The sequence below is a fragment of the Pleurodeles waltl genome, chromosome 10 (assembly GCF_031143425.1).
Source record: "Pleurodeles waltl isolate 20211129_DDA chromosome 10, aPleWal1.hap1.20221129, whole genome shotgun sequence".
NCBI lineage: Eukaryota > Metazoa > Chordata > Amphibia > Caudata > Salamandridae > Pleurodeles > Pleurodeles waltl.
The window spans coordinates 994,803,585-994,875,673 of record NC_090449.1 but is presented as its reverse complement, the minus strand read 5'-3'; positions in this window follow the sequence as shown (position 1 = coordinate 994,875,673).

The following is a 72,089-nucleotide window of genomic DNA, read 5'->3' as shown; positions in this document are numbered from 1 at the left end:
CTTTATTATATGATGAGCGTTACCCCAGTGGGAACGTATAGGGTAAAGTGAAACAAGTTTATTAATCTTAAAAGAAATAATTAAAAATAGTTTTATGTTAACATTAATGTGTCCTAGTTTCATATTTCTTTTACATGTAGACCAAAGTAAAAACATGTCACAGCATTAATATTTTAATTTAAAATGTAATTATGTTGAATATATTAAATTAAATTAAATTAAGTTAATCAGAAGTAAGTTAATTTTATTTGAAGTTAATGATACATTAATTTTTAAATTCAAAAACATTTTAAAAATATGTTATAAAAATGCAAAATATGTTTTGTTTTACATATTATTTGCCATTAAATTGCATTTATTTATATTTATATCAATTTGAAGTATCTGTATTTAATTTAACATTATTTCCTATGGGTTTTTCTTAAAGTCAAAATCTATATTGTTTTCCATGGGACATACTCCAGCTCTGAGATGACAATCATTTACCAATGTTTTGGGTTCATTTTGGCTATTGTAACTTAGGAAGTGCAGTTTGTTAATAGGAATGGTTTAGTCTTTTGTGGGTGGGTGCATGTCACTCTCTAAATCCCTCCCTTGTCCTCCCTAAATCCCTCTTTGATTCTCTTTCACCCCACTTTATTTAGTGATAAGTATGCCCCCCTTTCATTACCCAGTCCTCCTGGCCCCTCTCATATTTGCTACAAAGTAGTAAACCTATATCCTTGAGGAGGAGTGGTGGAGGCCAAACATTACATTTCTAGGCTTGTCAATTGCATTTTGTAGTTAGAAAGCAGTATTGCTGTAATAATAATTTATATGCTGAAAGATACAGCTTGTGACTCAGGCTCCTTTAGCATAGACAGAATTTGAAATAATTTAAATTGTGCTGAGATAATTGCAAATCTACTTCATTGCTGATTTATTCTATCTTACAAAACCAAGCCAGATATATATTCTAAGAACAGATTACACTCTATAACATTTGACCATCTGTTAAACCAAATGTAACAGAGGTGAAAATGTTAAACTCCTAGAGACGATAAATGTAAACAGTAAGACAATACAAAAATAGGACATTTCGCACTGAAAACACAACCAATCCCACAATATTTCCATCAAACTCTCCAGCCTAACTGAAATTAGTTAAACTAGTAATCAAACATGTATACTCTTCAAACCAATCTAGAGAACCAACATTTCCTCATCCTAAGTCATGCATGGCATCATGTTCATTCTTCCTACTAGTGCAGAGGAGCAGCTTCTCCTTCTGCCACTACATCAAGATTAGCAACTTCATTCATAAGTTTGTAGTCTTCATAGAAAACTATGCACTCTTCCAGCTAGCTTAGTTAGTGCATATAATTAACAAGAGTGACAAATATTCCATTGGATTCAGCCTAATGAATTACATACCCTTCCACCAACCTCAGTTAAAATACATCACACACTATCATATAATTTACACCTTTCCAAACAACCCAGGGAACTCCACTCTCTTCCAATTCACTCAGGTAATACAAAGTCATATGGAATAGCTTAATTCATTTACTATGATCTAAGCTATATATTAAACCAATTACTGTGGTCAAATGCATGCTTTAAATGCTGAACTTTGTACCTAAGTTATCCTTCTATTAAAGGGCTGATTTCACTTAGGAACTTTTGGTCTGTGTTGTTAAGAAGGAAACTATTGCTTTCCATCAAAGAGGGCTCTTACAATTTCCATGAAGAAAAAGTGGAGATAGAAAGGAATGCTCATGGGACTTTTGGAAGTGAATCCTACAGGTCACAATGTCATCTTTTCAAGTAGAGGTTAAAGGCAGACTTGTGAACTCAACAGTAAATTTGGTATTCCTAAGAGGGTGTTGGCAGAATTGCTGACACTGTGCTAAACCAGTTTAGAACTAGCAGAGTCCAGTTCTAAAGTCACACAGAACTTAAGAAAATAAATAACATTAGGAGAAAGATGGTACGCCTTGGCACACAAACAACATCATTTTGGAGTAAAAGTGGGAGTGGGCATCTGAGGAAAAGATCTGCAGGTTGGGCTCGGGTCAACTACTAATAAGATGTTAGCTACTTTTTGTATGAGTCCCTATGCAGCCCAGTGATACTCAGAAAATACCACAGAACACTTCAGAAGAACAATCCACTGTTATGTTGGAATAATATCTACTTCATGTCTGACAATATTGGAAGACTATAATCTTCACACCACTGGTTGCTTAGAATTGTTCCAGTGTCATGATCTTGTGCAAGTGGTTATCTAGATCTTACTCTGGTGAGGTACAGTACATGATTATTAATTCTTGTAAAATTCTAGTCCACTATTATTGTGTCCAAATTATTGGGATGATAATAATAGTGACAGTCATATTTTGTGACTAAGTACATAGTTTTTTACATCAGTAATTATTATTTAGGGTTAAAATACAGTATACAAACTAATGTGGCACTTAATATTTTGCAAACATATATAATAATATGCATGTTAGCATTATGTCTGCATATTTTTATAAAATGTTATCATAATGTTTGTGTTGTTGTACAAAATGGTAACATTTCTTGGTTTATTTTTTATGCCAATTATGTTAATTTTAATGGGTTGTGGGCTATATTGTGGGATTGGGTGCACACACTGAGAAATGTATCTAAGTACTTTTTGTATGGGGATCTCGTTTTTTTGGGGTAGTGGGTTGTATAATAATAATGAATTAGGTGGGTTTATTTTTCAAGGTGTGCAATGTAAATGTCTATTTTCATATTTTATCTGGTGTTGCAATTTGCATTATTATTGTTTACATTTTATATTGGTTATAGATTAGACAAGGCATTTGGTGAGTAGTATACATTTAGAGAAAATATTTTAAGAGTTATTTTCTCAGGTTAATGTTATTTTTTTAGTTTTTGGGTCATAACATAGGGGAGAGATTTCCCTATGTTAAACCATAGAACAATTAAATGATTACTCACACTTAAAGAAAATCACAAAAATAGTTAAATATTAGTTTAAATGTATTATATGCATTTATTTTAAATGCAGACCACACTATAAAATGCTGCAACATTATGAACTGGACTTGTAACTAAATATTTAATTATTATAATGTAAGAAAATGAATTAACTTTAATTTAATTCAATTCAAAAACTTCACTTAAAGTAAATGAATTATATTTACCTATTATGTAATTATATCTATTAAAGGTGATATGTAGATGTAAGTAAAAATAATGTAGTTTTATTTTGATCAAAATTATTTTTACATTAAGTTTACTCTTCAAAAACATTTTAGAAAAGCAAATTATAAAAACACTTTGGGCCTCATTGTGAGTCATGTCCACCGCTGGTTTGGTGGTCCAACCTTCAAAGTAAGAGTTTGGCGCTCGGAGCCCAAACACCACTGTCTCCGCTGGGAACAATGTTCCTGGTGGGCTGATGGTGGTGCAAGTTGTAATCAGCCAGTGTGGCACTGAAGTCAGTGCTAACCTGCTGACTATGAGCTGGTTCTCATCACTAAAAAGAAGGTTGGCGGAGAACAGATTCAGGAGGCCACAGGGTGGTCCAGGCATATTGCTTTGGCAGCGCAGGGGTCCCCCTGTCCAGCACCCTCATAATGCTGTGCAGACAGTGCGCATTACAAGGGTGTGGGGCTCCCTGCAGGCAGCAGCATTGTCGACGGCTCAATTATGCCACTTTTCCGCTGGGCTGATAGGTGGAAACCTTGAGAAGTCGAAATAGGGCTGGTGGGTAGGTCGCCAGTTAGGCGGCAACTTCCCCGTCTGAAGTTCAGCAGACGGGTCTTCCCATCCCACTAACTCGTAATGAGGCCTTTAATTTTAGATATACATGTTAAATAATTGAAAAATGTAATTCAATTCATCATTTTTGCCTATGTACTTTTAAATCCCTACTTCCATTTTTTTCTATGAGAGGGAGTTGAAGTACAAGAGGTTGCTATTGTGTGGTGCTGGGCTTAGTGCTCCTTTTGAGCTGTAGTAACTTACAGAATAGTTAAAAGTAGTAAAGTTACTCAAAGGTGGTAAAGTAAATGTACACATGTAAATTATTCAGAATTTTAAGTTACCATTGTAAATAGCCCACCAGGTTTTTTGTGTTATTTGCAAAGAAGTTCTTTAATGTAGTCTCTTAGTGATGCACATTCTTCACAATTGATGTTTGCATTTGGGCATAAGTGTTTTACCATGACAAGGTTACACACAGTTGTCCAAAGGCTTACTGTAGATACCGAAGAACAAAATCCAGTCAGATTTTTTTAAGATAGCCACAGTATTGCCGAGGTAACTGTAATGCTTTATTCTCCATGGTAAGGATTCTGGTTGTTGGTTTTCTGTTTCCATTTTTCTTTTCATTATTCTGTTAGAACACACCTTGGCCCATAAGAGGATATCCTCTAAAATCAGATTGGCCAATATTGCAACTTGGGATATAACACTATGTGAAATGGAAGTGATAAGTATCAAAAATAGGTGTTTATTACAAAAATAAAGAGGCCAGCTCGAACACTTTAGGCAAGATTGACAAACAGGTCACCCAACGCAGGGCAGCAGGTAAATTTGCTGAACTGCCTTACATGAACTGGAGAGAGCTGACTGTGTCATATCTATCAAGATGTGGTGCAGAATTATTGTGTCCCAGTGATTGTGCAGTTTCAGCAGCCAACCCCACTGCAGGCACCCTTATGCCATAGTGCAAGACTGTAAGAAATGTGGTTATTATTTGAATGGGACAGAATCCCCACTCAAATAACAAACAAATTCCTTGGCAGAGTGCACCAGAAAAAGTCACTCATTTCAATTGTGATCAACCCAAAACAAAACCTAAACCAATTAAACAATAGAGTAATTGTTAATAAATAACTGGTACAAAACTGAATTAAATCAAATCAGTAGATTCAGAGTTATGTTTTTTTAGTGGAAACTTGAAGAAATTCCGAGGATTTCCTGTAAAAGGTAGCATTCTCAGCAGTGCCAGGACATAGGCTGTAACTGAGAGGAGGTAGTCAATAATGAGGAGCCACTGGACAAGTGGCACTATTGATTATGACAGGGAAGAGCTCTGGGTTTGGAAAGCCTGGATATTCAAGCCAAGGAGCTTGGTGTCATCGGTGGGGTGCTAGTTGTCATGAAACCAGGTAAAAATACATTTATTTGGACTTAGAATGTTTTGTAGAGCTTGGAATCTCCCAGAGGGATGAGTCTGCAGGAAGAGAGCTCCACGAGGCAAGATACCATCATTGGAAAGAGGATTTGCTGCTGTGGAGAACAGCGTGTTGGGAGCTGCAGTGAAATCATCTTTGTGGTATTGGCCTGCATGTAGGTCCCAGTCCCCTGCTGGTTCTCAGAGCATATTTTCTAAGTCCCAGGGGTGGGTTTCTAGCAGAAGGAGGCCACTATAGCACCACAACAAGGGTCCAGGACCTGGGGGGATCCTTGCAGGTTAAGACTCAGTCCAGCAAGCACTGGCTGGCAGATAGGTTGCAGGGTCACTAGAGCCTGCTGTGTTCAAAGGAGCAGGTCCACTATCCTTCCTCAGGCAACATGGCTGCAGGGCAGTCATTCTTAAGAGTATTCCACAGGTCCAGATGTGAACTGATTTCGTGTCTCAGAATTCAACATTTATATCCAGTGTCAGCATTGTGTGTGTGTGGGGGGCAACACCTGGCCCACTCCCCTTCCCTTCCTGGAATTGGCTACCAAATATTTGGGGGGGGGGGGCAAAAGGCCAGTGTCAGGCTCCTTTGTGTGTTCAGTGGGCAAAGCCCTTTGAAGAGTATGTTGAGCTATGAACAGCTCCACTCCTAGCCATCCAGGCAGGATGGCCCATCCTGTCAAACCTACTTTTGTGTCACAGTCTAGGAGGAATATACTACCAAAACAGTAGAGTCATTTGACCTGGGCTTCTGGCAGAAAGGCACTGTAGGTTTCTAAATGCCGCATTTCTAGAATTGTGACTTAAAACTGAAGTTTATCATTAAAAAGTATTTTAAACTACAAACGAGTCCAAGAACAATTTTCCGACCTGTTCCCAATCTGAAGCTACACTTTAATAAATGTAATAAAGTAAACCTATGATATTCAATGGGAGAGATAGCCTGGTAACTGTGAAAATAACTTCATGAGTTTTTCAATGTCAATACATATAAAACTTAAGCTACATGTCCTACTTTTTTAAGTACCATGTACCCAACCTTAGGAGTTGTTAGTGCCTACTGTACGTGTGACTTATACACTTATAAAAAACAGGTTTAGGCCTGGCCAGGTTGAAATAGCAGATTAAAACTGCACTAAAGGCTGCAGTGGCAGGCATGAGGCATGTTTTGAAGGGTTACCTTAATCTTTGGCACAATCAGGGCAGTAAGCCTGGGGGTCTGGGGGTGATCCTGTTGATCTGAAGAATTTACACCCGGATTCCCTCTTGCCTGCTCCAACAAAGATTCTTGAAAAGCATCTCAATACTGAACTGGGAAACCTTCTTCTAGAGGAAGGCTACCTGGATCCCACCAAACACGGGTTCCCGGAAGTTTCACACGGTGGAGTCCGTCTTAATTGCTACCTTTGCCTCCATACACAAACAAGTGTACCAGGGAGAAGTAGTGTCACAGTGCCCTTTCCTCGGGATCTGCACACTGTTGAACAAAAGGCCCACCTCCCAGCGTCACCAACTCAGAAAACTATTATAGCACAGAGTTATGATGAAGCCAGTCGGAGGGAAGGGAATTAGGGTAGGGAACTGCATGGAGAGAGATCTGCAAAGAAAAGGTTAGAACAAATATGCATACACTCATTCATAACAGTATAACTCACCAATAGACTCTTGAATAAAGGCGTCTCCATGATATCAGATTGAGACCCTTTGTGAATTGGGCATAGCCCCTTCTTTGAATCATGGAACAAGAACAACCTGCAACCTCTGAACCTAGAGATGGCAAGAGCCTTGGACTATGGACATTCTCTGAATATCAATCATGTAACAATTATGCATTCATAAACATAAACGTTTGATCAAGCCTAGAAATACTCAAAGACTTAAAAATGTATCTCACATATTATGCTTCCCAAAAATCAATAAAACTATAATTTGTTTATCTCTGAAAAATGTTCACATTTACTACCTAGGCCTGAAAGTTTTACTCATTGAACTTGAAACGCTTTGTTTGTTGGACAGAAGCGCCTTGCTTGTTGTTCATGAAGTGCTTTGATCATCATACATGAAGCGCTTTGTTCAAAATGCCAGAGAGCGCTTTAACTTGCTTTATCTGAAGCGCTACGCTCGTTATGCTAAGGGGCGCTTTACTCATGTGGCCTGAAGTGTTTCGATCTTCGTGTCAAGACCGATTTACTCATGTGACCTGAAACGCGTTGGTTTGTCGTGTCAAGGGTGTTTTACTCATGTGGCATGAAGCGCTTTGATTGACGTGCCAAGGGCGCTTTACTCATGTGGACTGAAGCGCTTTGATTGTCGTGCCAAGGGTGCTGTACTCATGTGGACTGAAGCGATTTGATTGCCGTGCCAAGGGCACTTTACTCATGTGGACTGAAGCGCTTTGATTGCCGTGCCAAGGGCGCTTTACTCATGTGGACTGAAGCGCTTTGATTGCCATGCTAAGGGTGCTTTACTCATGTGGACTGAAGTGCTTTGATTGCCGTGCCAAGGGCGCTTTACTCATGTGGACTGAAGCGATTTGATTGCTGTGCCATGGGCGCTTTGCTCATGTGGACTGAAGCGCTTTGATTGCCGTGCCAAGGGCGCTTTACAAATGGGGACTGAAGCGCTTTGATTGCCGTGCCAAGGGCGCTTTACAAAAGTGGACTGAAGCGCTTTGCTCGTTGTGCTAAGGGGCGCTTTACTCATGTGATCCGAAGCGCTTTGATCGTTGTGCCAAGGCACTTTACTCTTTAAACTGAAAATGCTTTGCTCGTTGTGCTAAGGGGAGCTTTGCGTTTTGGAAGTAAACAACTCCCTTCAAGATTGGGCTCATGAAGACCTTACCGCTACCAGTACAACCTACTCGTATCTGAATTCACCATGGAAACAAGGATACTCTGATTTACTGTCAATCTGCCATGCAGGAAATCTGCTCTTAATCAGAGGAACCCCCATGAGGTCTGACTGCATCGAAGTCTTCAAAATAGTGAGCAATGTGCTCGGGTGTGGCTGGGCTTTATAGGCCTGCCACACCCCAAGATGGCTGCTGCCTCTAGAAACCTTGGAATTGTAGTCCATTCCTAAAATAGCACTGATAACTGCATCTTGTCCACCAATGTCCTGACCTTGCAGCTACATGAGCTTTACCACAGGGCAGGCGACGCTGATGACCACTTTTAGAACAAGAGGGGATGACAAGTGGTGCGCATGAAGCGCCGCAAATATGCTCAGCAGAGTTTCGGGCGGGACCTGGACCACGCAAAGCTTTATTTCTGACATTACACCCCTCTCCCAAGCGCGGTCCAGGGCCCGGCTTATCAGGATGGAGATGATGAAAGCGTTGCACCAAACGTGGTGCATGAACATGTCTTGCAGGTTCTCATGAGTCATTTTCCAGTCCGTATCCCTTCCAGGACACTAAGTACCAAAGGGAAGATCCATGATATATGGAGTCTTAGATCGCACCTCATACTCCCAATTACCTTGGACTAATACAGGAGCAGGTTGTGTGACACTTGAGTGCGAAGCAGGTTTAAGAAGTGAAGTCTGAAACACCAGATGAATTTTTAAGGACGGTGGCAATTTTAGTTTATATGTTACAGGGTTCACTTTTTGTAGAACTTCATAGGGCCCCATGAATTTTGGATGAAACTTATTTTTATTTTTAATACAAAGTTTTTTGTGGATAACCAAACTCTATCTTTGTCCGTATATTGCGGACCAGGCTGGTGTTTCTTGTCAAATTGCATTTTATATTTTGTCTTTGCTTGGTGCAGATTTGTTTGCAATTGTGAATGTTCCTTTTCATTGTGTGTTAACATGTCCATGACTTCTGGGGTGGTTTGAGTAGAAGCAGGTAGCGTAACTGGCAAAATGTGTGGATGACGCCCATATAAACCATAAAAAGGAGTTGAGTTTATTGAAGAGTGGTGAGAGTTGTTCTAAACCAGTTCTGCAAGCCACAAGTGATCCAGCCAGGTTCTAGGAGACTTTGTTGCATAACATTGTAAGTATTGTTTTAGAGTTTGGTTTAGTTTCTCTGTTTGACCATCCGCTTGTGGATGATAACTAGTGGATAAAGTTGAATAAATTCGTAAAGCCTTGCACTATTGCTGCCAAAAACGCTCAGAAAATTGTGTTTCTCTATCAGAGAGGATGACTCTTGGAAGTCCATGAAGGTAAACGATGTTTTCTAAGATGATAGTTGATAAGGTGTTGGGGGTTGGGAGACCTTTACATGCAATGAAATGAGCATATTTGGTAAGACTATCCACCACCACTAAAATAGTTGTAAATTGCTTTACTTGACGAAGGCCAGTAATAAAATCCACAGAGATACGTTTCCATGGATGATTGGGAACGGGTAGAGGTATAAATAGTCCTTTAGGCTTGCTATGTTCGCTTTTGCATTTTGCACATACTTCACATGATTGTAGCATTTGCTTTAATTCATGAACAAATGTAGGCCACCAAAAATACCTTTTCATGCGTTCTAGTGTTTTTTGAGGACCTGGATGACCTGCCAGAGGATGACTATGCAACCAATGAAAAGCTGTCGCTCTTAACTTCTCAGTAGGCAGGAATACTCGAGATTCTTACAGAGGTAGGCCTTGTTGAATGGACCTTTTGGTGTCTTGTTGTAACCACTCTTGCCACTTGGTGATGTGAAAATGATTACGAATAAGATCAAAGAACTTCTCAGATGCTATTAAAAACAACACTTTTGAAGGCGTTATAATAGGCATGGTTTTTGTTCAGTATGTGTGATCAAAGAATCTTGTCTAGACAATGCGTCGGCCTTATGATTATCTACTCCTGATCTAAAAGTCACTATGAAATCAAATTCTGCAAAGAATAGCATCCATCTCAGTTGCCTGGGGGTTAGTAGTCTGGCAGAACTCATAAATTGTAAGTTTCTATGGTCAGAGTACACAGTTATGGTGTGTTTTGCTCCCAATAGATAATGTCTCCATTCTTTGAAAGCATTGTGAATTGCTAATAATTATTTTTCTGTTATGGTGGAATTCTGTTCTACTTCATTCAGTTTTCTTGACATATATGCTATGGGGTGCAACTGTCCAGTTTCTCTGTGACGTTGGGATAGGATGGCCCCAACAGCGACATTGGATGCATCAGCTTCCACAATGAATGGTTCCTCCACATTGGGATGAGCTAGAATGGGAGCTGAAGTAAATGCCTTTTTCACGTCTTGAAATGCTTCCTTTGTCTCGTGGGACCAGTTGAAGACGGCCCTTTTCCTTAGCAATTTGGTAATTGGTGCTATCTTTTGGGAGAAGTGATGGATGAAGCTTCGATAAAAATTACTAAAACCCCAAAAACATTAAGGGGGTCATTCCGACCCCGGCGGTCAAGGACCGCCGGGGCCGGGGATGCGGGAGCACCGCCAACAGGCTGGCGGTGCCCCTCAGGGCATTCTGACTGCGGCGGTTTGGCCGCAGTCAGACCAGGAAAACCGGCGGTCTCCCGCCGGTTTTCCGCTGCCCTGGGAATCCCCCATGGCGGCGCAGCTTGCTGCGCCGCCATGGGGGATTCCGACCCCCTCACCGCCATCCTGTTCCTGGCGGTTCCGACCGCCAGGAACAGGATGGCGGTGAGGGGTGTCGTGGGGCACTGCAGGGGCCCCCGTAAGAGGGCCCCACTTTGAATTCCAGTGTCTGCTCAGCAGACACTGGAATTTGCGACGGGTGCAACTGCACCCGTCGCACCTTCCCACTCCTCTGGCTCCATTCGGAGCCGGCTTCCTCGTGGGAAGGGGTTTCCCGCTGGGCTGGCGGGCGGCCTTCTGGCGGTCGCCCGCCAGCCCAGCGGGAAAGCCAGAATGGCCTCCGCGGTGAGCGCCCATATGGCGGTTCCCTCCAGGCGGGCGGCTCCTGCCGCCCGCCGGGGTCTGAATGACCCCCTAAATGTCATGTACTGATTTTGGTGTGGGCCATTCAGATACAGCTTGAATTTTTCTTTCAGTCATTTGCATGCTGTCAGGTGTTAGAATGACTCCCAAAAATTCAACTTCTTTAGTATGGAATTCGCATTTACTTAATTTGCAAAACAAATTATGGTTTTGTAGAGTTTGTAATACCTTTTTTACATGTTCTTCATATATTTCTTCAGAGTTTGAATAAATCAATATATATTGTCAATATAAACGATGACAAAGATATCTAGGTATTCTCTCAGAACATCATTTAGGACATATTGGAAAGCTGCTGGGGCATTGCAGAGACCAAACGGCATCACTAGATACTCAAAGAGACCATAACGAGTTTTAAAAGCCATTTTCCACTCATCTCCTTCTCGAATTCGAACTAGGTGATAAGTCAAGTTTGGTGTAAATAACGGCGGATTTTACCTGATCTAACAAGACTGGTATGAGAGGCAGTGGATATTTATTTTTAACAGTGATCTTGTTTATCGCTCTAAAGTCAATACAAGGTCTCAATTCGCCATTAGCTTTGGGTACGAAAAACAGTGGAGAAGCGCTGGAGATCGTGATGGCCGAATTAGCTCGTTGGCTAAGCATTGTAGGAAAGTACCATCTTGCCTGGCATGTTACCCCCATATTTCACTGTATATATGTTGTTTTAGTCTATGTGTCACTGGGACCCTGCCAGGCAGGGCCCCAGTGCTCATGAGTATGTGCCCTGTATGTGTTCCCTGTGTGATGACTAACTGTCTCACTGAGGCTCTGCTAACCAGAACCTCAGTGGTTATGCTCTCTCTGCTTTCCAAATTGTCACTAACAGGCTAGTGACCAATTTCACCAATTCACATTGGCATACTGGTACACCCATATAATTCCCTAGTATATGGTACTGAGGTACCCAGGGTATTGGGGTTCCATGAGATCCCTATGGTCTGCAGCATTTCTTTTGCCACCCATAGGGAGATCTGACAATTCTTACACAGGCCTGCCAGTGCAGCCTGAGTGAAATAACGTCCACGTTATTTCACAGCCATTTACCACTGCACTTCAGTAACTTATAAGTAACCTATATGTCTAACCTTCACATGGTGAAGGTTGGGTGCAAAGTTACTTAGTGTGAGGGCTCCCTGGCACTAGCCAAGGTGCCCCCACATCGTCCAGGGCAAATTCCCCAGACTTTGTGAGTGCAGGGACACCATTACATGCGTGCACTATACATAGGTCACTACCTATGTATAACCTCACAATGGTAACTCCGAAAATGGCCATGTAACATGTCTAAGATCATGGAATTGTCACCCGAATGCCATTCTGGCATTGGGGAGACAATTCCATGATCCCCCGGGTCTCTAGCACAGAACCCGGGTACTGCCAAACTGCCTTTCCGGGGTCTCCACTGCAGCTGCTGCTGCTGCCAACCCCTCAGACAGGTTTCTGCCCTCCTGGGGTCCAGGCAGTCCTTGCCCAGGAAGGCAGAACAAAGGATTTCCTCTGAGAGAGGGTGTAACACCCTCTCCCTTTAGAAATAGGTGTGATGGCTGGGGAGGAGTAGCCTTCCCCAACCTCTGGAAATGTTTTGATGGGCACAGATGCTGCCCATCTCTGCATAAGCCAGTCTACACCGGTTTAGGGATCCCCCAGCCCTGCTCTGGCATGAAACTGGACAAAGGGAAGGGGAGTGACCACTCCCCTGACCTGCACCTCCCAGGGGAGGTGCCCAGAGCTCCTCCAGTGTGCCCCAGACCTCTGCCATCTTGGATTCAGAGGTGTTGCTGGCACACTGGACTGCTGTGAGTGGCCAGTACCAGCAGGTGACGTCAGAGACTCCTTCTTATAGGCTCTTACCTCTCTTAATAGCCAATCCTCCTTCCTAGGTAGCCAAACCTCCTTTTCTGACTATTTAGGGTCTCTGCTTTGCGGAATTCTTGAGATAACGAATGAAAGAGCTCACCAGAGCTCCTCTGCATCTCCCTCTTAACCTTCTGTCAAAGGATCGGCCGCTGACTGCTCAGGACGCCTGCAAAACCGCAACAAAGTAGCAAGACGACTACTAGCAACCTTGTATCGCTTCATCCTGCCGGCTTTCTCGACTGTTTCCAGGTGGTGCATGCTCTGGGGGTAGCCTGCCTCCTTTATGCACCAGGAGCTCTGAAGAAATCTCCCGTGGGTCGACGGAACCTTCCTCCTGCAACCGCAGGCAACAAAAGACTGCATCACCGGTCCTCTGGGTCCCCTCTCAGCACGACGAGCGTGGTCCCTGGAACTCAGCAACTCTGTCCAAGTGACTCCCACAGTCCAGTGACTCTTCAGTCCAAGTTTGGTGGAGGTAAGTCCTTGCCTCCCCACGCTAGACTGCATTGCTGGGTACCGCATGATTTGCAGCTGCTCCGGCACCTGTGCACTCTTTCCTTTGTGCACAGCCAAGCCTGGGTCCCCGACACTCTAACTTGCAGTGCACAACCTTCTGAGTTGTCCTCTGGCGTCGTGGGATTCCCTTTAGTGACTTCGGGTGGACTCCAGTTCACTCCTCTTCTAAGTGCCTGTTCCAGTACTTCTGCAGGTGCTGCCTGCTTCTGTGAGGGCTCCATGACTTGCTGGGTGCCCCCTCTGTCTCCTCATCCAAGTGGCGACATCCTGGTCCCCCCTGGGCCACTGCAGCATCCAAAAACCCTAACCATGACCCTTGCAGCTAGCAAGGCTTGTTTGCGGTCTTTCTGCGTGGGAACACCTCTGCAAGCTTTTTCACAACATGGGACATCCACCGTCCAAAGGGGAAGTTCCTAGTCCTCTTCGTTCTTGCAAAACACCAAGCTTCTTCCATCCGGTGGCGGCTTTCTTGCACCCTCAGCTGGCATTTCCTGGGCTCCTGCCCACTCTCGACACTGTCACGACTCCTGGACTTGGTCCCCTTGTCTTACAGGTACTCAGGTCCGGAAATCCACTGTTGTTGCATTGCAGGTGTTGGTTTTCCTTGCAGAATCCCCCTATCACGACTTCTGTGCTCTCTGGGGGTTGTAGGTGCATTTAACACCTACCTTACAGGGTCTTGGGGTGGGCTATTTTTCTAACCCTCACTGTTTTCTTACAGTCCCAGCGACCCTCTACAAGCTCACATAGGTTTGGGGTCCATTCGTGGTTCGCATTCCACTTTTGGAGTATATGGTTTGTGTTGCCCTTATACCTATGTGCTCCTATTGCAATCTATTGTAGCTTTACACTGCTTGCATTACTTCCTTTTGCTATTACTGCATATTTTTGGTATTGTGTACATATATCTTGTGTATATTTGGCATCCTCATACTGAGGGTACTCACTGAGATACTTTTGGCATATTGTCATAAAAATTAAGTACCTTTATTTTTAGTATATCTGTGTATTGTGTTTTCTTATGATATTGTGCATATGACACCAGTGGTATAGTAGGAGCTTTACATGTCTCCTAGTTCAGCCTAAGCTGCTTTGCCATAGCTACCTTCTATCAGCCTTAGCTGCTAGAAACACCTCTTCTACACTAATAAGGGATAACTGGACCTGGCAGAAGGTGTAAGTACCTTTGGTACCCACTACAAGCCAGGCCAGCCTCCTACAAGCATTTATCAAGGTATTCTCGTAGGACTTGATTTTCTTTCTCTGATAATGCATAGATTGTACAATTTGGTATATTGGCACTGGGTACAAGATCGATCTGACAGTCATACGGCCAGTGAGGTGGTAAGGAGCTCGCTTTCTTTTCACATAAAATGTCAGTATATTCTGAATACTGTGGTGGCAAATCAATTTCTTTCTCGACTGCAGTAGCAATAGAGTGCTGAAGATTTCCTTCTTAGTCTCGTCTTGGTTGAAGACATTGTTTTACAGAAGAGGAAGAAGAAAAATGCAAAACCTAGTTGCGCCAGTCTATGCATGGATTGTGTAACATTAACCATGGCATTCCTAAAATAAAACCATATTGGGGTGCTTGGATTATATCAAAGCAAATTATCTCACAGTGGTTTTGATTTTCATCATTTTTTAAAATCATTTGTATTTGTGAGGTTTGTTTAGTAACGGGGCCTTCAGCCAATTCACTATCATCAACTGCATAAACAACTTCAGGAACCTTTTTCTTGACACTGGGTATATGCAAGTCTAGTGCGGTTTGTTGGTCCACAAAATGTCCTGTTGCCCCTGAATCAATTAGAACTTGTACATTATGGGGGTCATTCCGATCCAGGGCCGGGGACCGCGGAAGCACCGCCAACAGGCTGGCGGTGCTTCCTGGGCCATTCTGACCGCGGCGGTAAAGCCGCGGTCAGAAAAGGGGAACCGGCGGTTTCCCGCCGGTTTTCCCCTGGCCCAGGGAATCCTCCATGGCGGCGCTGCTTGCAGCGCCGCCATGGGGATTCCGACCCCCCTCCCGCCATCCCGTTCCTGGCGGTTTTTACCACCAGGAACAGGATGGCGGGAACTGGTGTCGTGGGGCCCCTGGGGGCCCCTGTACTGCCCATGCCACTGGCATGGGCAGTGCAGGGGCCCCCTAACAGGGCCCCATAATGATTTTCAGTGTCTGCTTTGCAGACACTGAAAATCGCGACGGGTGCCACTGCACCCGTCGCACCCCAGCAACTCCGCCGGCTCCATTCGGAGCCGGCTTCATCGTTGCTGGGTCTTTCCCGCTGGGCCGGCGGGTGGCCTTTTGGCGGTCGCCCGCCGGCCCAGCGGGAAAGCCAGAATGACCGCCGCCGTCGGCGGTTCCCGCCATAGCCGCCCGCCGCGGTTGGAATGACCGCCTATGTCTTTTTCCCTGTACAGTCAGTTGTAGTAAAATACGAAAATGTTTGACATACCGATTTGTGCAAGAACACATTGAAGAGTTTGTCAATTTGCCCAAGAGGTCCCCTTCGTTTTTTCTTGGGCACTTCAGTTTTCCTGTGAATTTTCCAAAGCAATTGCAATCTTTTTCTTTGTCACAAATGTTGGATCAATTTTACCTTTGGGTTTCTTTTGACATTCTTTTACAAAATTACCCTTTTTTCCACAATACAGACACTGTCCATTTCTGTCCATTTCTTTGTTGCATGTCTTTCTCCTCTTTAGTCAATGATGGGTGAACAGTTCTACAATAGGATCTGAGGACAACTGAAGGTGTCTGGCCTTTCCATTCGCCAGTTGGTTTTTTCCCATTTTTTCCTTCCTCCTTTTCTCTCTGAGAGTCTATGATCTATCCTCAGGGTTAGAATAATTAAATCAGTACAAGTTTCCAGTTGCGGTTCAACTTGGGCCAATAAGTCTTTCAGTTCATCTTTTAACCCTTGATAAAATACTGCTGACCTTTTTTCCTCTGGCCAAGCGGTTTCCACTACTAACCGGTTGAAGTGTGACAAATACGTCATCAAGTCTTTGTTTCCTTGGCATAATTCTAGTAACTCTTTGTCTGCAGACATAGTTATTGCGCACCTGTCAAATATCTTTACAAATTCTTCTAAAAAACGATGCCAATTATACAATAGGGGACTGTCTAATCAAACTAAAGGCATGGCCCAAGTAGCTGCATCAACATTCAGATATGATATAAGGAATGCAATTCTAGACTGTGCGTCTGGAAAGGCATTGGGACGACACGTAAAATGTAGTTCCACCTGTGTGAGAAAAATTTGAACCTTACTGGGGTCCCCTGAAAACCTTTGTGGTGCAGCTAAAGGAATCTGTGTGGGCACGTTCACAGCTATGTTAGTAGGAGTGGAAAGCATAGGACGAGACTCAGATTCAGAACCATCCACCCTACCATGTAACTGGGCTACTTTATTAACTAAATCAGCCATAACATTTTTTGAGTCTGTCAAATCCCTTTGCATTTGAGTGACTGCTTGCATAAGGGTGTCTAAGGTGTCCATTTTGTGCAGCTCACGTACAGACCAAGAGGAAAGTATAAACTTGTGGGCTCACTATTCTGTCACAGTGCCCGTTCCTCGGGATCTGCACGCTGCTGAACAAAAGGCCCACCTCCCAGCATCACCAACTCAGAAAGCTATTATAGCACAGAGTTATAATGAAGCTAGGCGGGGGGAAGGGAATTAGGGTAGGGAACTGCAGGGAGAGAGATCTGCAAAGAAAAGGTTAGAACAAATATGCATATACTCATTCATAACAGTATAACTCACCAATAGACTCTTGAGTAAAGGCGTCTCCGTGATATCAGATTGAGACCCTTTGTGAATTGGGCATAGCCCCTTCTTTGAATCATGGAACAAGAACAAACTGCAACCTCTGAACCTAGAGATGGCAAGAGCCTTGGACTATGGACATTCTCTGAATATCAATCATGTAACAATTATGCATTCATAAACATAAACGTTTGATCACAGCCTAGAAATTCTCAAAGACTTAAATATGTATCTCACATAGGCCCTCATTCCAATTCTGGCGGGCGGCGGAGGCCACCCGCCAGAATTCCCCCCTCCAAAATACCGCGCCGCGGTCAAAAGACCGCGGCGGGTATTACAAGTTTTCCCCTGGGCTGGCGGGCGGTTGCTGAAAAACCGCCCGCCAGCCCAGGGGAAAACGACCTTCCCACGAGGATGCCGGCTCGTAATCGAGCCGGCGGAGTGGGAAGGTGCGACAGGTGCAGTGGCACCCGTCACGTATTTCAGTGTCTGCAAGGCAGACACTGAAATACTTTGCGGGGCCCTCTTACGGGGGCCCCTGCCGTGCCCATGCCATTGGCATGGGCACGGCAGGGGCCCCCAGGGGCCCCGCGACCCCCCCTACCGCCATCCTGTTCATGGCGGCTTTCCCGCCATGAACAGGATGGCGGTAGGGGGGGTCGGAATCCTCATGGCTGCGGAGCGCGCTCCGCAGCCATGGAGGATTCACACGAGCAGCGGAAAGTCGGCGGGAGACGGCTGACTTTCCGCTTCTGACCGCGGCTGAACCGCCGCGGTCAGAATGCTCGTTGGAGCACCGCCAGCCTGTTGGCGGTGCTCCCGTGGTCGGTGGCCCTGGCGGCCACCGGCCGCCAGGGTCAGAATGACCCTCATAATGTGCTTCCCAAAAAACAATGAAACTATAATTTGTTTATCTCTGAAACATTTTCACATTTACTACCTAGGCCTGAATGTTTTACTCATTGAACTTGAAGCGCTTTGTTTGTTGGACAGAAGCACCTTGCTTGTTGTTCATGAAGCGCTTTGATCATCATACATGAAGCGCTTTGTTCAAAATGCCAGAGAGCGCTTTAACTTGCTATATCTGAAGCGCTACGCTCGTTATGCTAAGGGGCACTTTACTCATGTGACCTGAAGCGTTTCAAACCTCGTGTTAAGACCGCTTTACTCATGTGACCCTAAAATCGTTGGTTTGTCGTGCCAAGGGCGTTTTACTCATGTGGCATAAAGCGCTTTGATTGACGTGCCAAGGGCGCTTTACTTATGTGGACTAAAGTGCTTTGATTGCCGTGCCAAGGGCGCTGTACTCATGTGGACTGAAGCGCTTTGATTGACGTGCCAAGGACGCTTTACTCGTGTGGACTGAAGCGATTTGATTGCCGTGCCAAGGGCACTTTACTTATGTGGACTTGGATCACTTTGATTGCCGTGCCAAGGGCGCTTTACAAATGTGGACTAAAGCGCTTTGCTCGTTGTGCTAAGGGGCTCTTTACTCATGTGATCCAAAGTGCTTTGATCGTCGCGCCAAGGCCGCTTTACTCTTTGAACTAAAAACGCTTTGCTCATTGTGCTAAGAGGCGCTTTACTTTTTGGAAGTAAACAACTCCCTTCAAGATTAGGGCTCATCAAGACCTTACTGCTACGAGTACGACCTACTCGTATCTGAATTCACCATGGAAACAAGGATACTCTGATTTACTGTCAATCTGCCATACAGGAAATCTGCTCTTCTTCAGAGGAACCCCCACGAGGTCTGACTGCATCGAAGTCTTCAAAATAGTGAGCAATGTGCTTGGGTGTGGCTGGGCTTCATAGGCTGCCTCTAGAAACCTGGGAATTGTAGTCCATTCCTAAAATAGCACTGATAAGTGCATCTTGTCCACCAATGTCCTGACCCTGCAGCTACATGAGCTTTACCACAGGGCAGGCACAGCCAATGACCAGTTTTAGAACAAGAGGGGATGACAAGTGGTGCGCATGAAGCGCCGCAAGTACACGCTGCGGAGTTTCGTGCCGGACCTGGACCGCTTACAGCTTTGATCCTGGCAAGTACCTATCTTCGTACTATTAGATCTTTTGGTGGCTTTTGACACCATTTCTCCACAGTTGATGGTGCAATGCTTACAACAGGCAGGGGTTAGAGACGTCACAATAGGTATTTTGAAGTCCTTTTTGAGTGAGAGATCTATTGTTTTGAGTTGTGGGGACTATAGTGATGCCCTTTTTCAGCTCCCCTGTGGTGTTCCTCAGAGGTCATTGCTTAGCCCTAACCTTTTTAATTTAAATGTGGCACCTTTGTCAAAACTGATTCACTCATAAGGTTTCTAGGTTTCTTAATATGCTGATGATACGCAGCTTATTGTGTCTATTAGGAGGGACTGGGAAGAGGTTGCTGAAAGGTTCTATAATTCTGTGAGGGATGTTAACAAATGGATGATCCAGAACCGACTAAAAATGAATGGAGAAAATACAGATATTCTGGTATTAGGAATAGACAGGCCCATTTGGGGCAACCACTGGTGACCAGAATCCTGTGGGGCTTTACCATCCCCATGCCAGAAGTAAAAAATGTAGCCATTTTGTTGATAGTTCCCTGACTTTCGACCTACAGGTTAATCAAACTATCAGTGTCTGTTTTTGGATGATTAAAACTTTAAAGAAAGTTTTATCATTCCTACCCAACGAGTTGAGATCTTTGTTCTTATCATTTATAGACTAGACTACTGCAAAGCATTACTGCTGAATATTAACCAATGCTCCCTACATAAGCTTTAACTCATACAGAATATGGCAGCTTATTTAGTCTTAGGTCTTCCTAGGTCAGCTTCAGCTAGTGTCAGTCTTAAACAGCTTTACTGGCTTACCATTAGAAAGCGTATTTCCTTTAAAGCTCCTTGTCTCACACATAAGGCTCTTCACACCCAGGGATCTAAATATCTCCAATCCACCATAAGGTGGTACACTCCGTGCCACCTTTTACGATCAGTGGGCCTCCGCAAACTCCTTGTCCCCCGCTGAAAGAAAGCCAGATGGGAGACAAGGCCTTTTCAGTTGCTGTGGCTAGGCTTTGGAATTCCATTCTAGTACATATTGGAAGGCTGGAGGTTTATACACCTATTCATAAACATCACAAAACCTGGCTATCCTCCCAGTAATTTTTCTCTTTTGTTTTGTTGTCTCTGCTCTACTCATCTCACTTGCTAGCACTTCAATGTCTATGGCTGGAATGTACTCTATAACTGTAAAAATAAATACAAATACACTACTAGTATTTAATTTACAGTCCTTGGGTATATGTAGTACCATTTAGCCGGGACTGACAAGTAAGTTAAATGTGCCAAAACGAAGTACAATCATCATAACTATGTGCCTGGATTCATAGTCAATGAACCTTTTTATGTATTGCATTTTAATGTTGAAAGAGCAAATTCGTAAAACAATTGCAATCAGTACATTTTAACATTTCCCGTTTTTATTGCAATGGCACCGGCCTTTAAAAGAATTACTCTTTATATTGCATCCTACAAAACACAAATCTAAAATAATCTTCCTTAAGAAGCCTATTGTCCCAACATTCCATACTAGAGAAGGTTATCTTACCCTAAGGAGCAGACAGGAGGTGCTTGCTGAATAGCAAACAGAAACATATAGATAAGAAGTGGGCATTGTGGCTGCAATTATGTATACCGCAGGACACAGAGAAAGTGCAAGTCATGAATTTACAACAATCTTTCTTGTGTTTAAGAAACACTGTGCGAATTCAGTTTACAGTGAATAGTAGGCGTTATGCCCAGGGACTTAATTTTTGTAACACATATTTATCAACAAATACTGTTCTCTCTTTTGAATAGCCCTGCAGAAACCACATGTACTTACATTCTGCAACTCCGTTTTATTGCTTCCAGAGAGAATATGAGCAAAGAATTAATTCAGCCTCACTCTAAATGATTTAAATGTGTCTGAGCGACTGAACACATCCGTTCCTCAAACCTTGCAATTATGTCCTCCCCAGAGAGCAGCTTCACTTCACCAGAACAGTCACAAATCACCAGCATACTTTATTACAGGATGTTCATCAAATTACAGGTGCGGCATTTTAGTTCTACCATGAAGCTGCGGATGGTTTTCTCATTATTTATTTTACTTTTTCACGGCGTTACAAGTGCCAGGCTGCTCTGTGCATATAGATGGTACTGGAGTCAAATATTAGAGCTCAAAGGACTGACACAAACTAGGGCGGTTACTGAAAATCCGATAAAAGTGGCAGTTTGCCATACTTTTTTCAATTTACTACCTATTCCACGGAAAGAAATTTCTCGAACACCATAATCCATTTACGCCAATTTGCAGTTGATCTCAAATTAGCCAACAAATCAGGCACTCAATTTGACTAATGGTCCATTACTGGCTGAAATACCTCCGTGAATGTCCTCCATTTAAGGTATGGTGCATTTATGTTTCTTAAATCTTTAACATTTAACAAAACAGCCCTAAATGCGAGGGCCAGGAGGCATGCGGGTGCTGCCAAGGGACCATGGACACTAGCGGTAGAGCCCCTAACAGCACCCGCAGCTGGGGAATGGGGTCAAAAAGGGGAAACATCAGCAAACGGTTGTTATTCCGATTCAATCCAGCAAACTAATCACTGTATACAGGTTTAAAGAGGCTACTCCCACAATGCACGTGCACTTCACAACCACAGCTACTACTCTTTTCGAAGGAAGTAACAAATTACATCAACAGTTAACGAAACAGATATTAATCATAGGCAAACCCGTGAGAAAAATATCACTGTGGCAAGTGGACAGTTCCATCACCGACCTCAATAACTTGTAAAACTCGTTTCTCCATTTGTCCGGCAGGAAACATACCTACACCCCCTAATACATGTAATCTTAGTTTTGCAGACTACCTCGAAGCTGCTTCCTGCAGCTGAAATATTTGAACCCCATTTCTTTAATTACGTAAAATACTTGGGAAAAGTTCCTTAATATGAATTACTGGTTACGTATTATATACAATTGTAAAGCAAATATTTATAGAATATAAGTTGATTAATCAGTTTTCACATACATATATCATACCCAAAATATTTGCACTCACACTTGCGGGGGCCTACATTTTTACACTAGAGATACATCTTTTTCTAACGAATCACAACACGTTGGAGTCATTAAATTGCCTATTCGAGCCTCATCATACGAAGAGAAAGTTGATGGGACTTGCCATAACAGAATCTTTGAATACTGCGATTATCCCTCAACCCGAACGTATCAATACCCATGGTCTTCTCAGGAATGTGAAACATTCAATAGTGCATTCTCGACTAGCCTTGAATGGCCTATCTTGTTTTAATTTAGACATAACAACAGATGTGGAATCAAAAAATAAATTGAATAAGGTTAAACCTAAAAAAATATATTCTCAAACATCTTTAGTGTCATGACATAATCAGCTAGAGATATCAACTGGCCTTCTTACAGCACAGTGGCCTTTTCAAGCAGCTGGCTTGCAAACAGGTAAATTGTATACCCTGCTATCGTTTTACGAATTAAACGCAGCGCGTAGAGGTTACACTTCATGAGGCACAGGCCACCTTATGAATGATAATGAGGCAAAGGTATGAGTGTGCCTCAGTAGCCCAGTATCATGCGTTGCGGAAAGGCTCGTGAGGAGCAGCTGGCTTCTATGCCTGCTCACGTTTTTTTTTGCAGCCTTTGGCTCTTAAAAGTCTATGAGTCACATTGCCTAAAAGTGTGATTATTTGCAGAGGTAGAATCGAAAGAATTACATCAGCTTCTGGGGACAGCTGAGCAGTCGCAGCTCACTGCCGTATGAAGGGGCGGGGTAGGTGTGGTGCGCTGGCAGGGGGCATTTAATAAAAAACTTCCTCTGCTGCTGTCGTGCCGCTCCTCTTTCCCTCGTCGTTCCAGGCTGCAGGCATAGGCTCTCAGCCTGACCTGCAGCCAATCCTGACGATGCTCAAAGCAGCATTAAGATTTGCTGGGAGCGCGAAGCCAGGGCACTCCCAGGCAGACTGGGAGCCTGTGCAGGCTCTCTCTCTAACCCAGCAACTGTGGTGCTGGGCTGGAGAGAGTCTCCTGCACGTGTGTGTTTGGCCAGCCAGAGACGGCCGTTGAAACATACATGCACAATGAGTGGAGTGCTCTGTCCACTCCCCTCAGTGTTCGTCACTCCTAATGCCCCACCCCTTCACAAGAAAACGATAAACAGAGTTTAGTATCGTTTTCTTGTAAAGGTGTTTCAGCTGCTGCTGATGGCTGGGGTGACGCTCCTCCACCCTAACTGAGGAGCCGCCCTTGCAGCTGAGTTCTTGAGGTATGCGGCCAGTAATTTGATATGGCATGCAGTAGACAGGTTGCACTTTGCATTTACTTACCACTTTCTCAGGGTCTACAGAATGAACATCAAGGCTACAGGCATGGCCCCTGGCTTGGCCTTTGCAACATCTGACACCGCCATTGTGACCCAGAAACTCAGAGGTGGCAACATCAGTGCAAGAACAAAGGAAAAGGTTTCTGTTTTGGACATCAATGCTCCCCTCTCCCCGTCTTATGTCTCTTCTATATTATACTAACAGTGAATAATAGTGTATTATTCACTATTAATATAATATAAAATGCACCCCAGGAATAAGAACGATACCTTCATTGGCTGCTGAGGGAAGTCACCAAAATGCTTTTAAATGTACAATGCATGCATGATTGTGAATGAGAGTGTGTTTGTGTGAGGGAAAGAGTGTGCATATGTGTTACCTTGTATATCTGTCTGTGTTAGCATGTGTGTTCTAATAATAGTAGTACTGACTTCAAGTGAGTGAGAGTGGGTGAGTGAGAATGAATAAGTATGAATATGAGGAAGCATTAGAGAGACTGAACATGAGTGATAGTGAATGAGTGTAACTGAGTGGGAATGAGTGAATTAGAGTGAGTGAGTATGCATTTCAGTACAAGTGAGTGTGATTGAGAAAATATGAATAACTGAGAGTAAGAGTGAATGTGAGTGAGTATGGATGATTGAGTGAGAATGAGTGAGTCAAAGTGTATGATAATAAGCGAGAGAGTGAATAAGGGACTGAGTTAAAGAATGATTTTAAGTGAGTGTAATTGAGAAAGTATGAATGATTCAAAGTAATGAGCAATGGTGAATGTGAATGAGTGAGAATGAGAGTGAGGAAGTAAGAATTAAATGAAGAGAGTTAGGATATGTTAGTGTAGGTGAATGTGAAATAATTAGTGAAAGTAAGTGAGAATGAGTGTTGGTGAATGTAAGTAAGAATAGGTAAGAAAGTGGTGTCATGTGTGCAAGTCTGCATTGTTCCATACATACTGTAGGTAATTCTTGGGTTATAGAAGCACATGTGACAAAATACCAGCAGTGCAATACTGGAGATAATTCTTAGCATTTCAGGCACCTGTGAGAATACACAGGCATTTGCATAATGGAGGAATGCTTTGGCATAACTGGCACACACTGTAAAATACTGGTATTGGCATACTAGAGGCAGTTTTTGCCAAATGAGGCACCTGGGAAATGTGCTATCGCTGGTAGACTTGAGGAAAATATTGGCATTGAGCGAACAGTAACACAATGGTGGCATAAGAGAGGACAACTTTCTCATATTAACAGGAACAACCATGACAAAATGCTGGCCCTGCCATACTAGAGGTAATTTGTGGCATGAGGTTCAATCATGATATATGAATATCATTAATGTTATTTTTCATTTATGGCTTTAGAGGACGCCAGTACAAAAAGAAAAGATGATTGACAGGATGCTAAACAATGCAAACATTCACCCCCAGTCACAAAGATGTGGGTTTAATCCATTGTTTTTTTGCCCACTACTCCATCCCAGTTTGGATCAGCCATATGCACATCAGTTTAGACCCTGAACCCTATGGGAACAGTCCAGCCCAAACTGCCAAGCGGTGGCTAGCTGTGCTAGATGGTACAATAACTAGGGAAGACATTAAAACTGGTACCATGTATCTTCTGAGTGGTAAAGCAGCAGGGCCAGACTCTATCCTAACTGAGTTCTATAAGCAGTTTAAGGACATTATGATCCCTCTTTTTACTGAGCTAGTTACCTCAGTGGCTTTTCTACTATCAGTGTCACCATCGTGGGGAAAACATAAATTTCTTTATTTGTAAAAAAGAACAAAGCCCCTCTAAATTATCGTTCACATCACAACTTCTTTACTCAATTATGAACCTACACTCGGGTCCTATTGAATTGGCTTGCAGCTGTAATCAGCTCATTAATAGACCCAACACAGCACGGATATGTCCCCTCATGGGATTCCACTTTCCATGTCAATCATGCCGTCTGTGCCAAGGAAACTAAGGGGATCTGCCGGGATGATACTTTTGGATGCTGAAAAAGATTTTGACTGTCTCCTGCTGGCACTTACAGACAGTCATGAAATCGATGGGATTAGGGCCGTGTTTTGGGCCTGGAGCAAGTTATTATATTCAACTTTGACAGCAAGAGTCTCATACCTGGGAATACTCTCTGAATTATTCAGATAGGTCAGGGAACTAGGAAAGGGTATCCTCTTTCCCTTGCTCAATTTGCTCCATACTTGGATCTCTATATTTGTGTATTAAAGATGACAAACTCAATGCCATCATTGAGACTGCACAACTCAGAGGTCAAGATTTTAGCCGAGGTTAATTACATTGCTTTGCTTACAACATCTTCAGCAACGGACCTGCCATTGACAGAAGATGCAGCAGAGTCATTTGGGTATGTTTTGGGGTATAAACTGAACATTATTTAAAAAAACTGATGACATCATGAGTATGGAATATAATAAAGAGGACCCGCCCTATCTAAGCTCAGGCAGGTTCTTGGACATTCATATATCGTTTGATATGGACACTGTGGTTCCCTTGAACTATGAAGCATTATATACAGAATCCCTTGCTCTATTTAGAAAATGGAACAGGCTATGTCTTGGTCAGAATGGAAGATTTAACATTATCACGAAGACTGTTTTGTCGTGTTACACATACCTATTCAAGTCTATTTCTTTGTATCTTTATCAACTTTTCTTTAGTAAAGTTGACAGTAGCTGGTAAAAAATGTATTTGGGCTTACAAAAAACCTTGTTTTGCTATTTGCTACCTTCAACTTCCCCGTAGGGAGGGAGAGTTTGCACTTCCGCTCTTTTGGAAGTATTATTTAGCTGTGCTTATGTTCCAGCTCTCCACAGCGGTGGGACTTAAATCATGGGGTTTGGCAGGCCTATTTCCTGAGTACTGGACCTTTTCAGCAATTTTCAAGCAAAACTAAGGGCTGGTCGATACTGCTTCTTTCAAGCACACTTGGTTTAATACATTATTAGTCTTCCATAAGGCTTGGCAGGCTATTCAAGAAACCTGTCAAGTAGCCATGTTATATCATTATACGGTGCTGGGTAACAATCCGAACTTCCAATCTTCCTTCCAAGTTAGTTTTCTTAAATGCTGGTGTTTCACTAAAATTCAGTATTTGTGACAATTTTTTAAGAATTGTTTTAAGAATGGTACTCTCTTATCTTTTCATGCAATGAATAAGCACCACAGGCTCCTTGAGATGGGGGTGTTCTACGATCAACAGCTAAGCTAAGAAAATTTGTACAGCAATTTTCCAATATCACCATTGTTATGAACCGTAATGAATTCCTTGAGAGTTTCATTAAGATAAGGAAACGTGGTTTCATTCATACTTTTTATTTGATTTTGGGGTATCGGGGGAAAGTAAGTGATAAGTTTGATGTACTTGCTGCAAAGTGGCCTTGTAGTCTGCAATGTAATATCTCTGTGTCTGAGATACGCTATACTAATATATTGACTCAAAACACTCTCACTGTCTCTCAGCTTAAGGTATAAAACTTTAAACTCTTAACCAATATATATTCTATACCACATAAGACTTATAAGTGGGGTTTGAGGGAATCATCGGCTTGTTTTTGGTGTGGTGATCCGAATGCTGATACAGTACATATCTTTGCAACATGTGGCTCCACATCATATCATTTTGGCACATAGTATTTGCACCACTAAGTCAACTATGTAAGACTAATGTTATTCCTGATGCAAAAACTGTTTTCTTTGGATATGCCCCAGAGGTCCCTGGCTTTTTCTATTTTGCATTTACTTCTGCAAAATTAATGACTGCCCGAGCCTCACTGCAAAAGGAGGCTCCAAATTCTGTATCTTGGTGGCAGGAGTTTATATTTCTTTGTAGCCCGGAGCTCGCATTAATTGAAAACAATTTGAATCAATATAAGCTAAGGTTAAGGTGGGTGCAATTAAGTGGGGTTTACTGGATCTTCTACCTCGTTGCAAAATGCAATGTGAAACAATTGTATAGTCCTGAAAGGATTCTTTTTTGATAACTGTACCTAGGTATGTGTGATGGTTCTTTTATGATTAATATTTTTTTTCACGGTTGATATAATACCAGTCCAATATGTGTGACTTTGTAATACAGTTCAATGAATTATTACCTCTCAATAAAAAGAAAATAGCCTAATGTCTTATAAAGCAACAAGTGCATGTGGTGCTGTGGTCATGTTTGTGTGGGTAGAACAACAGTCTCAAATACAATCATGAAAGGTCAACCAAATCACAATAATCACAATAATTCCTGCTCTGGTGAGTTGTTTCCCTCTTACCATTTTTCTTGTCCATTTGGAAGTGGATAATCTAGTGACTTTGCTGGAGCAAAGTTTACTTCCAAGTTTGAACTGAGTAAATAAGTATGAGATTTATTTGGGAGGATTGCAGTGAGTTGCCTTCCAGATGATGCAAGGATATTCACCATAATGTTTTGTTGGATTGAGAGTTAGTTTCATTTGGAAAGATAGGCTGAGATGTGATCATTTCTTTGAAACCAAAGCTGATTCTGATGGCTCTATTATCAACTGAAAGTTTGTAAATCTCTTTAATGGGCATTGATGAAAACATTTGAGCAGCTGAGTAGTTTTGATAGGACAGGAGTTTGAATTTAGAGGATTTGTTCCTGAATGCCGAGTAAGGAACAGATTTTGGAGTTATTGTACAAGGAATGACGTGATGTCACTTGGTCAATTGAAAGGGATCACAGCAGGATTTCTGTTCCAAACAGTAGGATTTCAGTTTTTTTCATGTTGAGGCAAAAGAAATTGTGCATCCAAGCTTTTTGTGGTTAGAAGGCAAAGACAGATTGTTACATTCAAAACTGTTTTTAAGGAGGTCAATTTGAATTTGGGTGTTGCCAGCATGCAATGTGAATTTTAGTCCAAATGAGGTGAATATGTCAGCAAACGGCCCAATTTAGATGATTAATAGTATCAGTAAGAGTGAAAAGCATCCTCAAAGGAATATGTAGATGAGATGAATGTTTTGTGATTTTCTGGGATTGCACGGAATAGGACTTTCTGTGATCTGGTGGTAGTTCATTCAGGAGAGTCAGACACCAAAATGAGTTCTGTGATAATCCTGCACTTCACACCACATACCACAGTGATATATAAACTATATCTAATCTGGTCCAGCAGATTCAGATTTACTGGTGCAGTTAAATTATTATTGTTTCACTATTTGTAATAATGTTTTAGAGCTTTATACACAGTTAAGCATTGGTGCCTCAACAGAGTCAGTCCAGGTTCAACAATACCAGATCCCTTACTGCAGAGTTGTGAATGAAAAATAAATTGATTTCCAAGTGTAATGCAAGCTTACTCACCATCGAGGAGGTTAAGGTAAAATGCGGGGCAGATTTATTAGAGAGTTGCATTGCCCTTGCACCACTCAAGGGGGCTCAATAGTGCCGCAACACATAAGTTAGATTTATCAAACCATGCAAGACACTTTGCTTGGCCGTGGGTTGATAAATATAGAGTAATGCAACTCAGTGCAAATTGCTGCATTGCATTACTCAGCCCTGGGAAGGCGTTCCATGGGTAGACCGTGGGGGTTCCAACACATCCACCCATGGATTTTAGCTCACTCCCTCATTTACCATTACTGATAGACCTGGGAATGCGTCAAAATGCTTCACCTCCCCAGGTAAGGCGTACTGAGGAGAAATATTGTATTGCATTCTGCAGCACACATGGAATGAGGAAAAGGCCTCAGAGGATTGTTTTTGTGCAAGAAGGTGTGCCTTCCTGTACAAAAACAGTCCTGCTTACTACGCAGACACCATTGAACCATGGTGCAACGGTAGCTGCATTGGCGCAAGGCAGCACATTGTGCGCCAGCGCATGGAAAAGACAGGCATGTGCCGTATTATGTTAAATATGGTGCATTACTGCCCTTTCCCTATCCTGCAGCGCAGTGCAGCAAGGTGACTTGCTACACTGTGCTGCATGATTTTGTCATAAAAATGCCCATGTGGCTTTTAACACTATATTAAATTCGCAGAATCTCATCTTTTCCTTTGATACTTCTATTTGGCGTCCTGTTCTGCTCCCCACTGCCACCTGCTTCAGTATATGATACCTAACAGGGAGCCACCCTCAAAATGGAGGGTTCAAAGTTTAATACAAAATGAAGATCATACGTGTTTGTTGGAGATACAGAAGTTTACAACACAACATGCAAGCTCAAGAAAAACAACAAAAAATCGTATCATTATTCTGCTGTAGGACTAGTGCTTTTAATGAAACATTTACAATAAAATCTTAGCTGTCTTAGGGATTACTGCAACTCTTTTAATAGAAATACACACAACGTAACAGACAAACACATAGAACATGAAAAGTCATATAATAAACAGGCCTGGCCTTCGACGTTCCTACTTTTGGCTGCAGCAATCCCACATCGGAAATGTCATGATCGGTCAAGTATTACCATAAAAGATAAACTACTTCAAAGTCAACAAGGTTCTGTAATTATGAGAAACCTGAATCAATAAAGAAAAGTAGATGAAGGAAAGAAAACCCATGATGGTCCTACTCGTGGGATACCTAGGGTGCAGAATGCCAACCGGGTAGGCAATTACCAGGCTCCATCCTTCATCCTCTTGAGAAGAGGGCTCCTCTTCAAGCAACGTCTCTTAAATGTGCATTTTTATACAACTGTACCTTTGGTTAATTTTATCACCAATGATTTTATCACAACTCTCCCTATTATCACTTGTCAAAAAACCCTCTTCCCCGCAATCCCTCTCCTCTCTCTTTTTGACCCTTCTTCATTCTTTTCACTGTCACCATCCGTCAATAACGCCTCCCTCCCTTCCATATAATTCGGTAGCTGGGTTCACGTTGTATAAATGCATACATAAAATAGTCATAACTTCTCATGCAATATAACACTACATTTGCCAGTGCCCCGTATAAAAAATCCAGTGAAATGTGTATTTTTCCTATTCAATATTGCTGCAGTTCAAAAGTGTGTTTTATTATCTGTTTAAAAATATGTCAGGAAGTTCTGCAAACAGAACTGCACACTGTTATCTTCATTAGGACCGCAAAGCCTTAACCCCGCCGGAATCCTTTTTTCTGGATTTAAATGAACTGAGCAGGAAAATGACCAGCTGTTGAGATTACCAACCAAATCCTCTCATGAATTTTTAAAGGTGGGGATTTTGCTGGAACCAACATCAAATGAAGGATCAAATGCCACCATATTACAGAATAAGAATGTGTTGTGTAAAATCCCAAGAAATTACAGTCTTTCTGCGCCATCTGGGCCCGCATGGTTTGCAGAAGAGAAATACAAAAGAAGCAGTGATTAATTTTAATGTAGAGTGAAAAGACTTGTAATTAAATGCAGTTTTATTAAGTTGGTATTGTTTCTAGTTGAAACCTTCCAGACTTGTAACAGTTAGGGCTTTGGAAATGTTACTTTCATTTCTCGTTTTAGAATACGCTTGGAATCTTTTGATGGTGACAGCAAAATCATGTAATTAGGCGATGATTTATTACTTAGAGATTCTTTCAGATTAATATACCACATCATTTTAATCATTCTCCTCATTATGATATTTGTTATTCTCGTTTACAGCTTCTTTATAAATAATGAAAATGTAATATTGCAGTTTCCTTTGTTTTATTCATATACCATTTAACTGATATTAGCAGGACGTGGGAGAAACTATCCTTAAGAAAGTTAACTGCACATGTTGCACTTTCTCTCAGCTTTATGTTAATTTGAATATGGGTACAATTGTACTCCATTTTTATTCTAGAGCTGCTTCCTCTAAAGAGGAAGGAAAAAATAAATGTTTAAATCAGTAGAAATTCCAGTTACAGCACTACACTTGCTAGTCCATTGGTTCCCCTGGCTAGGCAGCACCATCTTCAAAAGCATTATTCACAAAACTATCACCAGCAGTGCCACCCCTTACCTGTGATGGCGCAGAAATGAAGGTTTTACATTTATTAGTGCATAAACGTAGTGCTGCAATAATCAAGTGTGACTTTGACCGAACTAATAAAGATTGTACGGGGACAAAATGTGCCCTCAGAGTAGTTTGCCAACATTTATAAGCGTGCTTTATATAACGTGATGTATTAGAATTGCACTAATCCGACATAATCGTAAACGTGTGCTATGATTTGCTTGTTTGAAATGTTTTAGCTTAGCATAACTTTAGTGGAGGCTTTGGCCTAGTTGCCATGTCTCACGGTTTAGATGCTCGTATTTTTCCAATGTGCTAATAAACGTGTATTCTTGCTTGAAGCTGTACTTTTCCAGTGAGATCGGTTCACATGCTTATCTTAAGGTTTCGTGCCAGCCTGGCATCTTCTTCTTTGCTCCAAGGTCAATCTGCAGGTGCGGACAATGGAAGCTCTGAAAGTGAGTTAATTGGTATAAAATGTTGCAACTTACGTAACCGTCTCCAAGAATAATGTATGCTTAAGTAAAAGCTTGAGAACTGTTGTTTTTGATTGGACAATTTGAAGCCAACCTATGAACCCTCCAATGGAAGACCCTAATGGATTTGAACTGTTGTCTATTTAAACCTGGTGCACGAGAAGAAAGGGGGGATATTACCAGCCATTGCCCGCCATTTGCAGGACTTTGCAGCTATTATGGCCCACCTTGCTGCGACGCCATTTTGAAAGAGACTTTGATGCTTTCTCTAATCGAGAGAAAGAGACTTTAAGAAATTCTCGCCCTAGAGACTTTAACTTTGATTTGCCCCTTTACATGAAGTAATAGTTGTCCTTTTACCTTGCCGCCGTGAGGCAACTGCCCCGTCCACCCTGCCCCTTTGCCCCGTCCCATGCTGATTGAATCCGGTACCTGTGAGACGAAGACCTCCTTGAATGCTGATTGAATTTGGTAAATATGAAAGACAAATGTACAATTGCATTGTGTTTTCCTTTTAGGTAACCAACTGCTGATTTTTTTTTATAAGAGCCCTAGCTAGGAGTTTTCCAAATTAATGTTGCTAAATTGTTTTTGCATGAAGACCCACATGCTGATGCTAATTTGAGGTTAGATGAGGATTCATTTGATGCACGATGCAATTTGCGACCTTGTTATGCTGACCAATGTATGCAATTAGCTCGTTACAGATTATAGTTTTAGTGGTTTGTGTTGCTATTATCGAAGGCATTATTATTCAAATGCTGCATAGATTGCATCTTTTCCGCTGTTATGGACAGCTATTAATGTTCATTTACATATATCATTTGGTGTTGAGACACATTTATATCGTGCTAGCTTTGTTAATATAGGGAAATAAATTCATTAACTTCAAATAAACTGGTGTGGTTATTCATGACCGAAAGGTCATGGTTCGTCGAAATGTTTTCTGGATTAATTGTTAAGTGTTATGTTGATCAGGGTATTGCATATGTTCATTATTGATTATTGATTAGATTAATTGACTGATCTCGGGTGAAGAGAGTCCCACTTGGTCAAAAGATTCATCGGCCCAAGAGCGTCCAAAACCCAGGTAAATTATTAGGCCGGAACGCTCTATCAGTAGATGGTAGCAGAGGACGGTTACGACTTTTGGGACCCCACTCGAGACATACATGGTGTTGAATTAAACGGTTTCGACTTTTGAGATCCCACTCGAGAAGTTGAATTAGATTTTTCTTGGGTAAAACAGATTGACAGAATGATGATGCCCTAAGTCCCCCGCGACTTTCCCGGGATCTCGGAGCTTGCGAATGGAGAGAACGGAGGATGTGAGATCAGCGTTGGTGGTACTAGTGACGGTATGAGTGAAGTTAGGATTTTGCGCTTGCTAGGCTTATTGCCGCAGATTGTGTGAAAAGGTTGCGAGGATTTTAGAGAATAGCGGAGGTGCGACTCCGAGTGTAGAAGTAGGGAAGTCGTCGAACTTCATAGAAATAGCGGAGGTGCGACTCCGAGTGTGAGAGTAGGGAAGTCGTCGAACTTCACGTGTATGTGGCGCTTTGTGCAGAAAAAGGTCCACGTGGTTGTTGTTGTTGAGACGGGCCCTGCGAGGTCAAGAGACTCCGGAGTATGTTGAAAAGTGTATGAGACACTTGTTTTATGTTGTGGTCTGGTCGGTTTAATAGGTTGATCGGGCGTGGTCAACGAGTCGGTACGTGTGTTAAGGGAGTGAAAGAAACTTCGACTTCGGGCTTTGACAAATTCTAAGTGCACTAGAATAGATCATTGACGAGTTGAGAGCAGAGTCTGCGGGTCAGATTTGCTTGCGAAAGTGGGGACCGAGAAAGATGGAATAACTGCCGAGGCTAGTGAAAAATCCCTAAGGTCCTGAAGCGATTGTGTTACCCTTCCTGTAGTAAACCGACAGATCTGTTTTATTATTTTTTTGGTTGCTCGCGATACATGCTAGAAGTTGTTACGAGAGGTGAGTGAAGGAGGACAAGCCGCGAGGCTTTGTCAGCCGCAGAGTGTGTGAGTGTGACGTCACTAGGAGCCGCGCTGGGATAGGTTGGTAGCAGAGAAGGGTCGCGCACGAATTGGACGCAGTCCGTGGGGCTCGATTGGAAAGGGGAAAGGCAGGCGAAGAGTATTCCGGGAATTAAAGTCACCTATTGATTACAAATTTTGTGAAATAAAAGATGAGAAAATGAAATTTTTTAAAGCATTAAAGAGTGCGATGAAGGGGGAGTCTTACATTAAAGCGAGCGTAGGAGAGGAGACGCCACCCGAAGGTACACCGGCTTACATTGTAATGGAGGAAAAAGAGGTAGCTCCGTGCCTTTGGCGAAAACAATGGCACAAACTGACAGAGAAACATGGGAGCGTAGCGTTCCCGATCCATGGGACATTCAATATAAGGATCCTAGAGAATTTGAGATTCGCGATGTACGACATGAAGGTACCTCCAAGGCCAGCACAGTTTGAGGCTCTAGCGATTTGGGAGCTAATGGCTAGACAGCAACAGCAAAAGAAGTTCGAGACCAGGATGAGAAAGGTAGAAAAGACACTAGCGGACGCTAGGTGGGATAATGCACAGAAGGTGTGGAGGTCAGATATATTGCAGGGGATAAAATTGTTCCCCGCAATTGCTAAGGAAGAAGAGGAGTCAGGCAAGAAAGCTACCTGTAAGACAAACAGGAGGTGTTCCAAAGATAGAGAAGACGAGTCAGAGGATGAGGAGTTCATCATCCAATTGCTGAACGACCGTCCACCACCCTATGCATCGAGTGGGCAAGGTCCAAGTACCAGTTCTGCCCCTCCGGCACCGGTACAGAATAATGAAACTCCGAATTCAGAAACGCCATCGGGATCTAAGGACCCGAGTTTACTGTTCACCCCGCAGATACCGCAGGTTAGGAGAATATATCCAGATGTGCCTATGTTGAAACCAGCAGAAAATTATCAGCCGCAGGTCCCAAGGTACTACAGCAGTGACAACAGTGCAGGAATGATTCTAGATCCAACCGTAATGGGAGTACAGAATGGTTGCAACCCAACATTGGCACAAGCGGAATCAACCCAGCTTTTGATGCCTCAAAAGTAGATGCAAGGGGGAACCGCACATGCTCAGATGACGGGGAGTCAGTTGGGCATGCCGGCAATGATGACCCATAGTGTGGGAATGAACATGTCTCAGAACATGGGGAATGGACAGAACGCAGACGCGATATCCCTACCCATTACTGTAGGTCCACCGGTACCTTTGTACATTCAGCCTAACTCAGGTATGAGCAGTCAAGGATCAATGGTGCAGAGTGGGATGGAAAGGAGGTGCATTCAAAACACTCCAGAGACAACTCCGATAGCAGCTCTGCCAACTGGATCTGGGTCCTTGATGGAGTTTAGTCCCATATGTGCTCAGTCGACAGTGGTGAGGTCGAGTCCCCCACTGATGATACCGCTAACATCGAACACTGAAAAGTTGCCGCAACCATCAATGGCAGTCGATGCGAATGCTACACTGATGGGGTTGAATGCGCAACAGCTGACACAGTGGTTCAACAGTCTGAACTCCACACAAAGCTCAACCAGTGGGAAGGGAGAAGACTATCTGAATAGGGTCAGGTTGAACATGGAAGCACAAGAATTGGTGGAAGGGACTATGGGTTTGAATAGGTTAGAGTCCTACTCGGAAGAAGAGCTGAGGTATCTATGTCCCAGGATTACGAGAGAAGTGAACAAGGTACACAGAAGGTTGCAAGAAATAGCTGACAAAAACGGGATTGAGATAGATAAGACAAAACACTTGAGCAGGAGCTATAGATTGGATTTCGGGACCACAGACTTTGAACACATGAGGTCAGCAGGCATGAAAACGCACCTTAGAGAATTGCTGCAGAGTGCACAAGTGTGGGGTTGCCTAGACAAATGGGAGAGCAGATGGGCAAAGAAAAAGGAAAAGAAGAAAGACAGTGTCCCAGAGCATAAGGAGAAAAGACCACAGAGTAGTGATGCAATAGCCATGTTACCAATGAGGGAGACAGCAGGGGGAAAATTAGTACATGTACTGTGGCACAGGAGCGACATTCAGTCTTTTACGGATGATTTTCCCAAACTGAGAGAGAAACCGATTGAATGGTATCAGCAGACTGATAGGTTTGTGAAGCTTGCGAAATGTCTTTGGGAAGTCCTGAACACCCTCTTTGAGATTGTGGTTCCAGCAGATTTGTGGGAGGATTGCAAAAGAGCTGTAGATTGGCCGACAAGTGAACCAGAGAGGGACAGGGAGACGGGTGCACCATCACCTATGGTAATGAGCTTGTACTATAAGGTGATTGAGCATTTGAAAACGAAGGTTGCAGCGAAAAATGTGGATTGGCAGAAGATTGATCGAACTGCCCAAGAGGCTAAAGAGTCGATTCATGGTTACTATGAGAGGTTGTTGAAGGCGTTCAAGAACTACAGTGGCACGGAAACAATAGAGACGAAGGACATGCTTCATTTTGTGTTTAGGTTTGTGGAAGGGCTGAGACCAGAGATAAGTCAGATGATAAAGACGCATTTGATTTGTTGGCAGTCGAAACCGATTGATGAGGTGTTGAATTATGCGAAATACTGTAGCGACGAAATTGAAGTGAAACAGAAAAAGTTGAAAGAGAAAGTGATGATGATGCAGCTTAAAGCAGCTCAGACAGGTTTACAAGGGTTGCAAGGGTTCCAACAGCAGGTACCGCAGCCGCAGCCGTAGCCGCAGCCGCAGGGAAACATGGTGTTTCAGCCACAGGCGAGAGGCAGAGGCAGAGGAGGTTTTGTAAATAATGGTCCGGATTTGAACACTGTTGTAACTCCGAATGGTGTGCAGGCAATGAAAAGGGTGACGCCGTGTCACGTGTGCGGAATTGTCGGACATTGGAAACGCGAGTGCCCAATGATGGTGCAGGAAGGTGCAGGTGTTGGTCAGCAAAACAATGATGTCAATGCATTCCAGACAATGAGGGGACCGAAAATGAGAGGTCCAAACCCAAATTTTCAGGCCATAAATCAGCTGCAGGGATTACAGCCTATGCAGCCGCAGCAGATGCAGATGCCCCGTGTGCAGATGACGCAAATGCAGCCAATGCAACAGCAGTTTCCCATGGTACCTAATCAGCAAATGCAAATACCTTTGGCACCAATGAATCAGCAGCAAGTGATGGTTCCTCCACAGGTCTCGAGTCAGGTGATGAATACAAATGGCACAGTACAACAGTTTCCATTACACAGTGAGAGTGGAATAAACAATGTATGGGAGAGTGAAAGTTCAGATGAGGAGGGAAATTGTGTGCTTGCAGCATCCTTGGAAGTTGATCAAAAGGGTCCATATGTAGAGGGAAGAGTCATGGGTCATCGTGTCTCATTCTTAGTTGACACAGGAGCCACACGTTCAACTGTTAGGAGCATTGAAGTACCAAATTTGCCACTCTCAGGGAGGACAGTTCAAGTAGTGGGAGTAGCAAACAGGTACCTGACGAACCCAATCACAGATCCAGTACCAGTCAGCATTGGTAACTATCAAGGGTCACATAAATTTGTGGTATGTGACTCAAGCCCGATAGCACTATTAGGGAGAGACCTATTGTGCAAATTGGGATGCTCGATTAGGTGTTCGGACGATGGAATTAGAATTCAGACGAGCAGTGATGGGGAAGAAGAGGAAAGTGTAGAAGGGGACGAGATGGAAACTGTCGATGAGGAATATCCTCTGATTAAACTTTTTCCGATGATAACTGAAGAAGATATTCCAGTTGAATTGCGAGAAACAGTCGGAAAAGAAGTGTGGGATATGACAGGAAAGGAAGTGGGATTGGTGAAAGGAGTGGAACCAGTGAAAGTGACAGTAAAACCCAATGCAACCTTTCCCCAGACCCCACAATACCACATGGCACAAGACACCCTCATAAAAGTCGCCCAACTCATTGACAAGTTTGTAAAACAGGGAGTACTGAAAGAAGTGTTAAGCAGTCCATGTAATTCCCCAATCATGGGACTAATAAAGCCGAGTGGAAAGGTCCGAATTGCGCAGGACTTGAGGAAAATAAATGACATCATAATTAAATGCTGCCCTGTAGTACCAAATCCAGCTGTGATAATGTTTCAAATCCCTTGCGATGCCGAGTGGTTCTCAGTCATCGACTTGTCACAAGCATTCTTTTCGGTGCCTCTTCATGAGGACAGCCAATTTCTCTTTTGTTTCAAATTCTTAGACAGAGTCTACAGTTGGTGTCGAATTCCTCAAGGGTTTTCTGAGTCACCGTAAATTTTCAATCAGATTCTAAAGAAAGACTTGGAAGCGTTAGAATTGCCATTCGAGTCAACCCTAGTACAGTACATTGATGACTTACTGATTGCATCTAAGACAGAAAGTGACTGCACAGCTGACACTATTGCCCTACTGAACCACTTGGGAAGGAATGGACACAAGGTGTCTCCTTCAAAATTGCAGTTCTGTCAGAAGGAAGTGAAATACTTGGGTCACCAAATAGAGAAAGGGTCACGGAGAATAATGAAGGAAAGAATAACAAGTGTACTTCAAATGAGTCCACCAAAGACAAGGAGGGAGGTGAGGAAGTTTTTGGGGATGGTGAGCTACTGTCGCCAGTGGATTCCCAACTTCTCGACTCTAGCAAAGCCTTTACTGAAACTGACCCAGAAGGATGCATTGGATGAAATTGAGCTGAAAGGAGATGAGATGGATGCTTTTATTGAATTGAAAGAATGCATGTGCAGGGCTCCAGCTTTAGGTATGCCTGATTACACAAAGCCTTTCACATTGTTTTGTCATGAATGTGATGCATGTTCTTTGTCTGTCTTGACCCAAGCCCATGGTGGCGTAAACAGACCAGTAGCATATTTTTCAGCTACTTTGGATCCGGTCGCAGCAGCACTTCCAGGGTGTTTGCGCGCCGTAGCAGCAGTTGGTATCAGCCTCACTCAGAGTGAAGGAATAGTGATGGGACATCCATTAACAGTCATGGTCCCTCACTCAGTTGAGATACTTTTGACCCGCTCCCGAACTCAACACATGACTGGAGCAAGACTCACAAGGTATGAAACAATAATTCTGGGCTCACCGAATGTGCAGCTGAAAAGGTGCAATACGTTGAATCCAGCAACCTTGCTTCCCGGTGAAAATGCTGAAATTGAGAACGCTGAAGACGTCGAGCATGACTGCCTTCAGGTGACTGAATTTTGCACAAAACCCCGACCTGACATCAAGGATACTAAACTTGATGAAAATGACCAAATTATTTTTGTTGACGGGTCATGTTTAAGAGATGCAATGGGAATTTTGAAAGCAGGATATGCTGTATGTACTGTAACAGGTGTCTTGGAAGCGTCTGGGCTTCAAGGAGTCTATTCTGCACAAGTAGCAGAGCTTGTAGCCCTTACCAGAGCATGTCAACTGTCTACATTGATGAAGGTTACCATTTACACTGATAGTCAGTATGGGTTTGGAATTGTGCACGACTTTGGGCAACTATGGTCACAAAGAGGTTTCCTGACCTCTTCAGGGTCCCCAGTGAAAAACGGGGAGAGAATAAGGGAATTGTTACACGCCATTCAAATGCCAGCCGAAATTGCAGTGGTAAAGTGTAGTGCTCATACAAAAGGACAGGACTATGTTTCCTTGGGAAACGCATATGCGGATCAAGTCGCAAGATTTTGTGCCTTGAACTGTATATTGCTCAGGGATGAATGGAATTCGATAAGTGAGCCAGAGCTTGAACCAGCTGAAGCATTTGCCTTGAAGGTCGTGGATACAATGGATGAACTAAAAGCATTGCAGAATAGCGTCAGGGAGGAGGAAAGAGTTTCCTGGATTAAATCACAATGTACAAAGAGACCAGATGAGTTATGGGTTTCAAATGAAGGAAAATTTGTTTTACCAAATTGTCTCTTATCGCAGCTAGCACGGTTCTATCATGGGCAAGCTCACCTAGGGAGAGATGCCATGATAAGGTTGTTCAAAACTGATTGGTTTAACCCCAGATTTCGTCAAGCTGCAGAAGCAGTTTGCCATCGTTGTGTCATTTGCCAGCAGATGAACCCAGGAAAGGGAACAGTTGTGAACGCGAGCCACATTGGTAGGGCGAGTGGCCCGTTCAGCAGAATGCAGATGGACTTCATTGAGATGCCTGTGCATGGAGGTCTGAAGTATGTGTTGGTGATTGTGTGCATTTTTAGTCACTGGATTGAAGCATACCCTACACGTAGAAATGACAGCCTTACAGTTGCAAAACTATTGTTGAGGGAGTTGATACCACGTTTCGGATTCCCGATCTCTTTAGAATCAGATAGGGGAAGTCCCTTCAATAACGAGGTAATAATGTTACTTTGCGCAGCGCTGAACATTGAGCAAAAACTGCATTGTAGCTATCGCCCAGAAGCCTCAGGACTGGTGGAGCAAATGAATGGTACACTGAAATCAAGAATGGCGAAAATATGTGCATCGACAAATTTGAAATGGCCTGACGCATTGCCCTTGGTGTTAATGTCAATGAGAAACACCCCTGACAGAAAGACTGGATTGTCTCCGCACGAAATTCTCATGGGCAGGGCCATGAGACTTCCTGCAGTTCCCGCAAACGCGCTTTTGAATATTACAGATGATATGGTGTTAGACTACTGCAAAGGTCTGGCTGACGTGGTTCGCTCTTTGTAGGAGGCTGGACTGGCTTGTAGTGAGTACCAAGGGGTACTTGCACCTTGCACCAGGCCCAGTTATCCCTTATTAGTGTATAGGGTGTCTAGCAGCTTAGGCTGATAGATAATGGTAGCTTAGCAGAGCAGCTCAGGCTGAACTAGGAGACGTGTGAAGCTACTACAGTACCACTTAGTGTCATATGCACAATATCATAAGAAAACACAATACACAGTTATACTAAAAATAAAGGTACTTTATTTTTATGACAATATGCCAAAGTATCTTAGAGTGTACCCTCAGTGAGAGGATAGGAAATATACACAAGATATATATACACAATAGCAAAAATATGCAGTATAGTCTTAGAAAACAGTGCAAACAATGTATAGTTACAATAGGATGCAATGGGGAAACATAGGGATAGGGGCAACACAAACCATATACTCCAAAAGTGGAATGCGAACCACGAATGGACCCCAAACCTATGTGACCTTGTAGAGGGTCACTGGGACTATTAGAAAATAGTGAGAGTTAGAAAAATAACCCTCCCCAAGACCCTGAAAAGTGAGTGCAAAGTGCACCAAAGTTCCCCTAAGGACAAAATAGTCGTGTTAGAGGGAAAATGCAAGGAAAACACAAATCAGCAATGCAACAACGATGGATTCCTGACTGAGGGTACCTGTGGAACAAGGGGACCAAGTCCAAAAGTCACAAGCAGCTCGGAGATGGGCAGATGCCCAAGAAATGCCAGCGGTTGGTGCAAAGAAGCTCTTACTAGGCTGAAGAACTGTGAATACTGCAGGAACGACAAGGGCTAGAGACTTCCCCTTTGGAGGATGGATCCCACACGCCTTGGAGAGTCGTGCAGAAGTGTTTTCCCGCCAGATGGACGCCAACAAGCCTTGCTACATGCAAATAGTGCGTTTGGCGTTTTTGGACGCTGCTGGGGCCCAGGAGGGACCAGGAGGTCGCAAATTGGACCTGCAGAGAGAGGGGACGTCGAGCAAGACAAAGAGCCCTCACTGAAGCAGGTAGCCCCCAGAGAAGTGCCAGAAACAGGCACTACGAGGATGCGTGAAACGGTGCTCGCCGAAGTTGCACAAAGGAGTCCCACGTCGCCGGAGACCAACTTAGAAAGTCGTGCAATGCAGGTTAGAGTGCCGTGGACCCAGGCTTGGCTGTGCACAAAGGATTTCCGCCGGAAGTGCACAGGGGCCGGAGTAGCTTGCAAAGTCGCGGTTCCCAGCAATGCAGCCCAGCGAGGTGAGGCAAGGACTTACCTCCACCAAACTTGGGCTGAAGAGTCACTGGACTGTGGGGGTCACTTGGACGGTGTCGCTGGATTCAAGGGACCTCGCTCGTCGTGCTGAGAGGAGACCCAAGGGGCCGGTAATGCAGCTTTTTGGTGCCTGCGGTTGCAGGGGGAAGATTCCGTCGACCCACGGGAGATTTCTTCGGAGCTTCTGGTGCAGAGAGGAGGCAGACTACCCCCACAGCATGCACAAGCAGGAAAACAGTCGAGAAGGCGGCAGGATCAGCGTTACAGAGTTGCAGTAGTCGTCTTTGCTATTATGTTGCAGGTTTGCAGGCTTCCAGCGCGGTCAGCGGTCGATTCCTTATCAGAAGGTGAAGAGGGAGATGCAGAGGAACTCGGCTGAGCTCATGCATTCGTTATCTAAAGTTTCCCCAGAGACAGAGACCCTAAATAGCCAGAAAAGAGGGTTTGGCTACCTAGGAGAGAGGAAAGGCTACTAACACCTGAAGGAGCCTATCACAAGGAGTCTCTGACGTCACCTGGTGGCACTGGCCACTCAGAGCAGTCCAGTGTGCCAGCAGCACCTCTGTTTCCAAGATGGCAGAGGTCTGGAGCACACTGGAGGAGCTCTGGACACCTCCCAGGGGAGGTGCAGGTCAGGGGAGTGGTCACTCCCCTTTCCTTTGTTCAGTTTCGCGCCAGAGCAGGGGCTAAGGGGTCCCTGAACCGGTGTAGACTGGCTTATGCAGAATTGGGCACATCTGTGCCCAACAAAGCATTTCCAGAGGCTGGGGAGGCTACTCCTCCCCTGCCTTCACACCATTTTCCAAAGGGAGAGGGTGTCACACCCTCTCTCAGAGGAAGTTCTTTGTTCTGCCATCCTGGGCCAGGCCTGGCTGGACCCCAGGAGGGCAGCTGCCTGTCTGAGGGGTTGGCAGCAGCAGCAGCTGCAGAGAAACCCCAGGAAGGGCAGTCTGGCAGTACCAGGGTCTGTGCTACAGACCACTGGGATCATGGAATTGTACCAACAATGCCAGGATGGCATAGAGGGGGCAATTCCATGATCATAGACATGTTACATGGCCATATTCGGAGTTACCATGGTGAAGCTACATATAGGTAGTGACCTATATGTAGTGCACGCGTGTAATGGTGTCCCCGCCCTCACAAAGTTCAGTGAATTGGCTCTGAACAATGTGGGGGCACCTTGGCTAGTGCCAGGGTGCCCTCACACTAAGTAACTTTGCACCTAACCTTTACCAGGTAAAGGTTAGACATATAGGTGCCTTATAAGTTACTTAAGTGCAGTGTAAAATGGCTGTGAAATAACGTGGACGTTATTTCACTCAGGCTGCAGTGGCAGGCCTGTGTAAGAATTGTCAGAGCTCCCTATGGGTGGCAAAAGAAATGCTGCAGCCCATAGGGATCTCCTGGAACCCCAATACCCTGGGTACCTCAGTACCATATACTAGGGAATTATAAGGGTGTTCCAGTAAGCCAATGTAAATTGGTAAAAATGGTCACTAGCCTGTCAGTGACAATTTGGAAAGAAATGAGAGAGCATAACCACTGAGGTTCTGATTAGCAGAGCCTCAGTGAGACAGTTAGTCACTACACAGGTAACACATTCAGGCACACTTATGAGCACTGGGGCCCTGGGTTACCAGGGTCCCAGTGACACATACAACTAAAACAACATATATACAGTGAAAAATGGGGGTAACATGCCAGGCAAGATGGTACTTTCCTACACTCTTTCTCTCACCAGGTGGAAGCAACCACCTTGCCACCGATCCAAGGTCCAGGACACACACTGAAAGCGGGTGACTGGGTCGTGATAAAGAAGCACGTGAGGAAGTCGTGTCTAGAACCCCGTTGGAAAGGCCCTTTCCAAGTGATCCTGATGACAACTACCGCTGTGAAGTGTGCGGGGGTTCCCAACTGGATTCACGCCAGTCACACAAAGAAAGTGTTGTGTCCCACAGATGAGGAAGTTGAAGCGCTGAAACTGCCAGTCCCTGATAATAAAGTGCCGAGCGCTGAGACAGAGCAAAACAGAACTGGAAGTGAACAGGCAGACATAGAGGAGAGAGAAATATTCTCTGAGGACGAAACTGATTCTCTTGGGGAAGACCAAGGAGAAACCTCAGACAGCGACGAAGCAGCTGAAGGTAACAAAGAGCCTGAAGCAGCTGAAAGTGACAAAGAGCCTGAAGAAAGTAACGGTGACAAAGGGCTCGAAAGAGGTGAAAAAGCAGGAGAGCCTGATCAGAGGAGGGCTTTCCCAGAAGCAGACGGTACCGAAAAGGAAAAGGAAAACGTGATTGACTCCCCAGAACAAGGGGACAAGGCAGAACAGAACGAAACTGTTCAAACTTCTTCAGTGGAGATCGCAGGTCCATCAAGTGGACACAGTGCAAAGAAAAGACAAAGTATATCTCCAGTAAAACTAAGAACTAGAGAAAAGGTGAATGACAGTGAAGGGCCAAGAGTGAAAGAGAAAAGAAAGGAAGTGTCTGTCGTGGTACCAACCTCAAGTGAAGAAAAAGACTTGGCCAAAGAGGAAAGTACCAGCGAGGCAGAATCAAAGAGAGAGGCAAAATTGAAAAGGAAAAGGATACCAAACAGGAGATGTTCCGGTCCAGAATGGGCATATGTAGTCAATGACGATTGGACTGACGAATTTGTATCTCTTAGCCTCGAGAACGAAGAAGAAGAGATACCAATAGAAAAGAAAAGTTTTATGGACACTATTGATTGAAAAAAAAACAAAAAAAAAACTGATAAATGACAGTGCTTGCTATAATCTAACGTGATACAACCAGCTGAGACATTGCTAAACCGGATGAGACATTTGCTAACCTGATAAGACTTTGATAACCTGATTGACTCTTAAACCCGATTTGAGACAACATTGCTAACTGAAAGAGACTGAGTTCTGAGTTATTGCCGAATTGAGACAAATGCTGCTAACCGATAAGTGACTGGGCTTCTGAAGAAGACTGTGTGAACATTGCGCTCGTTCAGCTTTGTAACTGAATTGCTAAATCGTTTTCTTTTTACAGGTGCTTCTAGCTCTCTGATTCTATATAGATCATGACTAGGTACGCTACACAAAACAGTAGAATAAAATATTGTAAATATGTGTGTATAGGCTTGATAACTGCATGTGTACTAATAATAATGATAATAGTGCTTGCAATGCATGGTAAGAGTGAGAATGAAAGAATTGATGCTTCTACCTATGCTCCTGTTACTGTCACTGAACTAACTGCACTGAAAAGACTAGAATTAGATGAGAGACACTTGCATGATAAGAAAGAGCTTTCGTATAATGTTTTCTATCGCTTGCTAACAGAATATGTTGAGACTATGGATGCGAAAGATTGTTATGTGTGTACACAGATACCGACATCGGTAACGGAAGGGGTGACTTACCACCACATACCTCTTACATATGGAATTACATGTAGTATAGTAACTTCTAGATTTTATGGTCAAACGAACATACAGTATTTTTACTCAAATTATGATGTTACCTTTGCATATGTTCCTATAATCACGCAGCTAAGCCAGATTGCTAAAGATTGGGATGCTAAAATAATGAGGGAATTTTTCGAGCCAATGCAACCTTTTGAAACAGCTCACGCACACAGGGAAAATCTTACCTGCTCGCTCTCGGCTGTAGAAATAAGCTTTTTAGATCGCACAGATGATAGAAGGGCACAAATGAATGCGAAATTAGAAAAGGAGCTACATAAGAGGACTTCAGTAGATAATTATGCTTTTGCTGCAATAAAGACACAAGGGAGAATAGCTTTAGATGCTTGGCATGTAGGGAAATTTTGTATATATCGAGGTGAATCTTATTATGATAACATTTTTGTAGGAGCGAGTGAATGTAAACATACGTTTATCTTTAAGGCCAAATGGACATTCATGCTGAACGGACTTGATCCTGTCATACCAGGTGTATATTACATTTGTGGGCATAATGCCTATTATCGTCTTCCAAAAGGATGGTGGGGGAGATGTTATTTGGGTATAGTGTTCCCAAAGGTTTATCAACTGGATGACCTATTGATGATTCCAAAGACGTCTGGATCCCATCGTATCCAGAAAAGAGAGACCGCAGCTGCTGTGGTAGGAGATATATTTGGAGCCATGATTCCTTCATTGGGAGTTGTGTTGAATTCCATCAAAATAAGAAAGTTGTCTACTATAGTGGATAACATGTTGACAAAGTTTTCAGGTGCTATAATCCTGATAGATGCTGAACTTGCAGCGGAAAGAGCTATGACTCTTCAAAACAGGCTTGCCTTAGACATTCTTTTAGCAAAGGATGGCGGCGTTTGCAAAATGCTTGGTGCGCGCCACTGTTGCACGTATATTCCAGACAACAGTGCAAAGATTAAAACAATGCTTGCTAATCTAACAAAAGAGAGTGCAGATTTGAAGGAATTGAAAGAACCAGGAGTGTGGGAGAAGGTTGGAAAGGGACTTGCTTCAGTGGGAAATTGGCTTGGTGGCATTTGGAATGGAATATTGCTAAAAATAATACAGGGAATATTAATAGTACTGATTTGCATTTTTGGAATTTGGGGAACAAAAAGAGGAATATTAATGATCATGGCAAGAATTAAAAGAAGGAAGGAAGAGAAAATGATGAAAAGAATGGCAGAAGAATACAAAGCAAGGACAAGGGGAACTAAAAGGCAAAGAGAACTGACAGAATTTTAATGAAATAAAATTTGTGGGATTAGTTTTGTGTGATGACAAGTAGTCATCAGAGGAGGGATTGATGGCGCAGAAAATGTAATATTGCAGTTTCCTTTGTTTTATTCATATACCATTTAACTGATGATTAGCAGGACGTGGGAGAAACTTTCCTTAAGAAAGTTAACTGCACATGTTGCACTTTCTCTCAGCTTTATGTTAATTTGAATATGGGTACAATTGTACTCCATTTTTATTCTAGAGCTGCTTCCTCTAAAGAGGAAGGAAAAAATAAATGTTTAAATCAGTAGAAATTCCAGTTACAGCACTACACTTGCTAGTCCATTGGTTCCCCTGGCTAGGCAGCACCATCTTCAAAAGCATTATTCACAAAACTATCACCAGCAGTGCCACCCCTTACCTGTGATGGCGCAGAAATGAAGGTTTTACATTTATTAGTGCATAAACGTAGTGCTGCAATAATCAAGTGTGACTTTGACCGAACTAATAAAGATTGTACGGGGACAAAATGTGCCCTCAGAGTAGTTTGCCAACATTTATAAGCGTGCTTTATATAACGTGATGTATTAGAATTGCACTAATCCGACATAATCGTAAACGTGTGCTATGATTTGCTTGTTTGAAATGTTTTAGCTTAGCATAACTTTAGTGGAGGCTTTGGCCTAGTTGCCATGTCTCACGGTTTAGATGCTCGTATTTTTCCAATGTGCTAATAAACGTGTATTCTTGCTTGAAGCTGTACTTTTCCAGTGAGATCGGTTCACATGCTTATCTTAAGGTTTCGTGCCAGCCTGGCATCTTCTTCTTTGCTCCAAGGTCAATCTGCAGGTGCGGACAATGGAAGCTCTGAAAGTGAGTTAATTGGTATAAAATGTTGCAACTTACGTAACCGTCTCCAAGGATAATGTATGCTTAAGTAAAAGCTTGAGAACTGTTGTTTTTGATTGGACAATTTGAAGCCAACCTATGAACCCTCCAATGGAAGACCCTAATGGATTTGAACTGTTGTCTATTTAAACCTGGTGCACGAGAAGAAAGGGGGGATATTACCAGCCATTGCCCGCCATTTGCAGGACTTTGCAGCTATTATGGCCCACCTTGCTGCGACGCCATTTTGAAAGAGACTTTGATGCTTTCTCTAATCGAGAGGAAGAGACTTTAAGAAATTCTCGCCCTAGAGACTTTAACTTTGATTTGCCCCTTTACATGAAGTAATAGTTGTCCTTTTACCTTGCCGCCGTGAGGCAACTGCCCCGTCCACCCTGCCCCTTTGCCCCGTCCCATGCTGATTGAATCCGGTACCTGTGAGACGAAGACCTCCTTGAATGCTGATTGAATTTGGTAAATATGAAAGACAAATGTACAATTGCATTGTGTTTTCCTTTTAGGTAACCAACTGCTGATTTTTTTTTATAAGAGCCCTAGCTAGGAGTTTTCCAAATTAATGTTGCTAAATTGTTTTTGCATGAAGACCCACATGCTGATGCTAATTTGAGGTTAGATGAGGATTCATTTAATGCACGATGCAATTTGCGACCTTGTTATGCTGACCAATGTATGCAATTAGCTCGTTACAGATTATAGTTTTAGTGGTTTGTGTTGCTATTATCGAAGGCATTATTATTCAAATGCTGCATAGATTGCATCTTTTCCGCCGTTATGGACAGCTATTAATGTTCATTTACATATATCATTTGGTGTTGAGACACATTTATATCGTGCTAGCTTTGTTAATATAGGGAAATAAATTCATTAACTTCGAATAAACTGGTGTGGTTATTCATGACCGAAAGGTCATGGTTCGTCGAAATGTTTTCTGGATTAATTGTTAAGTGATATGTTGATCAGGGTATTGCATATGTTCGTTATTGATTATTGATTAGATTAATTGACTGATCTCGGTGAAGAGAGTCCCACTTGGTCAAAAGATTCATCGGCCCAAGAGCGTCCAAAACCCAGGTAAATTATTAGGCCGGAACGCTCTATCACCTGTCTGACAATCTCACCTACACAGAACAACTGCAGACAGGCCACTAACAGACTGCACACTAGGGGCCACATTTACAACAAACTGGCACATCGATCACTCTACACCCCCCCAAACAACACTAACAACACCATGGTAGAGCTGTATTTGCAACACATTGAACCATGGCGCGAGTTAGCACAGCTGTGTCAGATACATTTTGATGCTAGTCCAGCAATGCTAGGGGGGCGTCATTGAAAACAGCATATCATCACTTTAACGCCTGCCCTGAGCAGACATTAAACAAGCATTTGCAATGCAACGGGTCTCGCGTTTGCTCATGTTAGAGCTGATCGCGTTGTAAACTCCTAACTCGACTTTTCATCTATCGGCAAAAGTGCTTTTATGTACGTAACCCGAAAAAGTGAAATTAACTGTGTAAAGCGCTAGACTGCTGCCAAGTGAAATCGTGCTAGGAAAATAGAGAAAAAGTAGTCCACGATCCGACAGAAAACAGCGAGCCTCGCATGTTTTCTGTACTTGGTCGCTGCGCTCGAGGAGGGCTAACCACCGGAAAAGGCGACGTGTACATGCCTTCCACTAATGAAAGCAAGCAGATTTTACTAGGCAAGCCCACGAACCAATGAAACACACTGACGTGACGTCGACAGGGCTCCGAGCCCTTTTCTACTAACTAAAGCGTCTCGCTGCGATAAGCATGCGCGAGCGCATGCAACGCAGGCTCGACCCTAAAAATGACGTTAGATTGTCACAGTGAATCTTGTAGATTTCACTGCACCATTCTTGCTGGCCTCCTAGCGGGAAACTCCTGCCTTGCATACACTATACCTGGTATAAGCATAATGTGGCGCAAGGGTTTACAAACTGACACAATGGTCCCATTGCACCATATTGTAAATATGGCGTGGGTTGGGGGACTGTTATGCACTGCCATATTATAAAAACAAATGACTACGGCGGTGCAAGGGGCTTGTAAATGAGCCCCTAAGTAGTGTAAAAAAGAAAAAAAAATGTCAACAGGCCATTTTCATGATACTTTGGAGCTCACTCACAAGCCCCTTGCTCTGCTGTAGCACCTCTGATTCTGACAATTTTTGCTTATGTCTTGGATTCGTTTTGAGGCTGACTTTATTTTGGTTGAATTTTTACTGAAGATTCTATTGAAATTGTCTGTGAGGTATTTTGATTAAATGCATAGGCTTTCACATCTGAGATGAGAGCTCTTTAAGAAGTTCTACTGAGATGTATTTTCCTGAAACTAGATTAGAATATGGATTAGATCCATATGGGACACACTATATGCATTTTTCTGTAATTTGTATATATTCTAATTGTCAGGAATTTAAGAATATTTTACCTTTTTGCTTTACAGCATCTTCCCTTCTTACTTACTTCAAAGGCTGATTGTCTGGGGTCTAGTAATCAGCAGAGATTTTAAACGAGACAGATTTATAAAATATTTATTTCAAGTCGCTACTTCAACAAAGTTGGTATCAGAGGGAAGGTTGAAGTAATAAGAAAAGGAAGTGCAAAAATTAAAAGTGGCTTAGGTAGATAAAAGTCCAATCATCCAATGCATGAATTTAACGATCGACAACCCTGAGGGGGTTGCTGGTAGTGGTTGCAAAGTGGTGAATTCCTCTTTTGGTTGTATCAATAGGGTTAAGCATCAAAATTGTGATGATTAATGTGATTTGTAAATTGTATATTGATTTGAGAATTGTTTATTTATTAATATGTTGAATTGCATTGCTAATGCTTATAGACTTTTGTCAAAGAAGTTGTTGGACTAAGTAGTAGTCCAAATCCTCGGATAGATTTATAAATAAATAAGAGTCAATTTTATGGTCTTCTTGTCTGCTAATGATTTGAAATGCAAGATGTTGTCAACTGCACAAATGACATAGGGACAGTAAGCGCAAAGGTGACACTACATCGATTAGGTGATTTCCCACTGGTCCACATTTCATCATTGTGGGTGTAAAACTCTTTTTGACTGAAAAGTCAGAAGGTGCAAACACCTTAAAATTTGGGTTGTTGATTATTCTATGGTTTTCTTTAGAAGAAGTAGACAAACACTGTTATTTTACGTTGCATAGAGTGGTAAAATTGAAACTCTAGGTGTGTATCAAGAAAACGTAAAGGCGGGTGATCCACTGGAAGGAGTGAGTTGTTGCAGTATATTGTGCCGCATTGGTATTGGTCAGTTGGTTTGAAAGCCGCACTGAGATTGGTTGAATCGTGTAGGAAGCCACACAGTCAGTTGTTGATTGGATTACTGAGCTGCGTGGGAAATTGGAAGAAGGGCATTTTTGAATATTTGATGGATACAAAATAGAATCAAAACATTGAAGCATACTATTTTGTTTATTTGTCACTTGTTGAATTTAATTCAAAATCATGAAATGTTTCAAAGCTCTTAGTAAACTGAGAAGAGGTGATATGACTATTGCTGTTTGGGGGGGGCGAAGAGGTGCACCTGAATATGAAATGATGATTGTTACATACATATGTATGGATTCACCAATAATGCAAGATCACTGAGAAAGGGGGATCATTGAGCTTTCCTTGATGGTGTCATTTAATTTGAGGATGATAAACAGATTATGAGAAATTGTTTATGAAATGAAGCCACCTCCCAGACCTACACAATTTGAAGCGTTAAGCACTTGGGATAACATTACAGAAGAGAGAGATACAAACAAGTATCAAAGACAAACAAAAAATGCTATGTAAAGTTATGCAGATGCAGTTTCAATCAGTCAATCAATCAGGGAATTGGTAAAGTGCACTGCTCACCCATGGGGGTCTCAAGGCACTGGGGGGTGGTGAACAGTTTGGGGTGAACATAAGCAGAGATGGAGAAAACACATAGTAGAGGAAACTAGATTATACCAAAAGAGAAAAACAAGCAGTCAGAAAAACCCAAGAAACTGACAAGGAAAAAGATTGAAGTGGAACCAGAAATAAACGCTGAACCAAAAACAGATTCGGCAGATGACATTTTGGAAGAATTATTAGCTGGATGTCCATCACCATATGGAGGATGTGAAGCAAGCGATTTTGCAATAGTAAACAATAACGTAACGGTAGCTACCACTCCTGTCGATCCAAATACACAGCAGATTGTCAGACAATTGCAAGAAATACATCCTGTTGTTACACAACCAGTGTCGACACAACCAACAATAGCACATTCAGTTATGACCCAGGTGATTGTGGCACAACCTGTTACAACATTGTCTGTTGTTCAACAATTAATTCCCAATAATTTTTAAGTAAGAACTGCCCAAATTGTGATGCCTACGGGGGTTACTGCTCCTGTCATAATGATTCCAGCACAAATTACCAGAATGATTGCAACTCAGCCAGTACCTGTCCAGGTTGCTTGTTCCCCTAACATAGTAGCTCAAGGAGCTATCGGAGGTGCTCCTGTGAACGTATAAATTCTGATTTCACAAAATTCCCAGATTGTAGTGTGGATACCACCACATATTATTCAAACATTATGAGAAGGGAGACAAATTGTTTTTGCAACACAAACAGCACCATGCAAAATGAATCTGTTAGAAGATGGGATTTTTTCCTCCATGGTTTGAAGAAGCTTCCAGGAATTGTATAAAAGTTGAAGATGCAGGGCTAACAAGTATTAGTTCAGGTTCAAGTACTAGTTTAGAAACAGAAATACCATTGAACGCTCAAGATTAAAAATAGAATTACAAGAAATAATTAGATCATGTCCAGATCTTCATCATGTTTATCAGTATCCCAAAAAATTATTGATTTACTTGTGCAAATAAATTACAAGGAGAACAGTACATGACAAGTTAATGGAATTGGCTAATAAATATGATGTCAATATTTCCAAAAGCATCCTGTCACAGAAAACCTTCAGGGTACACTTACACGATGAATCAATTGAAAACATGCATTCTTCAAGAATGCAAATGCACATCATTCAAATAGTAAAATGTGTCCACAGCTGGAGTGAATTTGATAAATTAGAAACTAAATGGGCAAGAAAACAAGTCAAAAATGTTAAAAGTCAGCAGCAGCTGGGACAAAATGAAGAACAGAGGGAGCTACAGTTAATCCTTTAAGAGAAATACCAGCTGGAGGGTACGTGCATGGGTCCTGGAATAGGGGAGACCTTGCATTATTTACAAACAATTTTCTAAAATTGAGAGAGATTCCTATGCAGTGGCATACACAAGTTAAACATTTGTCAATAGCTCAAATGTGTTGTTGACACATTTGGATACATTCTTTGACATTGTTGTTCAAAATGACTTGTGGGCTGAATGCAGTATTGCTCTTCAGTGGCCAGAGGCAGACCCAACAAGAGATTCTCGTACAAACTCACCCTCACTTCTTGTAATGACTTAGGGCCGCACAAGACCGCCAGCCTCGCAGTGGCGGTCAGACTGCCGTTGCAGTGGTGGTCCGACTACCAAATTACGAGTTTGGCAGTTGGACTGCCATTCAACTGCTGTCTCCTCTAGGATCCTAGATCCTGATGGTTAGATGGCGATTTTGGTTGCAATAAGCCAGGGCGGTGCTGAACTCAGAGTCACCCTACTGATTACAACCTTGTTCTCCACCAGTCTTTTCATTGCAGTTTCACAAACCAGAAAAGGCTGGTGGAGAACAAGTGCAGGGAGCCACAGGGAGGACCACAGGGAGGACCATGCTGGTGGCATGGGCAGTGCAGGGGCCCCCTGACCAGCACCATTGGAAGGCGCACAGTGCACATTTCATGGGTGCTGGATGCCCCACTTTGTGCTACGAGATAGCACTCCGCGCCTTAAAGGGAGCTGAGTGCTATCTCGTAGCACTATTCCAGCCAGTCAAACCGGACAGGACACTCTATTTCAAGGTTTCTGCTGGTCAGCCATGTCAGGCCGGTGGAAACCTTGTTATAGGGCAGGGGGAAAACACCTCCAAGTCCGTGGCATCCTCCCCGTGAGTTTGGCAGTACCGCTTTGGGACCGCCAAACTCGTAATGAGCCCCAAAGTATCATGAGGTGATTACGTTCCTGAAAGGCAGAGTTCCTCCAAAGCAATTGTTCACAGCCTGTGTTCTGGGACCCCTGGTGGTCCACGAAGTTTCCTCAGGGTGTCTGTGACTGTTTAGAAAATTAACTAATATTAACAGATTAATAAAGTGTATATAAATAAAGTGGCTAAATGTGCAATTGCAAATTTGAAAGCGTGCTGTAAATGTGAAGAAATTTGAAATTGGATACTAAAAATTCCAACCTTCCTATTAACATTTTTATTTTGTTATTTTATTTGTTTGTGAATTAAATAAAATGTGTTATCATTTGTGTTTTGTAGTTCAAATCATTGACAATGTATAGGCTTGGGTCCTTGGCTTCCAGTATTGACTCAGGGGGTCTCTGGATTTCAATAATGATTCAGTGAGGTTCCCCAGGTTCCATTAATGGTAAACTGGGGATACATAGTAGTCAAGAGGTTGGGAACCACTGCTATAAAGGATTTGAACTACATGAGGTTGAATCGAATTGAGCAGGAACTAAAAGAGTCAGTTGCTGAATATTAGGAGAGGTTGTTGAAATCATGTCAGCAGCATACCAGCCAAGCGCATCTTAAAACAATAGATATGGGATTCTTTATTTCATAGTTTGTGCTTAGTTTGAGAGTTGGCATTAGCAGGCAGACAACTTCAGAAGCAATGTGTAAAGTATTTGCGCCAACACACACAATGCTACAGTGAAAACACTGCAAAATGGACACCACACCAGTTTAGAAAAATAGGTAATATTTATCTAAATCAAACAAGACCAAAGCAACATAAATCCAACATACACAAGTCAAGATATGGATTTTTAAAAGAATAAGAGTATTAATCCTCAGAAAACAGTGAGAATGCTGTTGCTACGCAAAGTACCTGGTTAGCGTAATGAAATGAAGCTGCACAGGTGAGAGGGTGTCGGGAACGGCAGCATTGCGTCGATTCCTTCCTCCCAAGCAAGGCCGTGTATCGTTTTCTTCTCCGTCGGGTGGACGATGTGTCATTTCTTCTCCCTCGTAAGAGAGCCATGTGTCAATTTTCAGACGGGGCAGCTTGGATCCATGCAGAGACGGGTTGTTTTTGATGTCCAGGGACAATGCTTGGAAAATCCTGTTGCACGGTGTTAGAAAACCACATTGCGAAGGGTTTGTGTCATTATCAGCCTCCGTAAGCAGGTACTGCGAGTCGTTTTTCCAGCCGCGATGCATCAATGTCCCAGCCGCGATGCAGGTGGAGCATTGATTTCACCCGAGTAGCCGGCGGCACATCGTTTATCAGCCGTTTTGCAGAAGGTGTGTCAAAATTTCCCTGCACGGTGTTCTGTGCGTGGATTTTCAGTTCTTGTCTGCCAACTTCACCTTTCAAGGGCCCAGGGACTGGATAGGGAACTACTTGGCAGGGCAGGAGTCTCATCAGAGAGTCCAGGTGCTGGCAGGGGAAGTCTTTGATGGCCCTGAGAATTCAACAACAGGGGGCAAGGGGAAACATCCTTTATTACGAAGTCTTTTTAACGAAGTCGTGGTTAACGAAAGCGCAACAACGCTTTTTTTAACCACGACTCCGTTATTTTGTGCCTTAACTACGTATGTTCTGAACTACGAACATGCGTGGTTAAGGTACAAAAAAGGGAGTTGGCGAAGGAGGAGGACGCAGGTGACAAGGGGTCGACTAAGGTAAGAGGGGGGTTTTAGGTTTTGGGGATGGGGTGGGGGGTCAGGGGGTTTTAGGTTTTGGGGTGGGCTTGGGGGGTTGGGGCGTTTTTGGTTTTGGGGAGGGGGTGAGGGGTGGGGGGTCAGGGGGTTTTAGGTTTTGGGGCGGGGTTGGGCATTTTTGGTTTTGGGGAGGGGGTGGGGTGTCAGGGGGTTTTAGGTTTTGGGGCAGGGTTGGGGGGGTGGGGCGTTTTTGGTTTTGGGGAGGGGGTGGGGGTGGGGGGCAGGGGGTTTTAGGTTTTGGGGTGTGGTTGGGGGGTGGGGCGTTTTTGGTTTTGGGGAGGGGGTGGGGGGTCAGGGGGTTTTAGGTTTTGGGGTGGGGTTGGGGGTGTGTCGTTTTTGGTTTTGGGGAGGGGTGGTGGGTCAGGGGTTTTTAGGGTTTGGGGCGGGGTTGGGGGGGTGGGGCGTTTTTGGTTTTGGGGAGGGGGTGGGGGTCAGGGGGTTTTAGGTTTTGGGGTGGGGTTGGGGGGTGGGGCGTTTTTGGTTTTGGGGAGGGGGTGGGGGGTTTTAGGTTTTGGGGTGGGGTTGGGGGGTGGGGCGTTTTTGGTTTTGGGGAGGGGGTGGGGGGTCAGGGGGTTTTAGGTTTTGGGGTGGGGTTAGGGGGTGGGGCGTTTTTGGTTTTGGGGAGGGGGTGGGGGTGGGGGATCAGGGGGTTTTAGGTTTTGGGGCGGGGTTGGGGGGGTGGGCGTTTTTGGTTTTGGGGAGGGGGTGGGGTAAGGGATGTAGGGTCAATGGTGCCTATTAGTAATGCTTTTATCAGGAATGCCTTTACAACGAAAATAGTTGTTAAGGCATTCGTGGTAAAATGATTAGTAGTAGCAACGAGGTCGGTGTTCCGACCTCGTTGTTAAGGCACTAGTTGTTTAGGAAATCGGTGTTCCGTCGTACAACCGGGGGCAAGCTCAGTTCAAGCCCTTGGAGATCCTTCTCAAGCAGGAATGCAAAACAAAGTCCAGACTCTGTCCCCTTTCACAGGCAGAAGTAGCAACTGCAGGATAGCCCAACAAAGCACAGTCACAGGCAGGGGCAGCACTTCTCCTCAGCTCTTCAGCTCTTCTCTTTGGCAGAGGTTCCTCTTAAATCCAAAAGTGAACTAATTTTCATGGGTTTGGGGTCCAATACTTATATCCCTTTCTGCCTTTGAAGTAGGCCTACTTCAAAGGAAAGTCTCTCTTGTTTGTAAGATCCTTCCTTGCCCAGGCCAGGCCCCAGAAATACACCAGGAGGTTGGAGACCTCATTATGTGAGGGCAGGCACAGCCCTTTCACGTGTGACTGACTACTGCTTCCCACCCAGCACAGATGGCTCATCGGGATATGCAGTCTACACCCCAGCTCCCTTTGTGTCAATGTCTAGAGGAGAGGTGCAAACAGCCCAACTGTCAAACTGACCCAGACAGGGAATCCACAAACAGGCAGAGTCACAGAATGGTTTAAGCAGGAAAATGCCTGCTTTCTAAAAGTGGCATTTTCAAACACACAATCTAAAAACAAACTTTATCAAAAGATGGATTTTTACATTGTGAGTTCAGAGACCCTAAACTCCAGATTGCTATCTTCTCCCAAGGAGAATCTGCACTTTAATAACATTTAAAGGCAGCCATCATGTTAACCTTCGAGAGAGATAGGCCTTGCAACAGTGAAGACTGAATTTGGTAGTATTTCACTGTTAGGACATATAGAACACATTAGTATATGCTCTACCTTAAAAATACACTGCACCCTGCCCATGGGACTACCTAGGGCCTACCTTAGGGGTGCATTACATGTAGGAAAAGGGAAGGTTTAGGCCTGGCAAGTTGGTACACTTGCCAAGTCAAAAACGCAGATGAAAAATGCACAAGACACTGCAGAGGCAGGTCTGAGCCATGTTTAGAGGGCTACTAATGTGGGTGGCACAACTGCAGGCCCACTAGTAGCTTTTGATTAATAGGCCGTGAGCACCTCTAGCACACTGTACTAGGTACTTACTAGTAAATCAAATATGCCAATTATGGAAAGCCAATTACACATACATCTTACATAGGAGCACTTGCACTTTAGCACTGCATAGCAGTGGTAAAGTGCCCATAGTATCAAAAACAGCAAAAACAGAGTCCAGAACACATGAACAACCTGGGAAACAGAAGCAAAAGGTTAGGGAGACCATGCCAAGGATTCCAAGTCTAACATATGTCCGCCCAGCTGAAAGTGGGGAGCAACTACCCACACCTCATGGGAGTTCTGATCACTAAGGCAGAAGAATCTAGCCAGACCATCAGCTTTGGAATGTTCTGTACCAGGGCGGTGTTCCACCATAAAGTCCTTCCCCTGTAGGGGACAACAGGTTTGGATTCTCACTCCTCATTTGCATTAACCATCTGAGGGGCCTGAGGTTGGTCTGAACCCGGAGGTGAGTCCCAAACAAGTAGGGTCTAGCTTCTTCAGCACCCAGACCACAGCAAAAGCTTCACATTCTATTGCACTCCACCTACGTTCCCTAGGAAGTAACCTGATGCTAATGAAGGCTACAGATTGATCTAGGCCCTCTTCATTAAGCTGTGAGGGTACTGCTCCTATACCATGCTCTGAGGCATCTGTTTGCACAACAAACTCCTTGTAGTAGTTGGGTGCCTTCAGCACAGGTGCTGTGCACATGGCAGCCTTTAGGGCATCCAAAGTGGTCTGGCAAGCCTCTGTCCACGTCACCTTCCTTGGTTGGTTCTTGGAAGTTAACTCAGTCAAGGGCGCAACAATGGTGCCATATCCCTTGACAAACCTCCTGTAATAGCCAGTGAGGCCTAATAAGGCCCTCACTTCAGTCTGGGTCTTAGGAGGCTTCCAAGCCAGAATTGTGTCAACATTTGGCTGTAGGGGTGCCACCTGGCCACTCCCTACCTGGTGTCCCAAATACACCTCTGAACTCTGCCCTTTTTGGCGCTTACTGACCTTAGTAGTGAGGCCTGCCTTTTGCAGGGCCTCCAACACTCTTCAGAGGTACTGCAAGTGTTCATTCCAAGTGGAGCTGAACACTGCAATATCATCCAGGTAGGCTGCCCTGAAGCCATCCAGCCCAGTCAACACTTTATTGACCAACCTCTGAAATGTGACAGGGGCATTTTTCATCTCAAATGGCATCACTTTAAACTGGAAGTGCCCATCTGGGGTAGAAACCGCTGACCTCTCATGTTAAGGCAATCTGCCAATGCCCAGATATCAAGTCAAAGGTACTAAAGTATTTGGCAGCTCCCAACCGATAGACGAGCTCACCAGCTCGGGAGATGGGGTGCATGTCAGTTTTAGTGACCACATTGAGACTCTGTAGTCCACACAAAACCAAAGTTCTGGGGTGGTGCCTTTTGGACCAAGACCACAGCACTGGCTGAAGGACTGCTAGAAAACTCAATTACACCTAGGGTTAACATCTTAGACACCTCAATTTTGATGCTAGCCCTGACCTTATCGGTCACCCTGTAAACCTTCTGATTTATAAGTTGACTGTCCCCAGTGTCCACATCATGTGTACACAAATGTGTGACTCCTGGGATCAAGGAGAACAGGGAGGCAAACTGACCCAATACTTGCCAACAGTCCCTCTATTGTTCTGAGGTCAGGGAGGGGGAGAGGATCACTCCCTCCACAGACCCATTTTTTTCTCCAGCAGACAGGCGGTCAGGAAGAGGCTCACTCTCTTCCTCCACCTCATCATCTGTCACTAGGAGCATGGACAATTCAGTCCGCTCAAAGTGTGGCTTGAGGCGGTTTACATGCAGGACCCTTAAGGGGTTCCTCGGAGTCCGCAAGTTCACCAGATAAAATACTTTGCTCTTGCACTCCACCACCTCAAATGACCAAGTCCACTTGCCCAGGCCAGGCCCCAGACACACACCAGGGGGTTAGAGACTGCATTGTGTGAGGGCAGGCACAACCCTTTCAGGTGTGAGTGACTACTTCTCCCCTCCCTCCCAGCACAGATGGCTCATCTGGATATACAGGCTACAACCCAACTCCCTTTGTGTCACTGTGTAGAGGAGAGGCATAAACAGTCCAACTGTCAAACTGACCCAAACAGGGAATCCACAAACAGGCAGAGTCACAGATTGGTTTAAGCAAGAAAATGCCTACTTTTTAAAAGTAAAGAAAAGGTTTAGACCTGGCAAGTGGGTACACTTGCCAAATCGAATAGGCACTTGAAAACTGCACACACGAACACTGCTGTGACAGGTCTGAGTCATGTTCAGAGGGTTACTAATGTGGGTGGCACAACCAGAGAGGCAGGCCCACTAGTAGCATTTGATTTACAGGCCCTGGGCATCTCTAGTGCACTGTACTAGGGACTTACTAGTAAATCAAATATGCCAGTCATGGAAAGCTAATTACACATACATCTTACATAGGAGCACTTGCGCTTTAGCACTGGATAGTAGTGGTAAAGTGCCCAGAGTATCAAAAACAGCAAAAACAGTGTCCAACACACATCAACAACCTGGGAAACAGAGGCAAAAAGTTAGGAAAGACAAAACCAAAGATGCTAAGTCTACCAGGGCCACATCACGCTTAAGTGTTTGGTTGGTAGTGAATGGATTACTGAATGTGGGACCCCACATGGCCTGCTGTTGTTGAGGGGGCCTCATTTCTCTTGTGAGACAACCGACTGCACGTCATTGCGTGCAGTTTCCATGTCACTGGTCATGAACCTCAGAGGTGGGGGCATACTCGGAGCAGTGCTGCATTCTACCTCATGTGTTACCGCTAAACTGGCATCTGTGTGTGTGTGAATGGATTTGTTTGGTGCTGTTTAAGTCATTGTGCACCAGACATTGTGTCTCATTCCACGGAGATACAAAATGGGAACTGATTGTGTGTTCAGAAGTGCTTGGTGCAAGTCAAGTCTTTGCGCTCTCATTCCAGCGAGATGATGCACTGGTAACTTTTTGTGCACAGCAGGATTGTCTGGTGCTAATCAAGGCGTCACGCACCATGACGCTGTGCTTCATATCAGGGAGGCACAGCAGTGGTAACTTTTCATGTGCAGCAGCATTGTCTGGTGTGACTCAAGTCATTGCACACCAGATGGTGTGCATCGTTCCAGGAAGCCATGGCAGTGGTAACTTTTCGCGTGCAGTGCGGGTGTCTGGTGTGACTCAAGTCATTGTGCACCACATGTTGTGCCTCATTTCAGGGAGGCTCTGCATTGGTAAATTTTTGTGCGCAGCAAGATTGTCTGGTGCGAATCAAGGCGTCACGCACCATGACGCTGTGCTTCATATCAGGGAGGCACAGCAGTGGTAACTTTTCATCTGCAGCAGGATTTTCTGGTGTGACTCAAGTCATTGCACACCAGACGGTGTGCCTCGTTCCAGAAAGCCATGGCAGTGGTAACTTTTCATGTGCAGTGCGGTTGTCTGGTGTGACTCAAGTCAATGTGCACCACATGTTGTGCCTCATTTCAGGGAGTCACTGCATTGGTAACTTGTTGTGTGCAAGCAGGATTGTCTGGTGTGACTCAAGTCATCGTGCACCAGACGTTGGGCTTCATCTGAGAAAGGTCCTGCATTGAAACCTTTGCATCTGCGTTCATAAGTGCCCTGTGTGACTCAGGTGACCGCACACCAGAGCTTGTGCCAATATCAAGAGGGCATGGAATTTGGTAAACTCTTCGAGTACAACCAGAACGCTTGGGGCAGTCCAAGTTATCTCCCCCAGACGTGGTGCTTCCTGTGCTGGGAGGTGCAGACTTGGTTGCTATCTGTGAAGTGGAGTGTCTGGCTTGGCTGGGCACTACTGTGAGTAGCATGTCTCAAGGATACCCCGTAATTTGAGGACTGGGGCCCATGCCAGCAGGCCGGTGTGGAGAACGCTGAGTGAACTTCCAGAGTTGGAACCAAAACCTTAATTTGGCAACTGTTGCCTGATCAGCCATTCTCTCTTTCTTTGCCTGTACCATTACCCCCGGATTGCCTTCCACATTGTTTACTATTGTGATTGATGTTGACATTTACTGGTGTGGCCTAGGCCATGGAGCCATTTCAAGAGTCCTACTGTTTTCTGTATGTATACATTGCTGCTATCTTTGGGAACCGGAATGCATCCTACAACTGTTTTATATTGAATGGGGTGATCATTAGGGTGGCTCTCGTGCTGCCAATGCAGTAGGTCCGCATGTGGTTGAGGGGAAGGAAAGTATTATTTCTCTCACATGCACATACTGCTGATTTTGTATTAGCACTGTTGGGCCTCATACTATTAGTAATATTTCTGAATGTGATTTTCACTCAGATTTACATGATCTTCGTGTTAGGCTAATTCATGTGTGTGTTGAATACAAACTTTATGTACATACACCTCATGTGAAGTCTTATTTGTGATGCTCAGTGTACTTGAATGGACATGCTGTGCCAATGCATTACAAATTGCCTCTGTGATAAGCCTAACTGCTCTGTGCCAAGCTACCCAAGGGTTCATGCAGGTTGTGTAATCACCCACCCCTGACAGGAGTGGTAGGTTCTGCCTGGATAAGTCCAACCAGAACGTGTTGCCTCCAACAGTAGCTCATAAAGATGTGGTCAGCTCGATTATATCTTCCTCAAAGGTTAATGAGTAGGTAAATGAAACAAGAATAAAATATGAAACAGAAAAAAAAAACATTTTAAAAACTGGACATACAATACTAAAGGAAAATAGTGCATCCTTCTATCAAGTAGATAGCATGCTCCAGGAAGTGAAAGATGTGATCACAAAAAGAAGAGAATACACCTCCATCTGACACCAGTAATGAAGAGACACCATAAAGTGTGACTGAATATAAGAGTGCTTAGACAGATGCATGGTGATGCCAGAAGGCCAGTGGCCTATTTCTCAGCAACACTTGACCCTGTCGCTGTCGCATTGCCTGGTTATCTTAAAGCAGTAGCACCTGTCAGTATTAGTCTCAAGAGAAGTGATAGCATAGTGATGGGACACGTTTTAACTGTTATGAAACCTCATTTCTGTTGAGATTTTGCCTACCAGAACAAAAGCACAGACTATAACCAGTACAAGACTGACACAGTATGAGCAGCATATTCTTGCTGCTGACAATATTACCATAAGACATTGTCAGATTTTAAACCCAAGCATACTCATACCTCTGCCTGAGGTTGAGGTGTCAGATCAGTTTGAGCTTGACTGTCTGGATTTTACATATTTATTCACCAAGGCGAGACCTGAAATAAAGCATGAGCCATTAATACGTCCTGATTATGTCCTTCTTGTAGATGGTTCATGTTCAAGAACAAACAAAGGATACCTGAGAGCAGCATACACTGTTTGTACAATGCAAGAAATTATAGAAGATTCATGGTTTCAAGCAGTTTCCTCAGCACAAGTTGCAGAATTGATTGCTCTTACTGGCGCTTGCAGTTTAACAGCCCAAATAAAAATGACCATAATTACAAATAGTCATTATAGCTGTGGTGTGGTCCATGATTTTGGACAGTTTTGGTCACAGAGGGATTTCAAGACTTTGTCAAGATCCCCGAAAAGGAAGGAGGAACAGATGAGGCGACTGCAAGACACTTCACAGCTTCCAGCGGACGTCATTAAATATGCAGCACAAAGAAGCCCCAATGGTTATGTCACTGTTTGCAATAGATATGCAGATGAAGTGGCACACTATTGTGCAGTTGTGGCCTGTACATTTAAAGGAGCATTTACGGCCAGATTTTAAAAGGACACTGTCTATTCTACGCTGATGACAATAGCTGACACTTGGGAAGATTTTGAAGCCCTGCAGGAAAATTTGTCTGAAGCAGAACAACATAGATGGGTCAGAGCAGGATGTGAAAAGGATGAGAATGGCATTTGGGTTTCAGCAGATGGAAAACTAGTGTTACCAGATAGTCTGTTATGACAAGACATTTTCATGGACCTAAACATTTAGGGATGGATTCTATGGTCAGGTCATTCAAGCAGAATTGGCTTAATCCGAGATTTAGAGGCCATGCACAAGAATTGTGTCACCAATGTTTAACATGTCAAAAATGAACGTTGGAGAATGAACTCCAGTTACAATGAGCCATATAGGAAGATGAGGAGTTCCTTTCAACAGGATGCAGAAGGGCTTTATTGAGATGCCATTTTGTAATAAGCTGAGATATGCCATGGATATAGTGTGCATTTTCTCTAGATGGGTGGAAGCCTACCGAACAAGGAGAAATGGAAGTCTCACTGTAGCCAAATTACTGCTGAGGGAGTTGGTCCCAAGGTATGGTATGCCTGTTTCTTTAGCATTAGATCAAGGAACTCACTTTTACAGTGAAATCATTAAAATGTTGTATGCAACATCGCAAACTGTATAGAAGCTCCACTGCAGTTATTGACCTAAAGCATCCATTGACCAAATCAAGGCAACCATTACATCCAGATTGGCAAATGCTTGTGCTTCAGCTTCATTGAAGTGGTCTGTTGCTTTACCTCTAATATGGATGAGAAATGGGAGTACACCACATGAAATACTTATCGAGAGAGCAATTAAATTGCCTGCTGTTTCTGCAAATGAACTTGTGAATATAACAGATGACATGATACTTGACTATTGGTGCATTGTCTCTCAACAGTTTGAAGCTGTCACAGTACATTCACATTGTCGCGTAGGATGTCATTATTCTAATGAGGCTACTGGATTTGAGTGGCAGAATCACTTGCAATGTGGGGTACTGAGTCTAACCCACTACAGGTGACACCTGTCCGCCTAATCTGGGTATTGCTTCCGCTAACTAGCAGTGGGTCATCTCTACTCAAGAGGAGGGATGATTGGGCAGTCGAGCGTATGACACAATTTACTCCTCAGAGAAATCGTGGCCACTCAAATCGCATCCGTTTCTCTCATTTATATTAGTCTCACATGTACAGGGACAATCAGAGGCAGTATACATTTCAATAATGTTTTAATGAAGCAACTGCATCTTAGCTAATAAAGCATATACTGCAATAACCAGGACTATAAAGCATGACAGGATTAAAATTGTGACGAGGAGAGGGAAGCATACAAATAACTCTACCATATTGTCACTAGAATCATTAAAAACATTCCTACCCAGGCTATGTTAGAGCACAGCATGTTAAGCTCTATTTCTGCCCTTCAGGTTCCCCTGGGAAGACATCGTCCCTCATACCTAAGCAAGAGGCCTGTAGTCTACATAAGCCGCTGTAGCGAAGCATTCAGCAATCAGCATACAGTTGTGGTCATATGGCTGGAATCTCCCTCTAACGTGTATGGGACAGAGAAGTGTTTTTAAAATAAAATAGCTGATGTTCTGAGAAAATGTCCCTACGTAAAGATGTGTATGTTTCTATGAACACTGGAGAAAAAGCATTACCACGTTTACCGGCAACCTATCTTACTGCAGACTTGAGAAAAGCACAGAGTGAAAGAAATGTCTTGTTTAAGAACGCAGTGCTGACCTAGGCAAAGAACAGCTAGATAGAGAGAAATAAAACAAGACCACAAATGTGGCTATTATTAAAATAATAAACAAAGCTGACTAAAATATATCTAGGTTAAAGTGCACAGCGGCAAGCCTAATTCACCAAAATGACGTGAATAAAGCTATCATTAAAATGGCTACACAACATCAAGAGCAATGCCATGGCTTCAGACCAGGCGACTGGGTCCTGATCAAGAAACATGTGAGTTTTGTCCACTGCCAAAGTAGAAAGGCCCCTACCAGTTAATTCTGTTCACAAATTCAGCTGTCAAGTGTGCCAGAGTACCAAACTGGGTACATGCTTTTCATACCCAGAGACCAGGAGATCCTAATGAAGAAACGGTGTTCTGAAGCCAAGAACTGAGAACATTGGTGAATGTACCACTGTAAGTTGCACAGGCTTGAGTAGGGAACAGAAGAGTTTGTGATCAGAGCCAGCAAGAAGAAAGGGGTAAAGATCTGCAGACAGGTGAAAAAAATGAATTTCCGGATACCTCATAGAGTGGCATTGAAACGTTTGACAAAGAAAGTGAAGAAACAGAAACTCGATCTGAAATGAAAGTCAAAATTCCTGAAGAATAGCAAGAAGATCCAGGAGAAGGAACAGGTTCTGGGTTAAGAACAACAAAAGATGGCTGCAGTGCTAAATGGGCAAAGATGTACAATCAAAGAAAGTTGAAATCAAGTGTGTCAGTTGGATCCATACCACCGACAATTGATGGAGGAACAAAATCAAGTAGTATAAGTGACAGAGAAGGAGATCAACAAGTACTCAGAAGATCCAAAGGAGCTAGAGTATTCTGTCAAAAATATTCAGCACCTGAATGGACAGATTATGGGAGCCAAGTGCTAAACATCCCAATCTCAAAGTTGCTTGACTGGGATACAGAGTTGCCTCACCCTCCTTGAAATTACTCAAAGAAATGCAGTTGTGAACAATTGCATCAATTGAACTTCATGAACTAAATATATTTTAATACTGTTTCTAAAAGAAGATAAGAAGAGGACCTAGGCCCCAGACAGCAGAAGAGGAGTAGGGATAACATTTCGGAGGAAGAGGAGTAGGGTTAAGGGAGACTATATGAAGACTGATGTAAATAAGGCTGCAATAATTGAACAAAGAAGAAAATAATCAAGAATTTTCAGGTTGAAATAAAGACATTAATTTTGCTGTTACATGCCTATTGCTTTTTAAGACAGGACTGAAGATAAACATGTGTACCTGAACCAGAAATAGATTTACAATTATTACATGCATTATATTTTCCTAGTAGTTTTGTTGGCAGTTGCTGTAATATTGCTAATACATTTCACACCAGAAACAGATAAATCTGTAGATGCATTCAACCACAACATCTAGACCAGATATTAATGACAATGAGATAAAGGCTTCTTGCATATATGATATGAAGGAAGAATATTCAACAAATATTTATTCTGGATTACTACAAGAATATACTAAGCCATTGATACACATGACTGTTATGTATGTGCAAACATGCCTTCTTCAGCTGATGAACAAGTAGCTTATCATCATATTACTCTTATAATGCACTATATTGCTTAGTTTAGTATGTAGATAGAGACACTTTGAATACTGTTTCTCTAATTTTGACATAGTTCTTTCAAAAGTTCCAATAATGAAGAGTGTGAGTCTACACAAGGTGGAAACAGCTTGGTATTAGTTTAGACCTTTTCTTCCTGTAAATGCTGTCAAAGTGTTGTAGGTTCCTTTGGCACCTAGGTTGGCCACCCTTATTTTAACATTAGGCCAAAGCCTGTGCCTTTTACATTCATATGCATTTTAATCATTCCATATGTTTTTAGCACAGACAGCTTTTAGCTGGTTGTTTTTATATTTTAATCAACTGCTCTTTTCCAAGAAGACACCATTTGTTCACTCTTCATATTTTATCTGTCATTTGTGCAATATGCATTCTGTGCCCTATTCTAGGCTATCATGTACAGTACATGGTATACTAGGTTGTATTACCGTGCCAGGAGTCCCCATTTTCTAGACACATCAGTATGCCAGGCCTGTTCTTGGAACTCTGTAAGAGTTCCAAAATAAACAACACATAGGCCCAAGGTGGGCAGAGGGGGCACCTGGGATAGACACAATTTCACAGACAGCTTCACTGATCCTGACATTGAATCTTCAGCTTCCTGGGAGGATTGCTATCCAGACAACAGGCAGACCCTTGCTATCAAATTATGTTATGGGATTGGGGTTGCTCCCTTAGATTGGTACAGGCTGAAGGGTTGGGTTGGCACCGATATGCTCTCAGACCTAGTCATAGGGTGTAGGAAAGATTCTCTAGGCTCTCTAGAATCCTACAAAATGGTTGAGTTGTTTATCCTCTTTATACTGTATGTAATGATGATTACTATATTATGTTTCATCTGCCTTATTATTGTAGCTCAAGCTTTTTATACTAGGATGCAATTGCTTCAATAATGCATTGAAATCCAGTTTGCACCTCGTGTCCAGCCTTGGCACATATGAGTCACTGATTAACTAAGTGAAAGGGGGTATGATTTGTTTCCACAACTTCCCTACGGAGTCAGAATGTCAGGTTTGGGTTGCCACAAATCAGCATTCCACTCTAGAGCTGGGTGAGGCACTGTGGGCTAGCCAGGCCGTCAGCTTCTAATCGGTGTGTAGTTGACTCAGTCTCCCACACTTGGTGGTGATGCCACCCTAAAACACTCAGTCTTACTACCATAATAGGAACCACTAAACAAAACCTCATGAAAATAATTTAACTTTGTTAATGAACCCACTAGAAAATGCTTTCATTTTAATGTTAGAGAAGAGAAATACACTGTTTGCAAGAAATACATATAAAAAAAGGAAGATGTCTTGAAAATGTATGAAAAAGGGTAGAGGATGAGTTTAGAAAGAACATTCCTGTTCCAAAAATAAAATCAGATAAGCAACACAAAGGGAAAGTGTGTGTGTTTAAAAGAAGAATTCATAAGAAAAAGACACAAGTAGGGAATAATAATTTAAGCATACTTTTGAGTTATCAGGAGAAACATGGCAAATTTGCAAGAGAATGATCTAACTATACCTGGAGTATATTTTGTCTGTAGAGGAGAGAATGATTATTTTAGATTGAGAGCTCATTGGGTTGGAATTTGCTTCTTAGGTTTTCTTTTTCCAAAGATGTAACATATACAGAGTCTAGGTGCTATAACGACACATGTACTTAGATATTCAAGAGGTGTAAATGAGGGAACACAATTAGTGGGAAACAAATTTGGCGCTATCATATCAGCAGTAGGGATAGGATTAAATGATGAAAAGATTAGAAAGCCTAAAGCTTTCAACAGTAGTAGACAAACTAGCAACTAGTACATCTGGAGCTTTAGTAGTACCGATTAGATCAATGACACTTCTAAATCTCTATGCTATGCTTTAGACCTTTTACTCAGAGAAAAAGGCAGAGTTTGCTAGTTCTGAAAATTTAAAATTGCTGCACTTATGTACTAGACAAAATAAGAAAATGATAGACTACGCAAAGAGTATTTCGGACTCAAAGCTTGATTTAGAACCTTTAGAAACTACTAAAATAGTGCAAAGCTTTACGAAGGGAATTTCATCAATATGCATATGGATAAAAGCAGTCTGAGAACGAATACTCAAAGTTATCTCAGTTAATGTATTAATAGCAGTTGTTTGCTTTCCATCTACAAGACAATAAAGATGCCATCAATGAAGAACAGTAGAGAAATGAATAAGAGAATGAAGAAAGATTTAGAATGAACTGAGCATATTGACAAACAATATAACAGACTAAAAGAAAGTGAAAATCTGAAAAGAAAAAGGAAAGATTCTGCAAAAGATGATAGTAAACTCTAAATACATTACAGATATGATTTTGTGATGGTTCCAAAACGTCAAATAGGGGAGAGAGAGAGAGTCTTTTCTAAGATTAAAAACATTATATTACTTGACCTGAATTAAAGGATTTTATAGTCCTGAACCAAATGCTGCATTTAAATGTGGGTTTTGTACTTTAAGCTTATACTACGAAATGTGCTTGGCTAAAGCAAATAGCAAGGTTGAATTCCAATTTTTCCCTTTTTACTTGTTCTTTCCCCTTAGTTAGTTTTGACCTGTTTCATGGTCATAAGTATAACATTTCATGACACAAATGCCCTATAGTAACAAGCAAAAGAATAGAGAGAATATTAGTGCTTTGTTTCATGACCATTTAAACCATAAAATATTTTTATAATGTTAGATTAATCTTAAAACTCGCCCTTTATGGATAAGGCTTTTGCTAGAAAGATGTTTGAGAGTGGAAATTATATCACCTTAAAAATGTTTCATGTCTACTAAACTGTTCTTTGTCCTATAGATGTTGAACCATGGGAAGAAGCCTGAATGCTTCATTGCTGATTAGAAGTTATTTGAATGGTATCACATATTTAGAATGTTGTAGGAAAGTACCATCTTGCCTGGCATGTTACCCCCATTTTTCACTGTATATAGGTTGTTTTAGTTGTATGTGTCACTGGGACCCTGGTAACCCAGGGCCCCAGTGCTCATAAGTGTGCCTGAATGTGTTACCTGTGTAGTGACTAACTGTCTCACTGAGGCTCTGCTAATCAGAACCTCAGTGGTTATGCTCTCTCATTTCTTTCCAAATTGTCACTAACAGGCTAGTGACCATTTTTACCAATTTACATTGGCTTACTGGAACACCCTTATAATTCCCTAGTATATGGTACTGAGGTACCCAGGGTATTGGGGTTCCAGGAGATCTCTATGGGCTGCAGCATTTCTTTTGCCACCCATAGGGAGCTCTGACAATTCTTACACAGGCCTGCCACTGCAGCCTGAGTGAAATAACGTCCACGTTATTTCACAGCCATTTTACACTGCACTTAAGTAACTTATAAGTCACCTATATGTCTAACCTTTACCTGGTAAAGGTTAGGTGCAAAGTTACTTAGTGTGAGGGCACCCTGGCACTAGCCAAGGTGCCCCCACATTGTTCAGAGCCAATTCCCTGAACTTTGTGAGTGCGGGGACACCATTACACGCGTGCACTACATATAGGTCACTACCTATATGTGGCTTCACAATGGTAACTCCGAATATGGCCATGTAACATGTCTATGATCATGGAATTGCCCCCTCTATGCCATCCTGGCATAGTTGGCACAATCCCATGATCCCAGTGGTCTGTAGCACAGACCCTGGTACTGCCAAACTGCCCTTCCTGGGGTTTCACTGCAGCTGCTGCCAACCCCTCAGACAGGCATCTGCCCTCCTGGGGTCCGGCCAGGCCTGGCCCAGGATGGCAGAACAAAGAACTTCCTCTGAGAGAGGGTGTGACACCCTCTCCCTTTGGAAAATGGTGTGAAGGCAGGGGAGGAGTAGCCTCCCCCAGCCTCTGGAAATGCTTTGTTGGGCACAGAGGTGCCCAATTCTGCATAAGCCAGTCTACACCGGTTCAGGGGACCCCTTAGCCCTGCTCTGGCGCGAAACTGGACAAAGGAAAGGGGAGTGACCACTCCCCTGACCTGCACCTCCCCTGGGAGGTGTCCAGAGCTCCTCCAGTGTGCTCCAGACCTCTGCCATCTTGGAAACAGAGGTGCTGCTGGCACACTGGACTGCTCTGAGTGGCCAGTGCCACCAGGTGACGTCAGAGACTCCTTCTGATAGGCTCCTTCAGGTGTTAGTAGCCTATCCTCTCTCCTAGGTAGCCAAACCCTCTTTTCTGGCTATTTAGGGTCTCTGTCTCTGGGGAAACTTTAGATAACGAATGCAAGAGCTCATCCGAGTTCCTCTGCATCTCTCTCTTCACCTTCTGCCAAGGAATCGACTGCTGACCGCGCTGGAAGCCTGCAAACCTGCAACATAGTAGCAAAGACGACTACTGCAACTCTGTAACGCTGATCCTGCCGCCTTCTCGACTGTTTTCCTGCTTGTGCATGCTGTGGGGGTAGTCTGCCTCCTCTCTGCACCAGAAGCTCCGAAGAAATCTCCCGTGGGTCGACGGAATCTTCCCCCTGCAACCGCAGGCACCAAAAAGCTGCATTACCAGTCCCTTGGGTCTCCTCTCAGCATGACAAGCGAGGTCCCTCGAATCCAGCGACTCTGTCCAAGTGACCCCCACAGTCCAGTGACTCTTCAGTCCAAGTTTGGTGGAGGTAAGTCCTTGCCTCACCTCGCTGGGCTGCATTGCTGGAAACCGTGACTTTTGCAGCTACTCCGGCCCCTGTGCACTTCCGGCGGAAATCCTTTGTGCACAGCCAAGCCTGGGTCCACGGCACTCTAACCTGCATTGCACGACTTTCTAAGTTGGTCTCCGGCGACGTGGGACTCCTTTGTGCGACTTCGGATGAGCACCATTTCACATATCCTCGTAGTGCCTGTTTCTGGCACTTCTCCGGGTGCTACCTGCTGCTGAGAGGGCTCCTTGTTTTGCTCGACGTCCCTTCTCTCTCCTGGTCCAATTTGCGACCTCCTGGTCCCTCCAGGGCCACAGCAGCATCCAAAAACGCTAACCGCATGATTTGCAGCTAGCAAGGCTTGTTGGCGTTGTTTTGGCGGGAAAATACATCTGTACGACTCTCCACGGCGAGAGGGTTCCGTCCACTGAAGGGGAAGTCTCTAGCCCTTTTCGTTCTTGCAGAAACCTCAGCTTCTTCTGTCCAGTAGAAGCTTCTTTGCACCCGCAGCTGGCATTTCCTGGGCATTTGCCCATCTCCGACTTGCTTGTGACTTTTGGACTTGGTCCCCTTGTTCCACAGGTACCCTAGATTGGAAATCCACAGTTGTTGCATTGTTGGTTTGTGTCTTTCCTGCATTATTCCTCTAACACGACTTCTTTGTCCTTAGGGGAACTTTAGTGCACTTTGCACTCACTTTTCAGGGTCTTGGGGAGTGTTATTTTTCTAACTCTCACTATTTTCTAATAGTCCCAGCGACCCTCTACAAGGTCACATAGGTTTGGGGTCCATTCGTGGTTTGCATTCCACTTTTGGAGTATATGGTTTGTGTTGCCCCTATCCCTATGTTTCCCCATTGCATCCTATTGTAACTATACATTGTTTGCACTGTTTTCTAAGACTATACTGCATATTTTTGCTATTGTGTATATATATCTTGTGTATATTTCCTATCCTCTCACTGAGGATACACTCTAAGATACT